The sequence below is a fragment of the Humulus lupulus genome, chromosome 4 (genome assembly GCF_963169125.1).
Source record: "Humulus lupulus chromosome 4, drHumLupu1.1, whole genome shotgun sequence".
NCBI classification, from domain to species: Eukaryota; Viridiplantae; Streptophyta; class Magnoliopsida; order Rosales; family Cannabaceae; genus Humulus; species Humulus lupulus.
In genome coordinates this window covers 174406575-174478663 of record NC_084796.1, presented here as the reverse complement: position 1 = coordinate 174478663, position 72089 = coordinate 174406575, and the positions used below count along the sequence as shown (strand labels likewise).

At 38.6% G+C, this 72089-nt stretch overlaps 2 protein-coding genes and 1 non-coding gene across 3 annotated transcripts; all 3 read left to right on the top strand.

The window, feature by feature from the left end:
* Positions 1–23619: 23619 nt before the first annotated feature.
* LOC133832684 (uncharacterized) lies at positions 23620–26001 on the top strand. Its single transcript, XM_062262995.1, has 3 exons — positions 23620–24530; positions 24862–25025; positions 25151–26001. The coding sequence occupies exons 1-3, from the start codon at positions 23620–23622 to the stop codon at positions 25999–26001; spliced, it is 1926 nt and encodes a 641-aa protein (XP_062118979.1).
* Positions 26002–39426: 13425 nt separating this feature from the next.
* LOC133833495 (small nucleolar RNA R71) lies at positions 39427–39532 on the top strand. Its single transcript, XR_009892872.1, has one exon. It is a non-coding gene; the product is annotated as a small nucleolar RNA R71 (small nucleolar RNA).
* A 22781-nt stretch (positions 39533–62313) lies between these two features.
* On the top strand, positions 62314–64039 carry LOC133832683 (uncharacterized protein At3g49055-like). The gene is made up of 4 exons (XM_062262994.1): positions 62314–63074; positions 63353–63434; positions 63748–63824; positions 63967–64039. The coding sequence occupies exons 1-4, from the start codon at positions 62314–62316 to the stop codon at positions 64037–64039; spliced, it is 993 nt and encodes a 330-aa protein (XP_062118978.1).
* The last annotated feature ends 8050 nt before the right edge of the window (positions 64040–72089 follow it).

The following is a 72089-nucleotide window of genomic DNA, read 5'->3' as shown; positions in this document are numbered from 1 at the left end:
AAATAATACTTTGAATAGTTAGAATTAACAAAATAAATAAAAAAATTAGATAAATACTTTAATTTAATATTAACAAATTTAATTATTATAAAATAAATTAAAAAAATTAATTTAATATTAAAACATTTAATAATCTAAAAATAAATTAAAAACTTTGATAAATAATTTAAAAATAAATTAAAAAATTATAATTTGTCCCATTCATACTAGCTACAAACAAAAATAGGTATTCTACATCGATGATCCCGTTAGACGACGAGATTGGAAAGTTGTCCAAGAAGTGAATTATCAGCAAGTTTGGGACTTTCTGGACGCATCAGATATGATTACTGATGTTGATGTTTTACACGACACCAACTCATCGAATTTTGTTTTGACTCTGGATCTCGGAGAGTTGGTTGGTCAACAATCTGATGCACTAGCGACACAAGTCAACACTGCCCATCGACCTTCTTCAGTTGTTGACGATGATGATGGATTTATTAATGACAATGAAGATGATATGGCAGATGTAAAACGCCCTAATCTAGTAAAACTTTTACTTGCTCATAACTTATAAAAAAAGAAAGCCATTTATTATATGAAAAATTCGAGTGAGGCCTTGCTAAAACATGCAAGTTGGGCCAAATAGTTTAAAACGAAAATAATAGTTTTCCTGCAATGTTTTTAAAAATAATAAAACTTCAAGTCCCACTGATAAATTCTGAAAAGATAAAAAAAATAAACAAAACATTATTCTTTAGAAATTGGCGTTAAACTGATCGTTTTCTCGTCCATAGGATGCCCCCATGCCATACACACCCTGACGTTGGAACTCCCCACATCACCACGCAGGCCATAGAGAAATCCTATTTGCTACCTGGAAGGTAAAGTAAGGGGGTGAGCTAAAAGCCCAGTAAGGAAGTACCAATAACACACAAGTATAGCCACAAAAACAAGTTCATATTCATACATCGTTACACATCCTAAACATCGTTATCATAACCATCATCATCATAAACATAATCATTATAAATATTATCATCATAAGCGTCATCATCATATACATATTCATCACGAACGTTATCATCATAAGCATCATCATCATAACTTTGTGAATATGGCTCGCTAACTTATCCATGTCACATCTTGAGGTAAATAGGATCTCTGATCCTTGAAGAACATCGGTGCGTCTGCCCTATGAGTTACGTCTTTATATCCTTAGTAACTCGGGTTACATCTTCATATCCTTAGTAACCCCTTTGTTGTGTCGCGTTCATCACGCTAACAACCATTACATATAATACAACATTCAAATCACATACAATCCAGACACATCAACACAAAGGAAATTTCATGATTTATCAACATCATCACATCATCACAAAATATCTTTTCATACTTCATATCGCAAAATGTATCATCGTACATAACATTCTATCATACAAACAATCTTACTGTTCACAACATAAATAAACAAAATTCTATCTAACTTCCTTACCTCAAGTCCAAGCAAACCAATAACTGACAAACTTCACAACGAGCCTATAACCATAATCAAATAGCATTTTTTTAGCATCACATAATATTTTCTTGTGCCCAACTTATATACCCCATGTGTGCATGGGCCATGCACAACCGGTGAAAACTACTCATAATTTTTAAATAGGCATAATTAACCATAAAATTACCAAAAGAATAATGCAAATTATACCTATGTTACAAGCATGGTTTTTAAATAAAAATCATATGGTTGAATATTAGATACATTTTTTAACGTAAAAGTGCATTTGCATGCGACATGCATACGTCGGAACGTTGTTAAAAATGATAATTCCTACGCGCTTATTTTTATTGTTTTCAAAATAAGGATTTAGCAACATACTTTCTTACCATTATTTATTTCCTTTAAAATCGCTAAGTTGAGTAAACCTCTTTAAAACATTATTTTTATTTCATAAAAATAATTTTATTTAACCATTTAAAGATATAATAAATCCATTTATTATTTTTAGTTTACTTAGAAATAATAAAGGCTTGAAATTATTTAAAATACTTATAATTATCATGTTTTCTTAGAAAATAGCAATTTTATTTAAATTAAGAAAATTACAAACCCATGTGAGAAAAATATAAATTTGAGGTATGTGAAAAATATATTTTATTTATATTACTTTAAGACTAAATTTTTAAGTAGAGTAAATACATAAGTGATAATCAAATAATTAATTTTAATTTATTAAACTAAACTTTCAGGCACCATTTAATTTATTTAAAAATCACAAGTGAAATTACCTCAATATTTTTCTTAATTAAAATGAAGAAAATCATATCTATTAAAATGAACACTCATGGTTACATTAAAAATACCACTTTTAATATTTACATAGTTTAGGGTATTAATTTATTTCAACATACACACAAAATTTCTTTCATTTAAAAGACAACTTCTCATTTTACCAAAAATTCCAGCAACAATATATACTTTAAAAAATCACCATCTTGATTTAAAAAACTCATATTTTTCTCTAAAAATATAAAAAAAAAAACTGTAGGTTTTTATTTGAGTAAAATCACCATCTAGTGCAAGCTCGATCACAAACTCAATTTCTCTGTACGGGGGTAATCCTAGTAATTCCTCGGGAAGCACCTTCGGGAACTCACAAACAATATGCACATTTTCCGATTTTAACTCTGACTCCTTGGATTTTTTCACCACACTAGCCAGAAACGCCGAACAACCATGTTGCATCATATTCCGTGCTTCTAGTGCCGATATTATGGGTGTTCCGAAACCCGCTACTTCTACTCTAAAGGAAAATACCTCTCCTTCTTTTGGTCTAAACTCCACAGTCTTCTTCCAACAATCTATTGTCACCCCATGTTTGGATATCCATTCCATGCCAAGTATGACATCATAATCTGGTATACTCAGTTCTATAAGGTCTGCTGGGCACTCCCTACCCTCTATCGTTATAGGCGCTGACGACAACCACCTAATTGACAACATCATGTCTCCCGACGGTAACATTGTACTAACGCTATGCTTAAACAGTTTGCAAGGCATACTAAACTTATCAATACAATTCATGGAAACATAAGAGTGAGTAGCTCCAGAATCAATGAGGACTCTACACATGATACCAGATATAGGGAGCTGACCTGTGACTACGGTGTTGCTGTTGCCTGCTTCATTTCGAGTTAAGGCAAAAACCCATGCTGGCACTAGATTACTGTTACTATTCTACCCCGCCTTTCATTGTGGGCAATTCTTTCTCAGATGTCCTACCTGATCACATTTAAAACATTTATTGGTGCCGGCCTGGCATTCTCCTGCGTGTCTTTTCGAGCATTTAGGACAGATGGGATGCTCTACTCTGTTGCCTTGGTGATTCCCACTGTTCCGGTCATTATAGCGATTGTTGCGGTTGTTATGATTGTGTTGAGTGTTGTGACTGTGGTTATTCGTGGTCAGGGTTCTTGGTCTCTTATCAGTGTCACTGTTCTACCCTTCATTACCTTTCCTTTTGTTACCCTCATTGAAGCCCTTGTTTCAGTAGTTCTCTCTTTTGGCAGCATTCTCCTTCCATATCCGATCTTCCAAATATTCTGCTTCAAGTGCCCTATCAAGTACTTCTACATAACTAACCACTTCAGCACTGGTCATCATAACATCCCTACTGATCATCAGTTTGAGTCCCCTTACAAACCTTTGGACTCGCAGAGTTTCAGTTGGCATAACTTCAGGAACAAATTTTGCCAACCTATCGAACATCTGTGCATAATCAGTGAGAGATAGGTTTTCTTGTACCAGAGTTAAAAACTCATCTACCTTGGTTGCTAGCACAGCCACACTGTATTACTTCTTGCTAAAAGCCTGGATGAATTCTACCCAAGGAATGGTATTCAAGTGACGGGTCTGTTTAATTACGTCCCACCATATTCGTGAATCCATCTTGAGTAAATAGACTGCACATAAGACTATTTGGCAATTATTTAACTCCATATGATCGAAGATGGCCTCGACCGATCTTATCCAATCCTCTGCCACTATGGGAGAAACCTTCCCTTCAAAGGTTGGTGGGGCTTGTTTTTTGAAACATCCATACACTGGCTCGAACCCATAAGTTACATGCAGTGATGTAGGTGGTGGTGTTGGCGGCTGAGGCTATGCCACTAGCACTTGAGGCACTTGGGGCATTTGGGGCACTTGCCTGGCATGTGCCAATTCCTCATCTTTCAGTCTTAGTTGTTCTCCCAACCCTGCTACCTCTACGGCTAGGTCCACAGATGGTGCTATTGGAGCTGCAGGTTGGACTGATGGCATTTCTATGTTAGGGGTTGTCGTGGCCTAAGACCTTGTGGACACACCCTTCCCTCGGCCTCTTCCTCTTCCCTTGCCTCCTCTTCCTCTAGCCAATATTATGAGACTCTAAGGCATAAAAAGAAATCATAAGGACGGAAAATCGCATAATTGTTTGATAGATATTCACAAAAATCATACATTCAAACCACATCATTCAGAGTTTCCAAGAGGAAGAGAAAATATGAAACCATAACATTAAAAGTGTTCAAATTATTCCAAAATTAAACAAATCATAAAGTGTTTAATAACCAAAAACATAAATCCTTAGGGTCCTTTTAAAAAATCCCATCTTATTCATTAATGTTTCATGGAACGATCTACGTGACGGACTCTATTCCTCAACTATGGACTCGTCCCCTGAGCTATAATCAAAGACGTCCTCTGGGATGTGAAAGTAGCCGGGAGCATTCGCCATTATCCTCATCCTAGCGGTCACACGTGGTATGGCTTGAATTACCTCCTTAATTGCCAAGGCTCCTTCCACATCGTGTACTGTCTCCAAATGCTCCTCTAACTCTCCGCCATCTGTCTTCACCAATAGCAGCTCCTCACGACTAAAATTGTAGTTGTCTGTAAGATCATCGATTATATATTCCATGGTACTAAAATCCAGGTTGTCTTGAATGACGTCGTGCCATGCTTTGTCCAACTGGAGAAGGGCCTCAGAGTACATTGATAGTGCTTCCCTCAACACCCAATATTGCTCTCTGGCCCATAGCAAAGCTCCTCTTTTGTTCATGATCCCTTGAATATGATCACAAACACCCGTTGTCGTTTTAACACCGCAATCTTCCAATCATAGGGATCCTCCTCAAGCTGGACCTTGGGTATTGTGCGAATTTCCTTGAGTAGTTGTTTCTTAGTTGTTTTCCAAATGGGAGGCATCTTACTATACTGTAGGTATGAAACTAAAACAAAAACAAGTAATAGCACAGAAAACAAATACTTACGACGCGGTGAGGTGAGATATTCCCATCTTTAGCGTGTATGGGAGGGTCCTTCGAAACATGGACAACCGTCTCTAATACCATTTGTAAAATGCCATAATATAGTACTTGTAAAACTTTTACATGCTCATAACTAATATAAAAAAAGCCATTTATTATATGAAAAATCTCAGTGGGGCCTTGCTAAAACATGAAAGTTAGGCCCAATAGTTTGAAAAGAAAATAATAGTTTTCATGCAACATTTTTAAAAATAATTAATGTTCAAGTCTCACTGATAAGTTCGGAAAAATTAAAAAAATAAACATAACATTATTCTTTAGAAATTGGCGTTAAACTGATCATTTTCTCGTCCATAGGATGCCCCCATGCCATACAAGCCCTGACGTTGGAACTCCCCACATCACCACGTGTGCTATAGAGAAATTCTATTTTCTACCTAGAAGGGAAAGTAAGGGGGTGAGCTAAAAGCCCAGTAAAGAAGTAAAAAAAACACACAAGTATACACACAAAAACATGTTCATATTCATACATCGTTACACATACTAAACATTGTTATCATAACCATCATCATCATACACATAATCATCATAAACATAATCATTATAAACATTATCATCATAAGCGTCATCATCATATACATATTTATCATGAACATTATCATCATAAGCATCATCATCATAACTTTGTGAACATGGCCCGCTAACTTGACCATGTCACATATTGAGGTAAACAGGATCTCTGGTCCTTAAATAACCTCGGCGCGTCCGCCCTATGAGTTACGTCTTTATATCCGTAGTAACTCGTGTTACATCTTCATATCCTTAGTAACCCCTTTGTTGTGTTGCGTTCATCACGCAAACAACCATTACATATCATACAACATTCAAATCACATACAATCTAGTCACATCAACACAAAGGAAATTTCATGATTTATCATAATCATCACAAAATATCATTTCATACTTAATATCGCAAAACATATCATCGTACATAGCATTCTATCATACAAACAATCTTACCGTTCACAGCATAAATAAACAAAATTTTATCTAACTTCCTTACCTTAGGTCCAAGCAAAGCAAAAATTGACAAACTTCACAACGAGCCTATAACCATAATCAAATAGCCTTTTCTTAGTATCACATAATACTTTCTTGTGCCCAACTCATATACCCCATGTGTGCATAATTACACATAAAATCACCAAAAGAATAATGTAAATTATACCTATGTTACATGCATGATTTTTAAATAAAAATCATATGGTTGAATATTAGATACATTTTTGAATGTAGAAGTGCATTTGCATGCGACTTGCATACATGGGAACGTTGTTAAAGAGTGACGTTAAAAATGATAATACCTGCACGCTTATTTTTGTCGTTTTCAAAATAAGGATTTAGCAACATACTTTCTTACCATTATTTATTTCTTTTAAAATCACTAAGTTGAGTAAACCTCGTTAAAACATTATTTTTAAATTACTTAGAAATAATAAAGGCTTGAAATTATTTAAAATATTTATAATTATCATGTTTCCTTAGAAAATAACAATTTTATTTAAATTAATAAAATTACAAACCCATGTGAGAAAAATATAAATTTTAGGTGTGGAGAAAATATATTTTATTTATATTACTTTAAGACTAAATTTTTAAGTAGAATAAATTCATAAGTGATAATCAAATAATTAATTTTAATTTATTAAACTAAACTTTCAGCCACCATTTAGTTTATTTAAAAATCACAAGTGAAATTACCTCAACATTTTTCTTAATTAAAATGAAGAAAATCATATCTATTAAAATGAGCACTCATGTTTACCTTAAAAATACCACTTTTAATATTTACATAGTTTAGGGTATTAATTTATTTCAACATACACACAAAATTCCTTTTATTTAAAAGACAACTTCTCATTTTACCAAAAATTCCAGCAACAATATATACTTTCAAAAATCACTATCTTGATTTTAAAAAACTCATATTTTCTCTAAAAATATTTAAAAAAAACTGTAGGTAGTTATTTGAGTAAAGATATCATTTTAATGCATATTAAAATTCCATTTAATTTCTTAAAAACATCATAGCACTTGAAAAATTATTTAAGCATGCAAAAACATTATTCTCATCATATTTGACACCATTTATACACAAAATCAGCAAGTATATCAAATCATGAAATTCATCATTTTCATCATGCCTCACAAAATTCACACATTAATCATGCATGTTTAATCAACACAATTCAAACACAAACCTTAGCATGTTTCTACGCCTCTTTTAATTATTGTAATGTTACCATTAGCATACAATACTTCATCAAACCACCTTAAAACATACTCACAAATCATAAACAAAATAATCTTGTTTAACATTGTCTTGAATATAACTCTTAATATATTTCTATCATGCAAGTATTCCAAGGGAGAACAAAACTAACATATACCCATTTAAAATCTTACAAACAACCTATCATGTTTCTAAGATCTTTAATTAACATAAAAGCATTTTAAAAAAATCATGCTTTGAACACCATCCCTATATCGAAACCCTCATAGCCCAAAATAATCACATTCCTTCATAAAAAATGAAAACACTTATCATCATATCTAGTAGATCACAAATTAAAGCCCTTGCATGCTTTCACATATAATCTTTAAGCCAAACCATACCTATCATCAAATCATAGGAAAAACCTTAGGAAACATATCATCAACACCACCATGCTTATGATTTGAAGATCAAGACAAATATTAATAATAAGAGATTTACATAACACCATATATCAATAATCAATACAATACACAAATACCATGAGTATACATATAAAAAGGTTACAACCATAATAACCAAATCAAGAATAGAGGTTCCATTACCTCCTTTGATAGAAATCAAAGAACCCAAATTTGGCCACCACCCTTGAAATACTTCCCTAGGGTTTCGAACATCAAGAAAATAAAACCACTAATATTCTCTTAGATTCGTTCAAGAGGTAGGGAATTGAAGACTAAAGAAAATAAAACAAAAACATGAACACATACCTAGGGGTCTTTTGGAAAACCCTACCATTTTTCCTCTTCTCTTCTTCCTTTCTTTCTCTCTTTCTCTATCTCGCTCATGTCCACTCTCTCTCTTTCTCTCACTATGGCCGTCGGTCCCAAGCACCAAAAATGGCCTCACCTTTTCTCTCTTGCCTTTTTATTCTAACTTAGCCCTGTTGACCCTCAAATTAGCCAACGACGCGGAGTCAAATAAACGACAGGAAAATAGTACGATGCTTGAGAATAAAATCTAATGGAAAGTAAAGGACACCAAGAATTATAGTGGTTTGTCCCCAAAGATTGGTAATGACCTACATCCACTTGATACTATTATTAATGTTGAGCTTCAAAGGCCTAATCAAAGAACTAGGGTTCTTGAGTTTCATAAACCTTAGAAGGAGAAACAATACAGACAATGGATAATAGCAATACAATTCTCTTCTTCTCAGATTAGAAAAGAGGATTCGGAAAAAAGATCCCCCCTTGAGCTATTTCTTGTATATTTATAGGCTCAAGGAGGATTACATGAGTTAATTAATCATATCTTTCCGTAATAAACAAATATTCAGGTTATAATGAAGAGATATTCTCACAATCATTACAACTATACAAATTTATACATAAATAAATGGAGTATATGACCAGGCTGGTCGTACATAAAACTTGAACCCCGCATATGGAAGTATCTCTGGTCGATAGGCGAGTAGCATCTCTGCCATGTGTCGGCCATGTGTTGAAAATTCTTGCCAAATCATCCACAACTGTTTTTTTTATAATCATTTGCCCCCCAAGTTTACTTATTGCGACCAACAATAAGTAAACTTAGGAAACTAACCTTTCGTATACCCCATGAAATCTATCAGGGTCACTCGTGCTTCCTCAAAAAAGTGACCTAATCACGTCCAATCATGCCTTTTCGGTTTCCAAGCAATCCTTCTGACGACTATTACACTCCCCCATGCCTTGAAAAAGGTAACTCATGATTACCCCTTTTGATCATATCTCAGCCATTATAAATAATCCCCAAATTTACCTTTTCACTTTTTACTTGCCATTTTCTTGCAAAGAACCCTCAAGAACTTCAACCAAGAGCTCAGAAACTTCGAAGATCATCTGTTTCTTGTTCTAAAGATCCTTTGTTCGCACACCCAAAGTTGCTTCACTTCAGAACCTCCAATCTTCATCTAGGTAAATTTCTTCAACTTTCATGCTCTTTAACATGCCATGCATACTGTTACATGCCTGTTTTGAGTTCTGAAATTTTTCGTGTTCTTGGGTAGAAATGCATGAGGATTGTGTGTATACCGATTGATGCTTGATAGGGTAGTGTAGTTTTGCTCTGTAGGAGTTAGGAGCCAGTTTGATAGTCAAGATCGTAAGTTTAGGGCGTAAAATCGAAGTAAAAATTTGATTTTTAGGCTAGTTCAAAAACTGGGTTTTTCCCGCCCCTTCGGAGTCGAAAAAGTTTTTTTTCCAAAACTTTTTATTTTTCTCTTTTCAATCTGTTTTTCAAACTACTTGCATAGAACTTAGTGTTTCTGTTAGAATGCTGCTGGTCATAGATGCGAGCAACGTTATTCCAACTTTCAACATAAGCTCTGAGGCTGTGCGTCTTATCTCCTCCTTTCTCTGTTCGCAGCTTACATGCAAGATCCGTGGGGGGGGGGGGGGGGGGGGAGAAAGACCTATTGATGACAACTTATTGGCTCAACTGCTTGAGGACGAGGAGCAACCATCGTCACTAATACCTGACATCCCATTTTCTCGTGTCACCTCAAACACTCCACCTGTCCTTACTCAAAATATGGCGCGTGCTAAAACCAAAGCCCAGAAAAAAAAAACCCCCAATCCTTCACATCAGCCTACTCCTCGGGCTGAAATTCTCTAGACCAGTGGTCGAGAAGAAAATGTTCCTGACCCTAATATTCAAACACTTGCTCAGCCCCGACATGCCATTCAACCAGATGTTGAGTGGTATTTAGTACCTAAGAGCCGAGTGACGATCAGGATGATCGCCAACTACATCAGGAAGTATGGTCTCACGGGGGTGACCTTAGTCCGATCCAACCAAGATCAACAGGCGAACCTGCCTGGAGGCGCCTTCAACGCCTAGTCGAGGTTCCACATTGAGGCAGGGGCTACCTTGCCTCTTCATTCATTCTTTCAAGAGGTAGCCAACTATTTTGGAGTTGCCTCTTTTCAAATAACTCCTAATGGATATAGATGCTTGCAACACTCTATATCCTGTACAGCCACAAAAAATGGCCCGTGCCAACTCCTCATGAGGTTAACTACTTGTTTGACATCAAGTCTAACCCCAACCAAGAAGGCACGGGGTTTTTTCATTTCTGTCATCAGGAAACTGGGCGCACCTTCCTGACTGACACCACCCATATATTAAATGTGGGGAGGTACTACCAAGAGTACTTCCTCACGACCAACATGGTGGCGCACAATCTGGCCTTCACGCAAGGAGGTAAAACTTTCGTACCACTTGCTGTTGATATTTTATTTAGTGTTCTCCTCCACATTCTCTTAAACTTTTAATGCCTTCCAAGCCCATGGCTTCGACTAGACCCAACTCCAGACATGGAGTTGAGATCAGCCCTCTTGTCCAGCATGACTGACGTAGAAAAAAACGTCAAACATCTGGTTACAAAGGCTAACCTAAGGCTGATCGGCCTTTTGGCCCCTCATCAGGACATGAGGGAGTCAACAGCAGGGAGTGCCATGGTCGAGGAGGAACCCGAGCACCAACCACCAGCGTCACCTCCACAAAGGAGACAAACCGGGGTCACGATCAGGGAACCTGTTGGCACTCCTCCAGCAGAGAGGCCCTCTGCCCCCTTGGGGAAGGGGAAAAAGAAGGCCACCGAGCCTGTCGAACACTTGGACGAGTCTTCAGACGAGAATGGTACGGTTATTTCACTTTTAGATAGCTTGTCAATTTCATGTCACCTATTCGATGGGGAAGGCAATTTTAAATATGGTCCAAATTTAGGTCCAGACTTCTTCATGTCAGAGAGTGAGTGTGAGACTAGTAGAGTCTATAGTATAGCGACCAGTAATAATAGCTCGGGTATTTCACTTACAATTTTTCTTCATTTATTTTCCTGATGTAATATACTTAGTCATTAATGCTATCTCAATGTTCGACTGTTTGCTTCTTTTCTAGACATGGACTCCGAGAACGTGTTCGACATTTATAGCGCCCCTGAGGCTCCTGCGGCTCCCCCGAGTAGAAAGAAAACAAGCAAGAGGCATCCTGGGGAAAGCAGCAAAGTGCCTCAGGCTAAGAAGCCTCACAATGTAAGCCTCTCGGAGGACGGGCCCTCAGCCAATGCAACTCCACCTTCTCCTCATGAGCAGCAAACTCCCCCTGCTCCATCCGGGTCGACTCCATCTCCAGCGGCCCCAACTGACCAGACTCAGCAGGCCGGTCCTACTTCGACTGGGGGCGACATAACTAGTCACGCCTTCAGATCGGTTAAGGACAAGGTTGCGAAAATTGTAAAGCACGACCATTGCCGAGAGGCGATGGCCGCGACAGAGGCGATGGATGTCGACCAGGTCTTAAACCACGCCTTGAACGAGTTTACTAGTGTAAGTCATCTTTTTCTGTGGAGACAACCCTTCTATATTCTATAGTTAGTCTAACCTTTGCTCTGACTGCAGGCAATGCTGACCCTTACTGCTGGCCGTCTCCGCTCGGGTGTTGTTACCGAGTAGGCCAAATCTTTGGAGCAACGGCACGCTGATGAACTCAAAGCTGCCGAAGCGAAATATGTCGAACAACTTGTAGCGGTGCTCGAGAAGAAGAATAAACTGGCTGAGGAGTTGAGGATGAAGCAAAAATCTCTGGACAAAGCCATCGAGTAGAGGGACTAGTTCAAGGAGTCTAACTACGTCAATTACCGCGTGGCTAAACAACTCGAGGAGGACCTGGCTACGAGTAGAAAGGAGAATACAACCTTGGAGGGCCGGATTGAGGAGCTTGAGAAAGCCAATGCCAGCAATTTGGAAAGGTACAAGAATGCCACCCCTCGATGCCTCTGCACTTTTTAGAAGCACAACTAGGGTGCCAACTTCAATTACCTTCCTGAGAATGCAAGAACGCCAAGCTCGTTCACTGTGCTGCTCGACTGGCAGAGGAAGAAAGATCGAGGATTCCTGCTTCCCCTAAGATCTCACTGGCCACTGGGATGGACGGGGCAGACAATGAGGCTGTAGACGTCGTCGATCAGAGCCCTCCTCAAGATCCTCCGCCTCCTCAAGATCCTTCAGCTCCTTAGTCTTTTTCTGTTTTTATTTTTATCTTTTTAAATGCACGATCTACGGGTCGTGATGTAAAGACAATATATTTTTTATTGCTGCATGGGCAGCCTTTACTTTTATTTGAACAATTACATCCGAGCAGTGACTGCTCGCGGTGTAAAAGGATACATTTTGATATTATAATATATTTGCATCTTATTATAACATCTATTCGCATGACCGAACTTAGCATAGCACTTTGGTTTGATATAACAAAATAACAAATTTTTGAAAAATACTCTAAGTACCCTAGCATGCTTTCACTTATTTTGCTCATGTGTTTACATACCTTTTAACGATATGCTTTGCTTACTTTTACCTTATATGTCGCCCAAGTGATCGAGGAGCTTTAGGTCCTTGGTCACTTGCCTTGACCAGAACTTGTTCGAACATTACTGCTCGTAGCAATATGATTAGAATTATAATACAGCAAAACAACACACGTAATGAGCAAATACTTGTAATAAATACAATAATTGGCAAGAAATGACTGGCTGCGCACAATCCCTTTTATTTCTCGTAATAAATGGACTAAACTTGTCTGTACGAGTGATCAATAAGATCTTACACTTATAAGCGATCAGTCACATAAAATGACCAACCCTTTTTAAAAACTTGTAAAAAGTAAAATTAATACAAGCCAATTCTTTAAGAATAATTGTTTATTGGTAATACTTGCGTAGGTGTTCTCCATTCCAATAGCAAGGAACGAGATCTCCATTTAAGCGTGCACGTTTATAAGTGCCTAGGTGAAGGACCTCATCGATCTGGTATGGCCCTTCCCAATTAGGTCCGAGTATTCCAGCAGCTTGGTCGCGGGTGCTTAGAAAAACTCTTCAGAGTACAAGATCTCCAACATTGAATTTTCTTTCTCGCACTTTACAGTTGAAATACTAGGCGACCTTCTGCTGGTACGTAGCTACTCGGAGTTGGGCTTGTTCACGCTTCTCATCGATTGAGTCCAGGGATTCCATCAAGAGCTGGCTATTAGAGTCTTGGTCGTATGTTAATCTGCGATGTGAGGGTGGATCCAACTCGACAGGCAACATAGCTTCGTACCCGTATGCCAAGGAAAACGGGGTATGATCTGTTGCTGTTCGGTGGGAAGTTCTGTACAACCAGAGCACTTCAAGCAATTGTTCCGGCCACACTCCCTTAACTTCTTCAAGTCTTTTCTTCAGGGTATCCTTTAAGGTTTTGTTAACTGCTTCGGCCTGCCCATTCGCTTGGGGATGAGCGACTGAAGAAAAACTTTTGATAATACCATGCCGTTTGCAGAAGTCCGTGAATAGATCACTGTCAAATTGGGTGCCGTTATCCGAGATGATTTTTCTTGGCAATCCATATCAACAAACGATTTTCTTGACTACAAAGTCAAGCACTTTCTTAGTCGTTGTGGTTGTGAGTGGCTCAGCCTCGGCCCATTTTGTGAAGTAATCGACGGCAACCACTACATACTTTACACCACCTTTTCCTGTAGGCAAAGATCCGATTAGATCTATTCCCCAAACTGCAAAGGGACATGGACTCTACACTTGCTTTAACTCATTGGGGGCTGCTCGTGGGATTTTGGAAAATCTCTGACACTTTTCACACTTCCGCACGAACTCCATTGAGTCTTCATTCATGGTTGGCTAGAAATATCCCTGCCTTAGGATCTTTTATGACAAACTTTGCCCCCTAGCGTGGTCCCCGCAAAAAACTCTGTGCACCTCTTTCATCAAGTCTTTGGCTTTCTCCTTTGTAATACATCTGAGGAGTGGCAGTGAGTATCCCCTTCGGTACAGGATTCCATCAACCAGGATATACCTAGCAGCTTGCCGTTGAAGGGTCCTGGCTTTGTTTCTGTCTGCTGGTAGCACGCCGCTTGTTAGATACTCTACATATGGTGCCATCCACGTATCCGCCATCTGGATTACCAGAGTGGTTTCTGCTGCTTAGATGCTTGGTACTGATAGTCGTTCGACTGGAACTATGTTCAGAGTATCAGCATCCTTCGCACTTGCCAATTTTTCCAAAGTGTCCGCGAGGTACTTGCTGGAGACTGTATCTGTCGAACTAGGCTAAGAGATCCTTTGTTTTGTTCAGATAGGCAACCATCTTCAAACCTCGCACTTGGTACTCTCCCAGGCTCTGATTCACCACCAGATGAGAATCACTATAGATGTCAAGCACTTTTATGTTCATATCCTTGGCTAACCGCAATCCAGCGAGTAATGCTTCATATTTGACCTCATTGTTAGAAGCAGTGAAGTCAAATCTGATTGCACAGTGAAATCGATGCCCTTTTGGCATTATCAGTATTACTCCTGCCCCAGCGTGGGACTCATTAGAAGAACCGTCCGTAAATAATTTCCACATGGGAGCTTGGATCTGACATTCAGGTTCTCTGGGCTCTTCAGTCTGTTCGCCATTCGTGAGCTCTGTGAATTCCGCGATGAAGTCAACCAAGGCTTGTCCTTTTATCGCTGTTCGCGACAAGTAAGATATGTCAAACTGCCCGAGTTCGACTGCCCACTTTAGCAATCTACCTGCAGCCTCTGGCTTTTGCAGGACTTGTCGAAGAGGTTGGTCGGTCAAGACCGTAATTGGATGAGCTTGGAAGTAAGCTCGCAGCTTCCTAGAGGTCAAAACTAGGCAGTATGCTAGTTTCTCGATGGGTGGATACTGTTGTTTTTCTCCAATCATCCTTTTGCTCACGTAGTAAACAGCCTTCTGCATGCCTTCTTCCTCTTTTACTAAAATAGCACTAGCAGCGTATTCCGTGATTGCCAGGTAGATGAACAAAGTTTCTTTATCAACTGGCTTTGACAGGATGGGTGGTTGCGCCATATGTGTTTTTAGTGCTTGAAAGGCCTATTCGCACTCATCTGTCCATTCAAATTTCTTATTGCCTCTTAGTAGATTGAAAACCGGAACACACTTTTCTGTCGATTTCGAAATGAATTTACTAAGAGCTACAATCCTCCCGGTCAGGCTTTGAACATCTTTGATCTTTACTGGTGATTTCATCTCGATCATGGCTTTTATTTTCTCAAGATTGGCTTCAATTCCTCTTGAGTTAACTATAAATCCCAAGAACTTCCTTGATCCTACTTTGAAGAAGCATTTAAGGGGATTTAACTTCATCCGATATTTATTTAGGACGTTGAAGCATTCCGGCAAATCCCTTATATGTCCTTCTGCTTTCTTTGACTTGACCAGCATGTCGTCGACATAGACCTCCATGTTTGTGCCGATCAACTCCTAGAACATGTGGTTGACGAGTCTCTGGTAAGTCGCACCAACGTTTTTCAAACCGAAAGGCATCACCTTGTAACAGTAGAGCCCTATATCAGTCTGAAAGCTAGTGTGATCCTCATCGGGGGGATGCATACTGATTTGATTATACCCGGAGTATGCATCCATGAATGAGAGGATCTCATACCCTGCAATGGCATCGACCAGCTGGTTGATCCTTGGGAGTGGGAAACAATTTTTGGGGCAAGCTTTATTTAGGTCTGTAAAATCCACGCACATACGCCACTTGCCATTCAGCTTGGGCACTAGTACGGGATTAGAGACCCACGATGGATAAAACGCCACCCTGATGAACCCATTCTCCTTCAGCTTCTTGACTTCCTCTTTCAAGGCCTTTGATCTATCTTTGTCGAGCAGCTTTCTTTTTTGTTGCACTGGTGGAAATATTTTGTCGATGTTCAGGACATGGCTGATGACTGCAGGATCTATCCCGACCATGTCTTTGTGCGATCAGGCAAAGACCTCCTGGTTCCCCCTTAAGAACTCCACCAGTGCTTGTTTTGTTGTTGTCTTTAAGTTTTTACCGACTTTCACAACTCTGGACGGATTTTCCTCATCGAGTTGGACCCCTTCAAGGTCCTCGATGGGTCCCACTTCTTCTTCAAAATCCCCAAAGCGAGGATCTAAGTCCCTATCCTCACTTTGGGCAACGCCCTATTTTGTGAGATTATCACCTGAGTGGGCCTGAACATCAGTCTCCATTTGCAACTCCTTTCCGGTGGCATCTCTCAATACACCTTTCTTTGCCTTGGTTATCGAGGCGTTGTAGCACTCCCTCGCTTCCCTCTGGTTTCACAACACGCGTCCTATCCCTACGTCCGTTGGGAATTTCATAGCGAGGTGCCATATGGAGGTGACGGCTCGTAGGTCGACCAAAATTGGCCTCCCTATCATAGCATTGTATGCCGAAGGACAATCAACTACTATAAAAGTAGTGAGTAATGTCCTATTAGCAGGCGTAGTGCCTGCTGTGATTGGGAGTCTAATCGACCCTGCTGGGGCGAGCCCTTCTCTGGAAAAACCATAAATGGTTTGGTTGCATGGCTCCAGGTCTTTCATGGACAACTTCATCCTTTCCAGCGAAGACTTATATAGGATGTTGACCGAACTTCCTGTATCTACCAACACCCTTTTCACCATCATGTTTGCAATCTGTATGTCCACGACCAGCGAATCAGAGTGTGGGACGCACGTGCTGGGCGTCGTCGTCAGAGAAGGTGATCAGTTCCTCCTCTGTTCGAGCCTTTTCCGGTGCTCAATCCTCAACACTCATCATCTCGATGTCCTGGTCGTGGCGCAGTGTTCGAGCATATCGTTCCCTTGCTTTTCCACTATCTCCTACAAGATGTGGGCCTCCGCAGATGGTGAGTAGGGTACCTACCACAGGAGCTGGCTGTAAAGGTGGCGAGCATTGGTGTGCAGGCGCCGACTTGTTGTCACCTTGAGCTTCTCGCTGAGAACCTCCCGCGGCTCGTAAATATCTTCTTAAATGTCCCTGTCTTATCAGGAACTCAATTTCGTCCTTTAGCTAGTTACACTCGTTAGTGTCGTGCCCATAATCGTTGTGAAAATGAAAGAACTTTGTTGCATCTCTCTTGGAGATATCTTTTCTTATTGGTGCGGGTCGTTTGTAGGGCACGCTTGAGCTGGTCGCCTGGTAGACCTCAGCTCGACTTTCAACAAGGGCAGTGTAGTTGGTGAATCTCGGTTCATACTGATTACCTTTGGGGCGCTTGCTCTCGGAGGTCGAAGGTTCATTGTTCGCCCACTTCCCACCATTTCTACCATTGCCATTCCCGTTGCCTTTTCCGTTGCCATTGGGTTTTTTGGACCCATTGGCGGCTTTGGCGGGTTCTTCCTTGGGCCCCTTGTCTTTTGTTGGCGATTTCCCTTCGTTGGCAATCGTGTCCTCGAGATTGATGTACTGATCAGATCTATCTAAGAATTCCTAGGTGCTTCATTCCCCATTCTTTATGAGGCTGCTTAAGAGGGGTGAATGGTGTCTAACCCCAGCAGTTAGGGCCATCATCTTACCTTCATCGCCCACAGTCTTGGCTCCATCTGCAGCTCGCATGAAGCGTTGAACATATTCCTTCAAGGGCTCCCCCTCTTTCTGGCGTATCTCGACTAGTTGGTTTGCCTCAGTGGGGTGCACACGACCCGCATAGAACTGTCCGTAAAACTCCTTTACGAACATTTCCCATGATACTATACTGGCAGGAGGGAACTTAAAGAACCACTCCTGGGCAGTGTCAGACAGTGTTGCCAGGAAGATGCGGCAGTGGGCATCTTCTGACACCTTTTGTATATCCATTTGTATCTCAAACTTATTAACGTGCGATACCGGGTCTCCATACCCGTCGAAATTTGGCAATGTTGGCATCTTGAACTTACTGGGGTTTTCAGCCATAGCAATCCTTTGTATGAAGGGGGTGCCTCTCCTTCAATCGTACTCAATGTGGGATGTTCGCCCCCAACCAGCTGCAGCACCGCCTGGTTTAGGGCATCAATCTGAGCCTGAACAACTTCTGGGATTGTTGGGGCCTCTGGTGTCGGAGGAATGTACTCATCATGCCTTTCTCGGCGGTCGTTAAGTACGTCCCTCAAATCATCGACTCTTCGCCGCTGCTCGCTGGCTCCGAGCCGACTAAAGACATTATTCTGCCTGGGCTGCCCCTCAGCGTTATGACCAACTGGTCGATCTTCTCTAGGTGGGGGGCTCATGCCTCCACCTCTCTCTTCGTTCCTCTGACCAGCATTTCCTCTGCCAGAGTCAGCTTCATTGTAGCCATGGCCATCTCTGAATCGTGGCTGGTGATGGTGAGACCGACTATTCCCTCTGTTGCCTCCTTGGGCTGGCATTTCCCGAGCGTTAGGGGGAGGCCTGCGCTGGTCGGTGGGTCCCCATGCATTGTTATGCTGTGGAGGGACCATGACCGCAGACCCTGTCTTTGAGTTCCTCCTGTTGGCAGAAGGACGCTGCCCCCTGCTCGGTGGATGCGGCTCTTCTTCCCCTGGGCGTCTAGGGCTATGGGGCGATTGCCTAGCTCTATTCTGCCTTGGGTGCAGGGGATTGCCTTGACCAGCCTGAGACGGAGGCTGCTGCTCAGGATCCATAGGTGGGACATCATCCTGAGCCATAGGTGGCTGCTTCGTCGCTGAGGGCTTATTGGCTGGAGCGAAGGACTAGGATTGGGACTCCTTTGAGGTGGCCCGTTTGGTGGCTGATCTGGCTGGGAGGCTGGCTCAGCCTGATTCCTAGCAAGCTGGATGGCTGCTTCAAGGGCATCCCTCTGTCGACGGTCCATCTTAGCCTGCTGCTCGCTCAGCTCTTGATGCTGGCGTTCTATTTCCCTTTGCTGCAACGCCATTTTCTCTGCAGCATTCTCTTGATAGGCCCTCAGATTGGCCAACTCATCTTTCAACACCCCTAGTGTTGCCTTCAAGGTTTCGGATACTAACTCCTCCTCATCAAACTCCAAATGTGGTTCGTCTTCAGCCACATTTGGGGGAGGAGGCTGGGATGATGCAGCGGCAGCAGCCTGTCCGGTCTTCTTGGAAGTTTTTGCCAATAGATTCTTTCACAAGCTCTCAATGAAAGCACCCGAATGTTGACCATCGAATTAGCCAACGACGCGGAGTCAAATAAACGATAAGAAAATAGGACGATGCTTGAGAATACAATCTAATGGAAAGTATAGGACACCAAGAATTATAGTGGTTCGGCCCCAAAGATTGGTAATGACCTACGTCCACTTGATACTATTATTAAAGTTGAGCTTCAAAGGCATGATCAAAGAACTAGGGTTCTTGAGTTTCACAAACCTTAGAAGGAGAAACAATACATACGATGGATAATCGCAATACAATTATCTTCTTCTCAGATCAGAAAAGAGGATTCGGAAAAAAGATCCCCCCTTGAGCTATTTCTTGTATATTTATAGGCTCAAGGAGGATTACATGAGTCAATTAATCATATCTTTCCTTAATAAACGGATATTCAAGTTATAATGAAGAGATATTCTCGGCAATCATTACAACTATACAAATTTATACATAAATAAACGGAGTATACGACCAGGCTGGTTGTATATAAAACTTGAACCTCGCATACGGAAGTATCTCTGGTCGATAGGCGAGCAGCATCTCTGCCACGTGTTGAAAATTCTTGCCACGTCATCCACAACTGTTTTTTGGATAAACAAGCCCAAAATAGCCTAATGAACATAATGGGTAAGTGTCCTACTTGTGCTTGTTTTCTTTTCTTTTTGATTTATTTGATTTATTTTAATAAGGGAAAAATAGGGAGTGGATAAAGTTGACAAACCCTTTTCCATTAAAATTTCCCTAAATGAAATAGGAATGAAATCACTCACCTTCCCACTATGCTCACACGTTCACTCTCCCTTTCCCTTTCTTTTATTTTTTTTCTTTTTTTTCAATTAAATAATTAAATAATTCTAATATAAGGAAAACTATAAAGTGTTTTGAAAATTCTATACAAGTGCACCATGCAACCATGCACATGCACACATTCAATAACTAGGGTGTATCACTACCTACCATGCACTTTGGTGCATTCAATCAAAACTCAATTATTCATATATTAAAATAAATAAATAAATTAACAATTAACAATTAAATTCACAAAAATTCTACCAAACAATCCTAACAATTAATTTAAACATATAATAAAATAATTCACACACTTAACAATTAAATAAAATAAATCACAAAATTTGAATAAATAAATAAAAAAATTGGTGTGCTACAACAAACAATGTAGAAGAAGCAGAAGATGAGGATGAATTTCTTGTTGACCTTACTGATTATAATACTGATGATGTGTTCTCGATAGATGTTGATGTAATTAGTGATGATAGTGATTATTCTACTTAGTTTTGTATCTCTATAAGAGTATTATACATATTGAGAAATAAAAAATTTGTTTCCAAATAGCATGTTTTAAAGTACCTAATAGGTTAAAATAATACGTACTAAAACTAATTATAAATAAGAATTAAATTTTAAAATAGATAGGTTAAATTTAGATGCCACCTATGACTGACAGCGGCAATATTTCTGGAGCTTCGTCATCTCAACCTCCAGCTCCAGTCTGTCCTTCCATGTATAGGGCAGCGCCGTCTCAACCTATGTCATCTCCATACATGTACGAAGCAACACCATCACCTTATCTGTGGCTGATTCCATCGTTGTCACAGCCATCGTATCTCTACATGTATAGAGCAAGATCGTCTGCATTACCTCCCCAATATCCCTGGTCGATGTCGTCGTCGCAGCCACCACAATCGCAACAGGAAGACAATATGGAGGATGAGACAGCTGATTTAGGAGACTAGGTTTATATTATTGTTAGTTATTGTTACATTATATTAACAATATGGATAATTGTTATCTTAATGAACTAACTTCAATATTTAATATAATATTTTTAATTTTAATATATCTATTTTCAATGATTTAAATTTTAATTAATTATTTTTTAATAATTAACATAATTTTATTATTTTTTTACAAATAAAATGGTGTCGCCCCTAATAATCAAGTATTAGGGGCAACTGGTGATATATTAGAGACGACACATTGACTAAAAGTTCTGCCACATGTGAAAAAATTTGGGGCGACATCTTAACTTTTAAGGGCGACATAGTCGCCTTTGATATGGGAATATTAGGGGCGACCCATTAGTCGTCCCTAATGTACACTATTAACCGAATTTTATTAGGGGTGACACATCATGGATGACTTTCATGGTTATTAGGAGCGACATGCGTCGCTCCTAAAATTGATTTTTCTTGTAGTAAATATCTATTTTTAGTTAGTTTTAAAGGTATATTTCACTAAATATTTAGAATATTCTATTAAAGTTAACTAAACAAATCATTAAAAACAAAAAAATTCGTTATTTACACATTTTTTATATAAGGGAGATATCTTATTTTTACAAATTAATAAATTATGCATGTATTTATTTGTTGAAGGGCATTACAATTACAGATTAATAAAGTTATGTATGGTAGCTTTATGTAGAGGGCTACGTCCTGATTCTTTTGTTTCAATAATTAAAAATAATAATAATTATTTTGGAAAACAATAAGTAATAAAGAAATAAATACACTCTAAAAAAGAGAAATAAATTATTAAAAGTCTGACAAATGTGAAAGTGAGGATGGATAGTCAATTTAATTCATTATTTTCTGCTACCCTTAAATTTTGACCCTTGGTTGGTTATAAAAACTAACAAATCCAAACCATTCACTATATATACAAAAGTAACGATGAAGACTCTTATATATACTTTATAAATTCTATAGACACTTGTACCACTATTAGCCCTACATGTTTAGCCATTAGTTCAATAGGTTAATCAATGACTCATGCATATGTGCACACTCATATGTAAGTGCGTATGGATGAATGGGGTAATAAGATATAGATGCAACTTACAATTTCTTTTTCATTTTAAATAAACGAACCAATATAATTGTCCTTTTTAAAAATATCAGTTTTTTTTCTTCTTATTATTATGCTTAGTTTTATTTTATTTATTACTTATTTTAATAGTTTAAAATGATAGGGTAGTACTGTGTATCAAATAATAATTAAATTATATTAATTTAGTATTTGGATAAGTATATTCATCATCATGATTTTAAAAGTCTAATATTTAATGTTAAAATATATATAGTTAGTCTAATATTTACTTATCACTCGGTATTATTGCTTGTAATTAAAAACTAAAATATATAAATATTTGAAAATATTTGTTTCACATAATAAATATTTAATAGATATACTTCTGACATAATTGCAGTAGAAGCTTCATTATGGAAGTCTGCATTGATTTGTGTGGTTATTGGAGCCAATCCGCCCTTACCCATTTTTGAAGGTTTTATCAATTGAATCTGGGGGAAACTTGGGATTGAACGAGTGGCAAGAATGAACTCAGGTTTTACTATGGTCAATTTCAGAGATGAAGCTACTCGTGACTTGGTCCTAGAATCAGGGGTGATACATTTTGACAAGAAGCCAGTAATCTTACGGCCATGGACAACTGATATTGACTCTTTGAAATCGATTAAATCGGTACCAGTTTGGATCAGGCTTCCAGATCTAGGCTTACAGTATTGGGGAATCAAATGTTTGAGTGCACTAGTTAGCACAATAGGGAAACCTATAATGATAGATAAGATTACCAAAGACAGGTCGATGATAAAGTTTCCTCGGATTTTAGTGGACATGGACATATCAGAATCACTACCTAAATATATTAGTTATATCAATGAGAGAGGTCAAGTAGTGGCCAATTGATTGACTATGAGTGGCTGCCTACGAAGTGTTCTCAGTGTAAAAAGCTGGGGCATACAACTTCTTCTTGCAAGTTTGTGGATGGAGTTGTTTGGAGAAAGAAAGAGGTTGTGAAAGCACCAGTATCTGAATGTTCTGATCATCAAGAGACTGATAGTATGTCGAAGACTGCCCAGACACCTTCAGCTCATACTCAATCAAAGGAGAAAGATGAATCCCAACCTGAGAAGTTTCCAAAGGATCAAGGGTGGGCTTATCCGAAAAAATCAGGGAATCTGAAATAAAAAAATCCAGCTCCTTCCCAGAAAACAAGAAATTCTTTCAGTGTTGAATTTGAATGGAAGGTTTCAACTTAATGAGCTGGAATGTTAGAGGGTTAAACAAGAGGAATAAGCAGTTATCCATTTTAGATATCTGCAAGTTGAATAAGATTGGTATTGGGGCTCTTTTAGAAACTAAAATAAAAGGAGAGCGAATTAAGGAGGTTATGAGTTCAAGTTTTATGGGTTGGGATTTCTATAGTAATTTGAGCTTGGAGGGTAGAATTCTTTTAATTTGGAAGGCTTGCTGGGTCAAAATAGAAGTAATAAAGGATCATGTTCAATTTCTCCACTGCAAGGTTCAGATTTGGGCTACAGGCCAGTCTTTTTGTCTAACAATAGTTTATGGCTCTAACCAGCTGGAGCCCAGGAGATTTCTTTGGTCTGAACTATCTTCTTTAACTTTCCCAGTTAAACCTTGGTTAGTAGTAGGTGATTTCAATGCTTTCTTTGATTCAGCAGATCGAATGGGAGGTAAGGCCATATCAATAAAGGAGTTAGAAGATGCAATACAATGGCTCGATCTTGGTATAGTGGAAGAAGTGAAGATTATGGGTTCGTTTTATACTTGGTCGAACAATCAAGATGGGAACAACCGTATTTTTTCCAAGTTAGATAGAGTGTTTTTTAATGAGGATTGGCTTGATTCATTTCCTAATGTCAATGCCATAGCGAATTGGGAGGTAGTTTCAGATCATTGTGCTATAATTCTGAAGCATATTCCAGTCCAGAAAGAGGGCTTACGTCCATTTCGATTCTACAATATGTGGACTGGCCATCCTAATTTTAAGATAACAGTAATGAATAGCTGGAACCAACCTTTAAAGTCTGAGGGTCGAGGTCTGGAGCAGATTTCTAGTAAGCTACATCGGCTTAAGTATGAGATGAAGAGGTTTAATTGGAGGGTTATAGGAGATATTGTCAAGATGTATGAGGAAAGGAAAAAAGTTTATCAGCAAGAAAAAGTCATTCTTTTTATGATCCGACTAATAAGAACTTGAGTGTAGCTGAGAGGTCCTCCTTTTTGGAATTTAAGAAACTTGAGGAAGCTTATGCTAGTTTTCTTTATTAGAAGAGTAAGATAGATTGGCTCCGATTTGGTGATGAAAACACAGCCATGTTTTATGCTAGTATGAAGAAAAGGAAAGCCAATAACAGAACTGTTTCCTTTGTTTCTGAAGATGGCAGAGTAGAAGATGATTACCCAAAGGTGATTAATCATTTTATTCAACACTTTCAATTTTCTTGGGTTGTTCTAGTGCAACTTCAGGACATATAGACTCTTCAGTTTTGAACTTAGGTCTGATTGTGAACCTGGAAGACCAAGTAGAGCTGATTAAGCCTTTCTCTTATCAAGATGTCAAAACAGCCATGTTAAGCATAAATGCTATTAACAGTCCTGGTCCAGATGGGTTTGGAGCTGGTTTTTTTTCAAAAGTTTATGGATTGACATAGGGAAAGAGGTGTCTAAAGCAGTGCTTGAGTTCTTTGACACATGATATATCCCGAAGTCATTGAATAGTACTATTCTAACTCTTATTCCTAAAGTTAGTCATCCTACAAATGCCTCAGAGTATAGACCAATTGCTTGCTTTAATACTCTGTACAAATGCATCTCAAAAATGCTTTGTAACAGATTGACCTCTATTCTTCCTAAGTTGGTCAATCAAAATCAAGGGGCTTTTGTTAAGAATAGATCTCTTGCCCATAATGTCCTTATTCCACAAGATCTTATTAAGGGTTATAATCGCAAACAAAGTTCTCCTCATTGCTTAATGAAGATAGATATCAGCAAAGCCTATGATTCCATTGATTGGGGCTTTTTAGAGAACCTGCTGAATGCATTCAGATTCCCTGGCAGATTTATTAGATGGATTATGATATGTCTAAGAGGCTCCTCGTATTGCATTTTCATGAATGGTCAGCTCCAAGGTAGTTTTAAGGGAGGTAAAGGGCTTCGTCAAGGCGATCCTATCTCTCCCTTACTCTTTGTTCTAGTTATGGAATATCTTACTCGAGGCCTTCATGGGGCTACTAAGGATAAAAAATTCAGATTCCACCCTTTATGTAAATCTTTGAATATTGCTAACCTTTGCTTTGCGGATAATTTACTTCTTGTTTGCAAAGCTCATGCTAATTCTATTAAGATTATTCAACAGCCTTTCGAAACTTTCTCAGCTGCATCTGGTCTGTACATCAACAATTCCAAGTCCCGAATATTTTTTGGAGGCATCTCAGGCTCTGAGAAGGCTTACCTGCTGAGTCTATCTAAAATGACAGAAGGGACTTTTCCTTTAGTTTATCTTGGCATGCCGTTGAGACCTACCAAATGGAAATCTATGGACTGTGATATCATTATTTCGAAAATAAGGCAAAGATTACATGGTTGGGCTAGTTGAAATTTGTCTTATGCTGGTCGTGTGCAACTTATCCAGTCGGTCTTAATGTGGATAAGGAATTACTGGATGAGCATCTTTCTTTTGCCTAGAAAGGTCATCAAGGAAATTGATTGTCTCTGCAGAAACTTTTTGTGGGGTGGTAAAGGCACCAGAAGTAAGTTTCATCTAGCCTCTTGGGATCTAGTTTGCAGGCCTAAATCTCATAGTGGTTTAGGCTTTAAAGAGGGATCTCTCTGGAATAAAATCAATCTTGCAAGATACATTTGGGCTATCTCTTCTAAGCAGGACCTCCTTTGGGTTAAATGGGTAAATTGTATCTATTTAAAAGGGGATCAGATTTTGGACTATGAGTTGCATAAAGATTCCAGCTGGTACTGGAAAAGCTGATTAAGATGTGTAAAACTCTGTCTAGCTCGATCTTGAATGAAGCTGTCATACATGGGAAAATCCAGTTGAACAAATTGTATTTACTGTCTATTCTTGGTAATCCCATTAACAGTATGAAGGTTGTTTGGTGCAAACTTTCAATGCCCAAACATAGGTTCATACTTTGGTAGGTAATTAACCAAAAATTACTCACTAGGGACTTGTTGTATCACTGTCACATACCAATTACTTCTCTGTCTTGTCTGGTTTGTGAGGTTGAGTTGGAAAGCCACTCCCATCTATTTTTTGACTGTATAATGTCCAAGAGAGTGCTTCAAGCTGTTGCTGTCTGGCTCGGTGATTTAATATGACCTGAGAAGTACAAAGACTGGAGCATCTGGCTGAATGATTCCAAGAATGGTGGCATGGCTCGGGTAGTTTCAGCTACTTTGACTGCTTTTGTTTACTATCTTTGGCTTAATAGAAATAAATGTTTTTTTGATAGTAGTTGTTATTCTGTGTATCACTTAGATTTCCTAATTAAAGAATCAGTTAAAGCTAGAGTTTCTAGCCTTAGTTTTAGAGCTAAAAAGCAGACTTTCAGAGAGAAATTGATGATCCATGTTTTCTCTAGTTTGTAATTGAGGAGGAGTGTTTTGGTCCGGCCTTTTGGTTGTATGAGCTTGTTTGATCAATAAAATTTTCATTTCTTGATAAAAAAAAAATTTATAATTCAAATTTGTGTATGAGTATATTTAGAACCTATTTAATTATTATTAATATTTTAAATTATTTTTTTATTAATGATTGAGTTGTAATTGCAACAGATAATTAATTACGTGTAACCGTTTTATTTTTATTTTTAAAATTAGATAAAATTAATACTTAGTATTTGTATTACAATAGACATATGATATTAGACATTCTCATTTATTCAATTTCCTTCATTATTCAAAGATATAGATTTGAAGGAATAACATATACAATTGATGAACTATATGTTAAAGATTTTGTCTAATTTTTTTTTAATTTTTATAATTGATGGGCTAGTATATTTATATACTCATAATGCCTTAATTAAGGTTATACAATGCATACGGTCAAAATCATTCCAAGCAACATCATATTTTTTGTTTTGGTCATGTTTTATGTCACCAATTCTATGCATATAATCATATTATTCACATAATTAACCCACATGCTTTGATTAGCGTTTCGGGAGGGCACATGGGGTAATTATGTGAATAATATGATTATGTGTATTAAATTTGTGTAAATACCAACTTTTGTTCAAAAATGACATTTTCATAATTTTGACCCGTTAATGGTATATGTTGACGATGAAATCTCGTCAACGATATAAGGTTAGAAAACTAAGACTATATTGCCAAAGGTATCTCAGAAGAAGATGGAGAAAACTTGAAAGAGTAAATGTGTAGAACTACAATGGAGTCAAAATTGTATATTACTTAACAACCTTAGCATACAATAAATTTTTCAACCCCTCATTCTGAGGGGTCAAGCTCCCTTTATAGCTGGGCTCCAATGGCCCCTTATACATGGTGGTCCCGTGGGACAAAATAGTACATAAGTACACTGTCAGGGGAGTGGCTTCAGAGGTTGTGGTCGTACATCCAGTACAGGAGCAGATGTCAGGAGGATGTCTCCACTACTTGTCTGTACCCATGTCTGATGAATGGTGGTAGGCATAGTGGCGCAGGTGATAGTGGTGTCGATTCTAACCTTTGGCCGTAGACGTACGGGCCATAACTCTTATCCCAGCAGTCCCACTGATACTGGTGTCCGTACTCAGTACTAGGTCGTACAAGTATGTCCCATTCGACTCGTACTGGAGCCTCTAAGCATAGGGGTCTCAAGGTGTAAGGAATCGGACCTTCGGTGCATGGCTCTACTCACGTGGCCACCATGTGACGTAGCTCTCATTCCATCGCGAGGCCCCCTTGGAAGGCTTATTGATGGCGCGGCTCTGTTGGCTGTTCAAGAGGCTGAGTGTGCTGCGGATGTGACCCCCATGAGGCCATGGGCGAGGCCACCATGGGGCCTAGATGGCGAGGCCACCACGGGGCCTAGATGGAGAGGCCACTCCGTGGGCGTGGGCGAGGCCACCACGGGGCCTAGATGGCGAGGCCACTCCATGGGCATGGGCGAGGTCACCACGGGGCCTAGATGACGAGGCCACCACGTGGGCATGGGCGAGACCACCACGGGGCCTAGATGGCGAGGCCACTCCGTGGGCATGGACGAGGCCACCACGGGGCCTAGATGGCGAGGCCACTACGTGGGCATGGGCGAGGCCACCACGGGGCCTAGATGGCGAGGCCATTCCATGGGCATGGACGAGGCCACCAAGGGGCCTAGATGGCGAGGCCACTCCGTGGGCATGGACGAGGCCACCACGGGGCCTAGATGGCGAGGCCACCACGTGGGCATGGGCGAGGCCACCACGGGGCCTAGATGGCGAGGCCACTCTGTGGGCATGGACGAGGCCACCACGAGGCCTAGATGTCGAGGCCACTTGGTGCGCGCGGGCGTGGCCGAGCGAGGCCGTCAGGGGTGCGCGGGCATGGCCGAGCGAGGCCGTCAGGTGCGCGCGGGCGTGGCCGAATGAGGCCGTCAGGTGCGCGCGGGCGTGGCCGAGCGAGGCCGTCAGTTGCGCGCGGGCGTGGTCGAGCGAGGCAATCAGGTGTGCCCGGGCGTGGCCGGGCAAGGCCACCTGGTGCGTGCGGGGCGTGGTCGAGTGAGGCCAATAGTGTCCATGCCTGACTGGCCGAGCGAGGCCATGTCTTCTATGTCGTGTAAATGGGGGCTTCATGGCGTTGATCACATATTTTCCCTTGGTGAGATTTTGAGCCTTCTCATGAGACAATCTTCTGTATTCAAAAAGGGCCTACAGGCTCGAGTCCAATTGCATGATTAAGTGGCCTTTATCCCTCTGTTCTAATCAGGGACTAGAGATTTCTTATTTGGTGGATTTTTGGCATCCACAGTATATTTGTAATTTTTATGTGTTATGTGTTTAAGACCACAATATTATGTGGATATATGTGATATTCGGAATGAGTAGATCATTTTGAGCAGTTTTAGTGTAAAAGTCACAACGGGGATAAATACCTGGCTTGGGCCGAGGCAAGGGGTGTATCGGGAATTGCTAGTGTTTACTGAGTTTTCAGAAACTAGAAATATATTAAGTAGTAAGAGCTGAAAGGAAAGAATTAGAGATGAACAATCAAAGATTTTACGTGGTTGGGACGTTAATGAGTCTTAGTCCACGAGTAAATGGTATTAGGCTTTAGAGAATTTTTGACAATGGGGTTTTCTACAAGTTTTAGCAGAGTATTTGCTTACAAGAGAAAATTCTTGGATCCCCGCTACAATGAAAAATTGGCCCTATTTATAGGCAGTCAAGCACATTGGTCTGGACTAATCCGGGCCCAATAGGGATGTAATTACAGTTTGCTCGCTAATGGAGCCATAATACAAAGAATATTACATAATAAGATGTAGTTAATCTAGGCCCATTGGACCGGCTTAGGCGTGGCTAAACGTTACAACTTCCCATTGTATGTTAGCACAGACTGGTCCGCATGGGCTTCTAAGGGGATCTTGGGGACAAGATCTGTCCGAGTAGTGGCAGTACTATTTCCTAGGAAAAACGTACGTTCCGTGCGTACCCTCTTCTGCAGGATAGTTGAGGAGACCAATTACCGGATTTCATGGGGACATGTCAACACTAGGGAAAGCAAGGCTTGCCCTATTCGGAAGTTTGGTCCGAGTTTGTTTACTAGTTTCCCGGTTCACTTACCGGAGTCCCGGTTCACTCACCAAGACTCGGCTTCATTTTCCAAGATGGACATCGTGACACTGAGTATCGCCCCTGGATCTTTGATAAGGTTCGTCTCCATCGACTAGTTAGTTTTCCACCTCAATCGGCATCCCAGACGATCTAGGTTGGTTGGGGCCAGGAAGATGACTCGGACCTACATCTTAGTCTCGGTTCCTTCGTTATGCTCGTGCCCATTGAATGTTGTTGGGCTCAATGGTGCTCGGGTTATCTGGGGTTTTCTCCTTCCCCATTCACCAAGTTCATGATGGGCTCGAAGCACTTAAGAGGGCCCATGAGCCCATTGGATCATGCCACGTGTCACAGGTGGAAAACAAGGATAACATTTACCCCCCAAGTCTTCATCCATGTTCGCATGGTGGAGACTTGCCTTGCTCTCTCGGATCAATCTCAAATATCCCACTTCGTTTACCAAGAGCCGGGTTTATTTAATTGGGGGCCATTTGGGCAATCCCCATCCTATCAAATTCCCAACGTCTCAGACATGTGTCTCCAGATTGATGGTGCGTCTGCGCCACTCACGCCCTAAAGACTTGGAAAGAATCTTTTGATTTCCCGGGTGACTGATGGGTGTCAGCGCAATTCTCAAGATGTTCCGTCTGTAAGAAAAAAATTTATTGGGTACTTGGGTGGGCTTTTTAATGCTTCTACACCATCTGGAACCATTGGATGGGGATAGTCTTGAGATTTTTAAAATTGATCGTTGGATGAGGTAGGTGCGGATCGTGGATTGATGATTCTATGATTTAGTATTCGATTAGGCCAATTAATGCCCCTTCATCATCCGGGACCGTCGGATGGGGATAATCTTGGGATCCCCACTGTCGAACCGTTGGATCAAATAGTTGATTTTTTCCCTATAAATACCTCGACAGGCTCATTCCAAACTTTACTGATCCCATATACTCAAACTAGAGAGCAGAGAAAGCTTCGTATGTCCAACATTGCCGACGAGATTCTCCAATGATTGATACACCTTCGTGTCCACTTATTTTCGACGAGGCCTCTTTCTATTCAACAAGCATGCAATTATGTCCCGGTTCACACGTCTGGGAGTGCTAACAAGCTACTGCATCATCTTTCATATTCAAGACTGAGATTTTGCGACGTTGTCACCTCAAACTCTATGAATCTCAACTCCAATATCTCACAATAAGTTTTCTGGTCATTTTCTCATCTCTTTATTCCTTTCTTAGTTGTTTTTATTTTCACACTATTTTTGTGAGCATAAATCTATTAGGGTCATGACCACCATGTAGGGTGGTTCTAGGTAGGATAGTGGTAGACATGAGCCATAGATTTTCTAGGTGATAACTCATATTAGTCTGATTGTCCTGGATCAATTCAGACGCCTCAAGACTGTTGGGGATAAATTAGAAAAACTTTTGGCTTTTGGTTCTCGACATAAGATCCTAGGATCTCTATTGGTCCCGGATCTAGGTCTGGAGGGGACCTCTCCAAGCAGTTTTAGGAGAACCCCCGTACCTCAACCAGTTTTCTTCGGTTTTGGTGCTAACTGCTTGGTTCTTGTTTTATTTGTCGTTTCCAGGTCCTTGATCATGAGTTGCGACTTGACTTTATACGTGGAGGACGTTGTCTAGGTGGGCCCTGTAGTCCTGGAAAGGACCAATCCGAAGGACTGGACACCCTTCTCGAGGAAGGAACAGGCCCATCAGACAGAGAGGGTCGAATCCGAAGAACTGGACACCCTTCTTGAGGGGAGTCAACCTAACACTGGAGCACCTAGAGCTAGCATTTCGGGGCAAGGTAAATCATCTCCGATTTTTACTTATGCCCCTCATTTTGAGGGCTTAGTTAGTGATATTACCCAATAACTCCTAAGCGGTCGCAGTAGTAATCGAGCTATGTCGTATCCACAGAGAGGTAAAATACAAGTAAAAAGAAAGATTAGTAAATCAGAAATAATAAACTTTGAAAAAGAATATAAACATTAAATAAACAAAATCAAGGAATTAGAATCAGAAAGAAAATATGAAAGGCATAAGTTTCATTCATGCAAACATATATATATTATATATATTTTAATAAAATTGATTCATTATACTCAACTATAATTATACACCATTAATTATAGTTGGAAAATATATATAATAAAGCTCACCTTAAAATATGTTCTTTAATTAAATTATACTAACTTCTAATTTTAAAAACCTATCATATTATATACCTTAGAGAGACAAAATACCAATGGCAGAATGCAATAAAAAGCATATAATATAACAAATATCCTAAATTAAATTGAAATCCTAAATTACATAAGAAGAGCATGACTAGACTTACGTAAAAGACACTAATAAATTTAGAATAAAAATTAGAAGAAAATAAATTTAATTGTAACAAAGATATAGAAATGAAGAACAAAATAAACAGTCAATATATTAAAAATATAATGTAAAACATGAACTTCACTCTAGCCTTTCCACAAGAGAATTTAGCCTAAAATAGGGATTGTTTTCACTCAAAGTAATGTAAAAGAAATGAAAGAAAAATAAGAACAAAAATGTTTTTCTCTCTCACTATACTCTCCACACTTCATTTCACAATCTGATGGTTTTTTACTCCATTTGGTTCTCTATTTATAGTGGAAATAGGACCCAAAACTGTGTAAAATCATGTACAAAATAGTAGAAAAGTGGCATAAAAACTTATGGAAGTGGGACAAGTGGTGTTGGGTCGTTGGGAACATCTGGGGCACGTGGCGGAAGCTGATTGGCTCAGTAGCTGACACGACAGAAGCATGGGGGACAACTGCCAAGCAATGGGACACGTGTCGCTCTTTGGTTGGCTCAGCAGGCTGCGTGTCAGGCGGGTGGCAGCTGTCAGATTGTGGCAGGTGGCAACGTGTTAGTCGGCTGTCCAGCGGCTTGGCTTGGCTCCGAGCGGCTTGGCTGGGCGTAGCTTGGCTAGGCGAATGGCAGGTTGCCATGTGGCAGCATGGGGGAGCAGCTGTTTGGGCTTAATTTTAGGCCATTCCATCTTCAAAAATGCCATTACTTCATGATTTCTTCAATTTTAATTCTTTCTTTCTTCTTTCTTTTTCTTTGTGTCAAAATATATTTTATTTCCTGAAAATTAAACACAAATTAAATTAAAATTAACATTTTCAAATATAAAATATATGACAATAAATCCATGAAAATATTAATTAAAACTTAATTAATTTTAAACTTTTAAGACTAATAAAATGATATTTTTGAGCACTAATCACAACCCCCAACCAGCTTATTGCTAGTCTCTAGCAATTCAAGAGAAATAATAAATGTCAACATGATATATTTTGGGTCAAAATTTATGAAAGAACTTATGTATAATCACAGAATGTTAGTAACAGGTCAACAAGAGTTATCAAAATTACTTCGAATAAATCTAGAGTTATGAGTGTGTGCACCAAACTTGAACGTTCTTACCGCAAACCATAGCACATAAAGCCTTTGAAATTATGCCAAGTAAAAGTCTCAACTCCATTATCCTCTCATGTAATTGAAAATATTTAAAGTTTAAGGGTTTCGCTCATGGAGTTGGAAAATAAGTAAGCACTCATCAAATGGGTATATATTTAGGACAAACTCTTAAATAATTGTTGAAACGAAGATAGGAAATAAACTATTTAGACAACCACCATAAAGAGTACCACAAAACCAGGTTTTCAGGATTTTAAGTTAAATAGAAAATCTTTACATTTATTCTAAGAGCCATAAAATAAAACATGAAATTAATAAACATTTTTTTTGACACAAGAGACAATATAATTTTAAATGATAGAACTATTGCTCTTGTGTTTTTCTTTTTCTTTTTTTTTCTTCTTTTTTTTCATCTCTTTTTTTTTATGAAGAAAAAAATATAAGGCTCTCTAATAAGATTTGTCTATAGAAAATATTATCCCTAAAACATCATCCATTCAGACCACAATACCTTGTCCAAATAATTATAACCATTTCTAAGAATAAAAAAAATTTAAAAGTTGTTTTCTCAAGTCTCACCTCTCACACAAAAGAATGGATTCTTAAATGTGGAAAATTTCTAAGCAAATATGTGCTAACAACCATCTTACCACAATCTTTGGCATGTGCATTATGTAACTCTAGAGAAACTCTTAGTAATACAGATAACAAAAATTAACTCAAAAGTAACATTTTGCAAAAATAAATAAGTAATTTTTAAAAATTTGACCGTGAAAATATTAATATGACAAAAATCAACATGAACGTGCATGAATATGCTCACCACTCCAACCAAAATCTGACAGTGTCCTCAATGTCTCAAAAGATAATAAATGTAAAAGAGCAGGGAAAGAGAACACCTGGATAGCGAGCGTCGAGTGATAGAGTGAATATTGATTCTCTAAAACATGAAAAATTGAAAACACATAATAATAACAAATAAAATAAAATGACAAAAGGGAAATAAACAGAAAACAAACCTATGTACAAACAATTTGGAACACTACTTAGACTTGGTAAATTGGTTCCAAGAGAGTGACTTCTTCAGGCTGGGTCACCCTCTCTATGTAATGTTTCAGTCGTTGGCCATTTACTTTGAATTCTCTCCCATCAGTTGGGTCTATGACCTCAACAGCACCGTTGGGAAAGATAGATTTCACAACATATGGGCCAGTCCACCTTGATCTCAGCTTGCCAGGGTGGATATGCAGACGAGATTCATAAAGATGTACTCGTTGGTTTGGCTCAAATTCTTTTCTTAGGATCTTCTTGTCATGAACCGCTTTCATTTTAGCCTTGTAGATCCTAGAGTTGTCATAAGAATCGTTTCTTAACTCTTCAATTTCTGACAACTGAAGCTTACGATTGAGTCATGCCGCCTTGAGATCAAAATTAAGGCTTTTAACTGCCCAATAAGCTTTGTGTTCTAGCTTAACAGGAAGGTGGCAGGCTTTACCATAGACTAGCCTATAAGGAGACATACCAATTAGAGTTTTTTAAGCAGTGCGGTATGCCCAGAGAGCATCGAGAAGTCGTGGGGACCAATCTTTGTGGTCAGGATTAACCGTCTTTTCTAAGATTTGCTTAATTTCTCGGTTGGCTAACTCAGCTTGGCCATTTGTCTGTGGGTGATAAGGCAATGCAACCTTATGAATTACACCATATTTTTGCATTAAGGTCTCGAAAGAATAGTTGCAAAAATGGGTGCCTTGATCACTTATGATAGCGCGTGGTGTGCCAAACCTACATAACACATTTTCCTTTAAGAATTTCACAATAGTTGTGTTATCATTATTTCGGCACGGCATAACTTCCACCCATTTTGAGACATAATATATGGCAAGGAGAATGTAAAGGTAGCCAGAAGAAGGTGGAAATGGTCCCATAAAGTCAATCCCCCAACAATCAAATATTTCTATTACAAGAATTGGGTTTAATGGCATCATATGTCGTCGGGACAGGGCACCTAATTTCTGACACATTTCACATGATCGATAGAAATTGTTAGTGTCTTTGAACAAAGTGGGCCAATAAAGACCACACTAAGATTTTTATAGCAGTCTTTTTCATAGAAAAATGACCACCACAAGCTTCATTATGACAAAAGTTCAGAACACTAAAATTTTCATCATTTGGAATGCAGCGTGTCATAATTTGGTCGGGGCAATACTTGAAAAGATATGGGTAGTCCCAATAGAAGTTACGAACCTCGACAAAAAATTTACGTTTATCTTGTGCACTCCATGCAGTTAGAAGTTCGCCAGTCACTAAGTAATCAACGATATGAGTGTACCATGGCAACTTAGTGACTGCGAAGAGATGTTCATCAAGGAAGTCATCTCGAATGGCTGGGCCATCAGCGGAATTAGAAAATTCAAGACGAGATAAGTGGTCTGCTACCACGTTTTCAACTCCTTTTTTGTCTTTTATGGTTAGATCAAATTCCTGTAACAAAAGGATCCACCTAATTAAATGCGCCTTAGCATCCTTTTTGGAAAGGAGGTATTTTTAGGCGGAATGGTCTGTAAAGACTGTGATAAGTGAACCAATCATTTAGGAACGAAACTTGTCAAGTACGAATACTACAGCAAGTAACTCTTTTTCAGTGGTAGAATAGTTCATTTGAGCACTGTTAAGAGTTATACTTGAGTAATAAACAACATGACTTGGAATGGCCCCTATAGCATAATTGCTAGCATCACACATGACTTCGAATGGTAAGTTCCAATCTGGTGGCTGAATGATAGGGGCGGAAGTGAGTTTTGCAATGAGCATTCGGAAAGATTCCTCACACTCAGGTGTCCAACTGAACACAACATCTTTTGCAAGGAGGTTTTACAAAGGGCGAGCAATTGTCGAGAAATTTTATATGAACCTCCTATAGAATCCTGGATGCCTAAGAAAATATCGAATGTCTTTAACAGTCTTGGGGGCGAGCAGCTTTGATATGAGTTCAATCTTTGATTGATCAACCTCAATTCCTTGTTTCGACACGACATGCCCCAAGACTATGCTTGATGGCACCATGAAATGACACTTTTCCCAGTTGAGTACCAAGCCCTTCTCTTTGCAACGTTTAAGCACAGACTCTAAATTGAGAAGGCTTGACTCAAAGGAATCTCCAAAGACTGTCAAATCATCCATGAATACTTCCATACATTTCTCGATCATATCACTAAATATGCTCATCATGCATCACTGGAAAGTGGATGGAGCATTGCACAGGCCAAATGGCATACGCCAAAAGGAAAAAGTACCAAAAGGACAAGTGAATGTGGTCTTATCCTGATCTTCTAAGGCAATCTCGATTTGGTAATACCCTGAATAACCATCGAGAAAACTAGAGAAAGGATGACCTGCCACATGTTCCAATATTTGATTGATGAATGGAAGTCAAAAATGGTTTTTGCGGGTGGCTGCATTTAATTTTCTATAATCAATGCACATGCGCCACCCAGTTGTGACCTTGGTAGGAACAAGTTCCCCTTTTCCATTTTGTACCACTGTTACCCCTGATTTCTTGGGAACAACCCTAGTTGGGCTGACCCATTTACTGTCAGCAACAGGATAGATTATGCCAGAATCCAGAAGTTTCAAGACTTCAGTCTTTACTACTTCCTTCATCATTGGGTTCAATCTTCTTTGAGGGTCACGACGTGGTATAGCCCCGTCTTCCAATTGAATGTGATGGGAGCAATTAAAGGAATAATACCTTTGATGTCAGCTATCGTCCATCCTAATGCATCTCTTTGTTCTTGCAACACATTGATGAGTTGGCGCTCTTGTGTGGCATTGATCTTGGAGGATATTATGATAGGAAAAGTGTTGTCAGCTCCCAGGAAAACATGCTTAAGACCCTCGGGAAGTTGTGCCAACTTTGGTTGAGCAGCTTGTTCAATGGATGGTTTTGGTGTTTCTCGATCTTGAGGGAGTTCCTCAAAGATTGGATTCCAAAACATGACTCTTCTAGCCTGTGAGTGTTTGACGATTTCAGGGTTGATTTAAGACCCATCGGGCTCAAAACTTTCTGAAATTTGGAAGAGGTGATTAAAATGTTTAGACGTGTATTTCACTTCGACCTCTTCCGAAATAAGTGTATCAATCAGATATGATTGGAAACACTCATCGTTATCAGGTGGTTGTTTGCCGATATGGAAAACATTCACATCTAGAGTCATGTTCCCGAAAGAGATTTTCATGAGACCATTTCTACAGTTAATGAGTGCATTTACTATTGCGAGGAAAGGTCTACCGACAATGATGGGAATTTTGGACTCTATACTCACTTCACATTGAGTTTCCAAGATGAGAAAATCTACAGGGTAATATAATTTTTCAATTTGAATTAGAACGTCTTCTACTATTCCCCGAGGTTTCTTAACTGATTGATCGGCCAATTGTAGCACCACAGATGTGGGCTTGAGTTCTCCTAGACCTAATTGCAAGTATATTGAATATGGCATGAGATTTACACTTGCTCCTAAGTCTAGAAGGGCTTGACCAAATTCCTGCTCCCCAATTTGGCATGAGAGGGTGGGACAACCAGGATCTTTGTACTTAGGCGGTGTCTTGCAGTCAATTACCGCGCTAGCTTGTTCCGCCAAGAATGCAGTTTTCTTGACATGGTGCTTTTTTTAACTGTGCACAAATCCTTGATAACCTTGGCATAAGCTGACACTTGTTTGATCACATGCAACAATGACAAGTTGATCTTTTCTTGTGTTAAAAGGTCTAGGATTTCACCATGATTTTCCAGTACCTTTCAGTGGATTTCAAAGCTTGAGGAAAGGGTGCCTTTACTGGAATGCTTATTGGCACATCATCATCTGGAGCGGGCATTAACGTACTTGTTGTCTTAGTTAACGGTGAAACCGTACTTTGACCACTTCGAGTAGAGATGGCATTAACCTCTTTGAAATTTGTATCTGCAGAGGAGGAGGTTTGTGCCATGTGTTGCCCTTTTTGATGGATTAGAGGTTGAGTGGGAAGTCTACCATGCTTTTGAATCGCCAAAGTAGTGTTTAGCTTTGTCATTTGGATTTTCATGTCTTTCATTTCCTCTACCATTTGTGTGAAACATGATTTGAGCTATTGAGTTAAGGCTTTTTGAGTTTGCGCAAGCATTTGCAAAGTATTCTCAAGAGAATTACTTGACTGCATGGTATTTTGATGAGCAATGTATGCTTTTAGCGGTTGTTGCTGCTCAGACCTCCATTGGCTCCTAGATGCTTGGTTTGAATCCTTCCAGCTGAAATTTGGATGGTTGCGCCAACTGGGATTGTAAGTGTTTGAGAAAGGGTTATAAGGCTTCTTGTAATCCCCTAAAGCATTGCAGTGTTCCTCATTTCCTCCTCTTAGCTAACAAAGTGTTGGGCACTCTTGCAGTTGATGTTCCGTCCCTCCACATATGAATCATGGATCTCGTGTCTCTACCTTTGCAGCCATATGGATTCCTTTACCTTCTTGAGATTTGAAAGCCTCGATTTTTGTCACAATGATTCAATTTGGATTTTGACGTTGTCATCTTCCCTTAATTGGTAGATTCCAGTTGATCGTGGCTTGTCCATAGGACTCAGTCCATTCCATGTGTATGAATTTTTAGCAAGATCGTCGAGGTACTCAAAAGCTTCATCGGGATCTTTTTGAAGGAATTCGCCATTGTACATCATTTGTATGAATTGTCTTTGTCCGGTTGTGAGACCGTCATAGAAATAGCTGATCAGACGTTAGCTTTCGTATCCATGATGTGGGCATTGTTTATCAAATCTCTAAACCTCTCCCAGACCTGATGGAAAGTTTCATGGTCTTTCTGGATGAAGGTAGAGATTTTCCTCTTAAGGCTGCTAGTCTTATGGGGCAGGAAATACTTGGCAAAGAATGCTTTTGTCATTTCATCCCATGTTCCGATAGATCTAGGCCTTAAGGAATACAACCAGCTTTTTGCTTTGTCTTTGAGCGAGAAAGGAAAGAATTTCAATCTCACAATGTTGGTGACATCAACTCAGTTGTTGAATGTAGCCACCACCTCTTCGAATTCCCGTATATGCACGTACGGACTCTCATTTTCCAACCCATGGAAGGTTGGTAAGAGGTTAATCATGTCGGGTTTGAAATCGAAATTTGGCATATTGTTGGGATACATTATGCATGAAGGTGTGGATGTACGCGTAGGATGTAAATAATCCAGTAGCGTTCTTGGTTGGACTTCATCTTGATGAACCATCGTAGGTGGTTCAGGAAGTCTCGGTGAATCGGGAGTGTTTGAACGAATGGAAGAAAACGATGAACTAGGAGAGTTTTCTAAAGTTTCTACTTGTTGTTTAACGAATCTCCCTAGTGCGTCTTTGTTTCGTGGCATAAATATATATATTTTTGTAAGTATTGTAAGCGCAAGTGTGTAATAGTGTAATAAGTATACACCAAAAATGTTCCCAGGCCAATTGGGAAGGCTGCCAAGGTACCACTTTAGGCCCAAGAGCTTTTCTAGAACTCCCCGAGGTTCTTAGCAAAGGTTGGAGGGTAACGCTAACACATACCTTATTTAAGAACCAATTTTTCTAAGACAGAACAAGTTTCATTTTTACTAATTTCCACAATTACACAATTGTTCTAAATACTTTTTTTTTATTTATGCTTTAAAATTTTATGATTTAATAAACTTTTATGCTTATTTTTTGAAAAAAAAAAACCTAAATCTAGAAAATAAATTCTAAACCTAAAAGTAAAATGAATAAAATAAAACAATAACAAAAAATAAATAAATGAATAAACAAAATTACTAAGGAAAAATAAAATAAAAGAGAAATAAACAAAAAAATTATACTTGTTTTTTTATATAGAAAAAAAAATAATTTATCATGCAAACCTTTAATTGTAGAATTACCTCCCCAACAACGGCGCCAAAAATTGATATCACCCAATAACTCATAAGCGGTCGTAGTAGTAATCGGGCTATGTCCTATCCACAGAGAGGTAAAATACAAGTAAAGAAATATTAGTAAATCAGAAATAATAAACTTTGAAATAATGTAACTTTGAAAAAGAATATAAACATTAAATAAACAAAATCGAGGAATTAGAATCAGAAAGAAAATATGGAAGGCATAAGTTTCATTCATGCAAACATATATATATATATATATATATTTTAATAAAATTGATTCATTATACTCAACTATAATTCTATACCATTAATTACAGTTGGAAAATATATATAATAAAACTCACCTTAAAATATGTTCTTTAATTAAATTATACTAACTTCTAATTTTAAAATCCTATCATATTATATACCTTACAGCGACAAAATACCAATGGCAGAATGTAGTAAAAAGCATATAATATAACAAATATCCTAAATTAAATTAAAAGCCTAAATTACATAAGAAGAGCATGGCTAGACTTATGTAAAAGACACTAATAAATTTAGAATAAAAATTAGAAGAAAATAAATTTAATCGTAATAAAGATATAGAAATGAAGAACAAAATAAATAATCAATATATTAAAAATATAATGTAAACACATGAACTTCACTCTAGCCTTTCCACAAGAGAATTTAGCCTAAAATAGGCATTTTTTTCACTCAAAGTAATGTAAAAGAAATGAAAGAAAAATAAGAATAAAAATGCTTTTCTCTCTCACTATACTCTCCACACTTCATTTCACAATCTGATACTTTTTTACTCCATTTGGTTATCTATTTATAGTGGAAATAGGACCCAAAAATGTGTAAAATCATGTACAAAATAGTTGGAAAGTGGCATAAAAACTGATGGAAGTGGGGCAAGTGGTGCTGGGTCGTGGGGGACATCTAGGGCACGTCGCGAAAGCTGGCATGGCAGAAGCATGGGGGACAGCCGCCAGGCAATGGGATGCATGTCGCTCTCTGGTTGGCTCAGCAGGCTGCGCGTCAGGCGGGTGGCAGCTGTCAGATCGTGGCAGGTGGCAGCGTGTCAGTCGGTTGTCAGGCGGCTCGGCTTTGCTCCAAGCAGCTTGGCTGGGCGAATAGCAGGCTGTCTTGTGGCAGCATGGGGGAGCAGCTGTTTGGGCTTAATTTTGGGCCATTCCTTCTTCAAAAATCCTATTTTCTTCATGATTTCTTCAATTTTAATTTTTTCTTTCTTCTTTCTTTTTCTTTGTGTCAAAATATATTTTATTTCCTGAAAATTAAACACAAATTAAATTAAAATTAACATTTTCAAATATAAAATATATGACAATAAATCCATGAAAATATTAATTAAAACATAATTAATTTTAAACGTTTAAGACTAATAAAATGATATTTTTGAGCATTAATCAGTTAACAATATGCAATAGTAGTGGGATTATTTGACCGGGACTGTTAGCAGTGTGGGGGCTTCCTTGCCCCATTGTTTTAGACACTCTAACCCTCATGCACTTGTCCTAGTTTCTCCAATATGGTAGCTTTTGGACTTGGATGACATGGGGGACTTGGACTTGGACTTGAATTCATTCTTTCACCCTAGGAGAGTTGAGTCTTGCCCATTCCATAGATGAGGGTTTGTCCTGAAGGACTTTCGACATAAGTGTTCTTTTTATTTTTGATTTCTATCCCCATTCATGTCCTAATCTGATCAGTTTTCTTTTTCTATCTATCTCTAGTGATTCGGAGATGTCCAACCCTGTGGCCAAGATGAAGGAGATGATCGAGGCCAGGGCAGTCGCAGCCAGGGCGGCCGCAGCCAAGGCTTCGATGGAGAGGGCCGCCAAGGGCCCGACCAAAAAGAAAATGATGGAGCTGATCCTCGAGAATTCGGAGCCAGCCCGGGAGGCTTCTGAGAGGGGTCCAATCGCAGGTTTCGTCCCGATGGTGCACGTCAAAGCGACTGCGCCCCAACCTGCTCCTCTCCAGGTTATTAACTTGGAGTTGGAGCCTTTTGAAGGAGGCAGGACAGATAAGAGGAAAGGCGACTAAGTCGTTGCGGAGTCCTCGAAGTGGGCCAAGAGGGTTAGGACAATGGATCCAGGCCTAGCTGAGGAGCATTCTTTTGGGGAAAGCCTCATTGTTACGCAGGAGGTTACGGAGGCTCCAGGGCTTCCCGTGAACCTGGTCCTTCCCCAGGAAGGGGACCTGGTCCTCTAGGAGGAGAAGATGAAAATGGTGTCGCTGGCTTAGGACGACAGTCGGGATAAACAGGTTGAGGTGGCCCGGGCCCGGATCATCTGGTGGAAGGTGGAGTTTGCCGAACATTCAGAGGCCTTCAAAGCCCCCCAACAAATAGTGGACTGAATTGTAGCCGAGATCAGGTTTTGGCCTATGTTGGGGCAAGACACGGCTCCGCTTGCTACAGATTTTTTGAACTAGGTGGGCGCTACCATGTCCACCCTTCAGCTTAAGCGATATTCCACCTTAGCCAGCTATGTTCGAGGAAGGACGCCGAACATAAGAAGTCAGTTGACAACCTGGAGGCGGAGCTAAGTCGTGTTCGTGGCTCAGAGACTTCAATCAAAGCCCTTTTGGAGGCGGATGTGGCCCAACTTCGCCAGGAGCGAGAGAAGGTGGCAAACCTTGAGTTCCAAAACCAAGCTTTGGATGGCATGGTCCAACTGGAGATGAAGCGAAGCGAGGAGGCTTACCAGGAGAAGGAGCAGGCTGACAAGATGTTGGCAGTCACTTTTGATGAGGCCATTTACATGACCTGACTCTAGGATAAGAACATGAATCTCCTCCTCTGTCTGGATCTAGCTGCAAAGAGGGCTGAATTCGTAGCCAAAGAGTAAGTTGATGCAGCGCTCCTAGTTGGGGACCAACAGGATGAGAATGCTCCTGATGTCCCGGATCAAGAGGAAGCCTAGGCTTAAACCTTTGTATTTATGTTAGGTCTTCCTTTCTATTTTTGTAGTTGCATTACTTTTATGGACGCAGATGCGTCCAAGACAATTTTAATTATCCATATTGTTATATATTGGTTTTTCTCTACATAATGGTTCCAACTTTATATTCGTTTATTTTTTCTTCTAAATTCACTAAGTGTTTTATCACACTGCATGAATCCAAGTTGAATATTGGGAGCTGGTTCCAATGGTCAGGACTACTTGGGGAATATTGTAGAAGGTATTTAACCTGTCCTGAGACCCACATTCAGATCTTGATGACCTGGACTGTTTTGGACTTAACCAATATAACTTAACTAATTTATCCAGACTCTATGGTTCTGGTTCCAATGACCTGGACCGTTAGAGATTTTTTAGATATGACTTAATTAATCAACTCGTTTCAAACTCGAGGTTCAGGTTCCAACGCCCTAGACCATTAAGGAGTTAATAACTGTCATCCGATTTATTTGTCCTGACTCTAATGTTCAGATCTCAATGGTCTGGACCATCAGAGATTAGTTGATTGGCTTATTTAAAACCTGAGGTTTAGGTTCCAACGACTTGGGCCATTTATAAGACTAACTTTAACCAATTTAAACCTTTGATTCACATTTCAATGGTTCTGGGCCATTGTAGGGAAGACAAGAATAGGAATTTTGTAATTTGGGACTGCGTTACATCTGGACCAATTTTTAGGGGTTGGGTTTTGAACTCCGAAGCATATAGGCCCGGATTAGGATTGGGCTTTGAGCCTTGCATCCTATTTTGGTTGAACCCCCAGGATCACACGGATCCGGGTTAGGATAGGGCTTTGAGCCTTGCATCCTTTTTTATTGGGAGTCGGGTTTCAAACCTCCCAGACAATGTGTCTATGGGCTAGGACTGGGCTTTGAGCCTTGTATCCTATTTTGGTTGAACCCTCTGGATCACACGGATCTAGGTTAGGACTGGGCTTTGACCCTTGCATTCTATTTTGTTGGGAGTTGGGTTTTATACCCCCCAGTCTATACGAGTCTGGATCATGACTAAGCTCTGAGCTTTGCATCCTTTTTTGTCTATATTCCTGGACTTGAATAGATGGCCTTACCCCCCAAGTAACCGAAGAGTGTAGTCTTAGGTCACTTGTTTGGGCAAAAATTGTAGACGGGTGTGAACTTTTTCTTTCTTTATAACATTTTTATGGTGTTTTGTATACATCATTTCCATTAAAAAGAAATCGCCCTGGGGCGTACATTGCTAGAAATAAAAAATATTAGAAAGAAATAAAATTAGATCCTACCGACTACTAATAGTACCGGGCGAGGTGTTTTGCGTTTTAGGCCCTTGGGACCTTCGTTCTGTCTAGTCGCCTTAAGCGATACGTTCCCGAGCATACTTCATTTTTGATTTCATAGGGTCCTTCCCAGTTTGGTCTAGGAACCCCCACTCCTGGATCTTGAGTTGCAAAGAAGACTCTTCTAAGGACTAGATTGTTGGTTTCGAACCTCCAACTCTTAACATTAGAGTTAAAGTGTCTGGCGATCTTTCCCTGATAAATCTTCAACTCCACCTGTGATTCTTCTCGGATCTCTTCGATGAGATCTAGGGATTCTTGGAGTAAGGTGTGGTTCCAGATGGGATCGTATGTGTCTTGTTTATGAGACGGGATCGCCATTTCTACTGGGATGACTGCTTCACATCCATACACCGTTGAATATGGAATATGTCTGGTTGACATTCTTTCTGTGGTCCAGTAGGCCCATAGGACGCGGGGCAACTCTTCCGGCCACTTGCTCTTGTAGGCTTGTAAATTTGTCTATAATTTACGACCTTTGTTTGCCCGTTTTCTTGACGCCTTGCGACTGTAGAGAAGCTTTTGATGATGCCATGTCTTTCACAGAAGTCGATGAAGTGGATGCTATCAAATTGCTTCCCATTGTAGGACACGATTTTGTGAGGCAGGCTGTATCGGCACACAATGTTTTTGATGACAAAGTCCACGACCTTTTTGGAGGTGATGGTGCTCATTGGTTCCGCTTCGACCCACTTGGTGTAATAGTCGATGGCTACAATGGCGTATTTTACTCCACCCTTCCCGGTCGGGAGGGATCCTACTAAATCGAGACGGAGGTCGTCGAGCTCACGAGCCCGTCCCTCTATGGCTCGACATCACGACAAACCCACCTCAGGAAATGAAGCCCAAGACGAGGGCTCGAGCTTGGGTGGTGGAGGTAAAGTAATACTTAGCTCGACCATGTGGTCCCCTTCTATGCTTAAGCACAAGCCCGATACTCTGATCCTATTCCCGGATTCCAGAGATAACTTTCATGTTTGGTCCTAGGTATATCATAGGGTACATAGGTTCGATAGTTGGTTAGGAAAATTCCAAACTATGTATAGTTTAAACGAAGTTTGGGATGGGGTCGCTATTCAATATGGGACCAACGACAATAGGGACCTTTCGAGGCTATCCCCCACATATAGGGAAGGGACTCCCCCAGCATCCTCTGAAGATAGGGGGATTACTTGGTCGCCGAGCACAAGCTCGGGGGAGAATACCAGTTAGGTTTCTTTCGACTTTAGCCTTGTTTCATTTTGTAGTTTAAGCTCGATCACTAATTTGTAAATCGTGTATGTGCAGGCAACATGGAGTCTGATTTAGACAATGTGCTCAACCTCCACTCCAGAGCTAAGCAGAGTAGACGCCCGAGGGCGCCGCAGAGAGCGGGGCGCCCCTCCAAAATTTTGAAGAAATCTGAGGCAGCAAATCCAAACCCTGAGGTCAGAGTATCCAGTGAGATCTCGCTTCCCCCGCCTCCTCCTACAATTCAAACTTCTCAACAGAGTGCTTCGGCTCCAAAGAAGCAGGTTCCCATGTGGGAACGCTTGTTGTCGGTTTGGACCCATGCCCCTAAGTATGTGATCGACAACGCTGCAAGGACAAACGGAGCCAGTCTAGGCTCGAATATACTATCCCGAGTTGGCCAAAGTTTCAGCAACCTTGGCACCCCCCAATGGCAGTTCCTCACCTCGGTAAGTCCTTTTACTCTGTCATGTTGCTCATTCAGGCTTATCATGTATGTTTACTAACCCATTTTCATTTGTGTATACAGGCTTTCGCTGCATTTTCTCAACTGAATTTTAAGTTGAGCAATGATATTTACTCGAGCCGGTTCTATGCTTAGGAGGCGAAGAATCTCTAGTTAATGCTAGCAGACGAGCTTAAGGCTGCAAAGTCGACAATGTCTGAGCTCAAGTTAAAGCTGCAGACTAAGGATTCTGAAATCAAGGAGAGAGACTCCAGAATCAAGGAGCTTGAAGAGTTGAATGCCAAGCTTGAGGAGGAGAAGAGGGCCACCTTTGAGATAATCGAGGGTGAGAAGGCTCACCTCCTCGAGGAGTTTAAGGAGAAGAAGGATCATGCTGTCGACATGGCCATGTACCGTATCTGGGCCAACAACACAGATCTCGACACAAGATTTTTGGACAACCTCGAAGATGAATTCCTTAAGAGGTGGCGAGCTCGACTCGATGAGGAGGATTCCATGGACGAGGCAGGGGAGGCGGCGGAGATGTCTGGTGCTATTGATGGGCATGTGCCTACCTCATAGAAGCGAGGTCATGGGCTGCGGCCCATAAATATTTTTGTAACACCTTTTATATTTATGCCCTTGGGGAAAATACAATACATAGCTCATTTTAGGGCTATTTTATGTTTATTTAAACTGTCATTTTAATCTTTATGCACATAATTTTCTAGCTCGAAAACTTTTATGCATTTGATTTTACATTCAGCTTTTACTTTAATACTTTTGCTTTACATTTCTGGGTCGAAATATTTCAAGCATTTTGATACTAAAGGTTTGCTTTTATGTTCGTTTATTCGTACAAACATACATGTTGGATTGAAGCTCGATTTTCAATGCATTCATGCACAGTATAGTCGATATATCCATGTCCGACCTCGTTATTGTCAAGGTCGAAATTTACTTTTACCATGCACTCGAAAGTACTTATATGGCATGTTATCTTAGTAGTTTAGTTATATTTTTCTCTTCTAGTCACTTTTTCTCATCCTCAAGTAGCTCCTCAAGGTTGGGAGGTCGAAACTAATTTTTGCAAAATTTTCCAGGCTCAGACTCGACTTACATTCCAACTTTCTATCGATTAGTTTTAGCTGGTTTGTTCCAAGCTTATTTAGCTCGCGTGCTAGGTTACTAATCCTTACGCTTATAAATTTTATAGTCTGGTTATGACCAGACTATCTTAGCTCGTGAATCTGGTTATATCCAGATAGCTTTAGCTCGCATGTTTGGTTATTAATCCATACACTTATAATTTTTATAGTCTGATTATGACCAAACTATCTTAGGTTGCAAATCTGGTTATATTCAGACATTTTCGCTAATTCACGTGTATACTTAACACTTTTATGTCGGGTTAATGATCCAGACATTATTATTCTATGTTATTTATTTTTTCAAACTTATGGTATGATTGTATACCACTGATGCCCCCTTAATATCCTATAAGTTTGACCATAGGTTATTGAATTAAGAGAGTTTGCAAAAAATACAACATATAATAAAGAAGATAACTTTTTGAGTAAAGTTTAACATTTTATTAACAAAATGTCTTAAAAATAAACAAGCTTGCTTACAACAAAACACCCTTCCTACATTATTGATAATAAGGTCGTAGATGTTTCCCATTCCAAGCTCGCAGCACCAACTCTCAGTTTAGTCTCACCAATTTATATACCCTAGGCTAGATGACAGACTCGATCTGGTAAGGTCCTTACAAGTTAAGTCGGAGTACTCCAGCAGACGGATCTCATGTGGCAAAAAATATACACCTTAATACCAAATCTCCCAATCCGAATTTTCTATCTCGAACCCTCTTGTTGAAATATGTGGTAACTCGTTGCTGGTATGCAGCATTTTTCAATTGAGCTTCATCTAGTCTTTCTTCAATGAAGTCTAAACTTTCTTTGAGCTGGGATTGGTTCGAGGCCTGATTGTAGGCATGGCTCCGTATTGTGGGTATTTTGACTTCAATCGACGACATGGCCTTGCATCCATACACTAGGGAGAAGGGAGTATGCTGAAGTTCGAGTTGTGGTTTGATAAGCCCACAAAACCTGAGGTAACTCTTTGGGCCACCTCCCCTTAGCCTCCTCGAACCTTATCTTTATGGAGCTTTTTACGGTTTTGTGGACTACTTCGACCTGGCCATTTTATTGGGGACGGGCAACAGAGGAGAAGCTTTTTATTATCCCATTCTTCTCGCTGAAATGTGTAAATAGGTCACTGTCAAACTGGGTACCATTGTCTAACACTATCTTCCTAGGCATCCCATATCGACAGATGATATTCTTTACCACAAAGTCTAAAACTTTCTTCGAGGGATCATGGCCAAGGGTTGGCTTCGGTCCATTTTGTGAAATAATTGATCGTGACCACAACGTACTTTACTCCACCATTTCCTGTTGGTAGTAAGCCTATAAGGTCGATTCCCCACACCGCGAATGGCCATGGGGAGGTCAACATGGTGAAATCAGTAGTTGGAGCTCGTGGAATTGAGGCAAACCGCTGGCACTTATCGCATCTTTTAATGTATTCAAACGCATCTGCTTTGACTGTGGGGCATAAATGCCCTTGCCTTATCACCTTTCTGGATAGACTATGCCCTCCGGTGTGATCTCCACAAAATCCTTCATGAATTTCTTCTAGAATTTTCTCTGCCTTAGGTGGAGTTACACATCGGAGTGATGTCATAGAAGACCCTCTTTGATACAACCTTCCATCCACAATAGTGTACCTTAGTATCTGATACATCGGTTTCAAAGCCTCGCTCCGTTCTACTGGGAGAATTTTGGTTTCGAGGTAATCGACTATTGGGTTCATCCAGGTAGGTTGAGAATCAATCATGCATGTCTTCTTCATCAGGCTCGTTGATACGCCAAGTTTAAGAAATGCAAATTTTGGCTTTCGCAAGTGGTGTTCCTCGGGCACAATATATCCAAGGACGGAGTTGCAGTAGACCCATCCAAGGTAGAGGCTGTGAAGGATTGGCCAAGACCAAAGAATGCATCCGAAGTAAGGAGCTTTTTGGGATTAGCAGGTTATTATCGGAGGTTCGTAGAGGATTTTTCTAAGATAGCCACTCCGCTCACCAACCTGACCCGGAAACAGCAAAGATACCACTGGACTGATAAATGTGAAGAAATCTTTTTGTTGCTTAAGGATAAGCTTTGCTCAGCACGAGTACTCTGTGTACCGACACCCAACGACAAGTTGGTAGTCTACTACCACTACAAGAAAAACTGCATTCCATAGCGTTTTTAAAACGCTGTCTTTAACAAACGATAGCGTTATTACAAACGCTATATTATCCCATGTTATTAAAAGTCTGGACCTTTTCATAGCGTTTTTAAATTGTGATGTAAAAATGCTATTGAAAGATATATAATAGCGTTTTAAAAATATAATTAGATGTCAGTCATAGCGTTTTATGTATGTAGTCATTGATTATGTTAAATTGAAAATACTTACTTTTAATAGCGTTTTTCAAACTTTATGCAGAAATGATGTTGAAAGGTATACAATAGCGTTTTTAAAATGTAATTAGTTATCAACCATAGTGTTTTATGTTTGTAGTATTATTTACTTTTAATAGCGTTTTTAAAATGCAATTAATTATAAGTCGTAGCGTTTTATGTTTGTAGTCGTACTTACTGTGAATAGCATTTTTAAATTGTTATGTAAAGATATACAATAGCGTTTTAAGAATGTAATTAGTTATCAGTCGTAGCGTTTTATGTTTGTAATTATCCTTACTTTTAATAGCATTTTTCAAACGTTATGTAAAGATATGTAATAGCATTTTGAAAATGTAATTAGTAATCAGACATAGCGTTTTTTGTTTGTAATCATCCTTACTTTTAATAGCGTTTCTTTATTGTTATCATCAATCATTTTCCTAACATTTATTAATTGTCATATGAACAATTTCATGGCATAACAAAAACTTTTATATTTTTTTATCTTTTAACATATGAATAATTGCAACAAATGATAAACATATAACACATTAAAAATTATACCTTAACATAAATTCAAATATTCTTAATATGTTCGCTACATAAAGCTAAAATATCAATATCCCAAAAGTACGAGTATATTGCAAGACAAAATACATAAGCAAAAGTTTTAAAACAAACTGATTCATAATTTGTTGATCATGGGCGTACCTCCAAAATATTACACTTCATTCATTAGTTGTGCACCTGTAAGAGTGAAAAATATATAAAATTAAGAAAACAAATGTAGCCAAAATAGTTGAAAACACATGTTCATTCATTAGTTAATTTTATGCAAAGATACGTACCAAAGATATCTACCAAGAAACAATTGAATTTCATCCATTATGTTCATTTCCTATATATTTTGATGATATAATTAGTTACTACAGCTGATTTGTTGTAGTATTTATAAATCATTTTTAAGTTGCATGAAATTTTACCTCATTGTAACTTTATTAGAAGGCCAAGCAACAGTGCAACCAACCGCTTCTTCAATTGTACTCATATGTGATGTTGGTCTCCATAAATATGCAGTAGGTTTCTTAGCAACATCAACCCAAACTCTCATTGCATTAGGCCCAAGACGAAGATGATGCACCTCACATAAAGGATCACTAGAAGACCATCGACCTTCTGCAACAATTTCTCCACTTCCATTCCAATCAAGTAAATTGCAAGCATTGTTTTCAGGAGTGAACTTCAGATTATTAACACTCTGTTACATGATAAAAACATATATTTATTTATAAATAATATTGATACTTAAAAAATTAAAAGTGAAATGATAGGTAGTAATTAAAATTGTAGTTACCATAGGAGAAGGCATGTGTGACTCCGCTTCACTTGGTTGAGTAAACCCCTACAAGTTTGAGAATAATTTAGTCATTTATAATTTTCAATGAATAGAGTAAAATAAACAGAAGTCAATTAATTTAATTTACCTGAATGTTTACACTTTTTGCAATAGTATTAATAAGATTCATCATCTCTGACATTTTATTCTTCATCTCACATTGAATTGATTCCAATTGTGAAATATGGTCATCTCTTGCTCTTAGAATAGCTAACTTTGTATTAGTTACTCCCCTCCGATTAGCTAATGATCTACCATTCTTGTCAGGACCAAATATGATAGTGAGAGCATCTTGTATAGTATTCTGTGTTGTGCATGAATCTGGTTTTTCATTTGCAAGAACTTGTAGCTTCTCCTATAAATCATTTCAAGTTGACTATTAAATAAGTCTATGTGCATACAAATACATATGTTTCTACAAACAAAGGGTAAATTACTTACAATAACTTCAGCAGCTTGTGCATTCGCAGGTTCACCATTCTTCTTTGTGTGTGTCTTTAAGAGAGCTTGAACTCTTGTTACAGGTTTTGAGCTTTCCCTACTCTATATCCAAGTACATTTTTCAGAAAGAGAACATATATTTTCTTATGTTTAGCTACCAAAAATATTTATTAAATTTTTACCATGTCATCCATTGTTCGAGCATATCCTCTCCTGCTGCATGTATGTGGGAGTTGTTTCTTCCTCATCTCTTTAAACTTATTGCTAATCGCCTAAAATAAATAAGAAATGAACCAACGATTGAACATACAGAATACCAAACACTCCAGCAGTAAAACAAAAAAACTAAACCACTATTCTAGCAATAAAACAGTAAACACAGTACACATAATAGTTTTTCAACAATAAAACAGTAACTATGGCAGCAAAGAAAAGAGTATGTAATAAACACTCCAACAGTAAACACTCCAGCAGTAAAAGAAACATACAGAACCAGTATTCTAGCAATGAAATAGTAAACACAGTACAACTCCTCCTGAACAGGGATGGGATGGTTGGTGGACTGTGAATGGTGATAATAGTGTCTCTTGAATAGCTTTGTCAAATAAATTTAGAAACACATTTTCAAGAAGAGAATTGGAAAAAAATAAATCATTTAAAGTACAAAAGTTTCATGAAAACAGGGCAGCAACTGCTCACATAATTTGAATACAATTAAGCCAATTGTAAATTTGGAATATGAAATTTGTTTGTGGTTGCAAGAGTTCAAATTTAGAGCATAAAGATATTCTAAAAACTAACCATAATTGTAGTCTCAATGCAGCTCTTGAGGCCAATAGAGTTTAACTTTCATATGTGCATATCAAGCCAAGACAATCTAATGTTGCTAAGATTATGCAGAAACTACTAAGGATTTCTACTGCCTTAATTTGATTAGACCTGAAATAGTTTTAATTGACTGATATAGCATAATGCATTGTTCTAGAATAAGAATATTATATACTCCATAACACCAAGAAAAAAATATCTTACTTATCCAATCTCTTGATAAACATTTTCACCTAACCAGATATTGAACTGGGTTTTGTTTTCTCTGTGAAAGCCTTAAAAAAAGAACCTTTATCTGGATCATCAGGACTAAGCCATGACAAAAGAAACTACACCCTTGGTTGACTTGCTCTTTTTGCAACCCAAACTGCCTTCTTGTCCTTATCATTCTTAAACCAGATTCCTATGTACTCATTGCTTGAATCACCAGAACTGAAGAATTCTAGCTCAAACACCCCATTAGAAGAAACCAAGGTTTCATAATTATACAAAGTCTCTCCATTCAGTTTAAGGGTATTTTGTCTGTTATACTTTTACATCAAATTCATTCCTAACAATATTTTCATCGAGTGTAACAAGTTCAAAAATAAAAAAATTAGCATAACAGCCTCTTAAACTATTTGATTTAGTAAATTAGTTCCTAAATTATAAAATATAACAATTAAGTTCCTGAATATGATTATTTTTACTGATTGATTGTATTGCATTACAAAATTGATAAATATGATTGAGCAAAAATACAAAATACATCAAACTATGACATCATAAACTATAAACCCAATATCTCTATATTGACCCTTTAGCAATGTCATGCAATCTTTTCCATCAATAATGCGTAAAAAAATTCACATACATAAGACTTAATTACCATTATTTAACGAGATTAGAGACTTAATTACTATATTTTATAATTCATAGACCGATTTGGAAAGAGTTGAAATGCTAAAAACCCATTATACTTAGTATAATGTAATTACATTATTATTATATAGTTTTGGATTGGAGATGGAAAATCATATCACTTTCCAAAATAAAAACAACAAGCCATTCATTTGGAGTTTCAACACAAATGAAGATCAATGTTACATTACAGTCCAGTGAGCAAGCAAGGCACACTAGTAGTCTCTACATGTACAGCTAACAGGCAAACTATCTACCACAATATAGGCCAGTCGTTTTCCTACTTCTAAAGGCAAAAAATGAGTTAACCAACGAAAAATTAAACAAATTGTCACTAGTCAGTAATGAAATTATTGACTTGGAGAGAAAAAAAAAAAAAAAGACCAACGGCGGTAAGTCAATTTCTAACTGCAAAATTTATGCCCACAAGTAATGCATAACCTGACTTGACTGACCTCATTATATTTATTATACCAACAAAATCCTGCCCCTTCCCAAACACTCCATTCAGTCTCCTTAAAAATGACTAGTAGAGAACAATGGGCTGACCAAGTTAGAATGGTGGTCAATATTGCAGCCTCCTTAAGACTTCATTTTTGGTTTTATGTGGCATATGTTATTAAATACAGATGGAAATGGAAATAGAATATATATTTCCTTGAGGGTTGACAAACTAGAAAAAAAAAAAGAGAATATTTAAATGGTAACACTTCTATGGTAAGATTTTTTTTTGCCCCTTAATAAAATTGACTCTGGGTTAATTTATAGGCTAGTGATGCCTATAACCTCTGTGTCATTTCTTCTCTGTAGCCAGACATGTCTTCTTATTGTTTATTCTATTTATGCACTCAAAATTTTCTATATATATTAAATAGAATATATATATTCAGTTCAAGTTTTAAATGACAGTGTAACTATTGCTCAAATATATACATTTATATATATACTCAATTCAATTTTTAAATACAAGGGAAAGCATAACTTAATGTGTATTATAAACAACCTTAGCAGCAAGTGCAAAAGAATAATGAACTTCTTTTGCTAAATACAACTTTAATGAAAATTAAACCTGCTACTGTTTATAGTGAACACCATGATTATAGATACCAAAAGCATTAAAACTATAATTCATCAATATCAGAGATGTAACAGCTAAGTAAGCAATGAGTATTTTTTTTTCTCAATCTTTCTCCTCATAATAAACCAAACTGAAATAAGTATGGTACCCAATTTATTTGTAATAAGCAGAATCTATATAATACATATATCGAAATTTTGGTTACCTGAAATTGTTTACTGGTTTTTTCACGCACAAATACTCTCCATTCAGTTTCTGATTTGATATTATCAGGCTTTAATTTTAGTCGTTCTTGTTCATTTGGTAGCTCGTTCAGCTTAGTAACTAGCCTGGACTTGGAAGATCTCCACAGGTCTCCCATTACTTTCATACACCAGTCTCGTTCCCAATCTTTGTCCACCTTATACCTTGTCTGCATTCACATTAAATATTAATTTATGAGTATTCACCTAAAAATTTTATCTTTTAACACATGAATAAATATAAGTTTAGAACCTGGATTGTTGACCACAAAATATCTTTCATTGATTTTGGAACCTTTCGCCAATCAGCTATTGTGTATGGTACAAGTTCCCTTACAAGAGGACCTATAAATGATGAAAGACTAACCGAGCCTTCCCCTACAACTTGCCCTCTTGCATTAAACCTTACAGTAATACGACCATCAGGTTGGAGAGCAATACCTTTCAGCTTTGTTGGGCCTCTTTTTCTTTTGTTTTGAGTGACATTCTCTGTAGAGTTAACTAGAAATTCTTCCTGATTATTATTGAGAGGCACATCTTCTTCATGAGCAATAGATTGGCGATGGGAGGACCTTGTATTAGCAGCAAGAGAACCTTTGGTTGATGGCCTAATCAACCTAGACTTGGGTGACTCGTTCATCATAGTTTCTGAATTCTTTTGTGGAGTGTTAAAATCATCTTCAAAATCATTGTCAACAAAATGGCGCAGAGATCTTCTTGTTTTGTTCAGGTTGTGGAGTGGAGATGTTCCTTGGGTTCTACCTAACGCAGTTGCTCGTTGTGGGGACATGTTTTCATCTTCGTTGTCATCCTCATTTGTTGGATTTATACCAAACGCTGCTTCATAAGATCTTTTAGATGCAGGTGGTGAATCCATTATAACTTTAGTAGAGGATGCAAAACGAAGCTTCGATTTCTTCTTCTCTGCCAACTTTCCAAACTTAGCTGCTAATTGCCTCCTCTTTTCTGCCACAATTTCTTTCAAAGCACCATGTTGCAAGTGAACTTGAGTTGAAGGGGATCCAACCTCCTTTTCATTGACTAAACCTCCATCCTTTTCATTGACTAAACTTCCATCCTGCTTCTTTTTTCTAGTCTCCATATTGTACCTGTATAAGATTAAGAGATTAAGAGATTTAGTTAAAAGTAATTTGAAATATGCACTAAATTTGCATCATACAAAAACATGTATTTTAAATATGACAATCACAATGCTTAAGTTAAGGAAACAATTTTTAAAGCAGTTCAAGAAACTTAATAAGTACAATAATAAAAAAAAATCATAAAAAAGTAATGACTATACATTTTATGATTAATAAGAAAATGTTGTACTTTTTAACTTTGAGCAATCGGATTCTCATCATGTTGGTCATCATATATTTCTGATTCGTAGTGTCCTCTTGGTGGAGCCTTTAACACAATATACCAATTTTAATTTTCATTCTCCCTTGCGTAAAATATCTGTTTAGCTTGTGAAGCAAGTATAAATGGTTCTCTAATAAACTCTTTTTGTCCTTGGTGTAGGTTTACAATAGTATACCAATCAACCTTCTTTACACCCTTGCCAACATGTGCCTAATTGCACCTAAATAAAGGGATATGAAAACTGTAATAGTCCAAGAGTATAATCTGATTAATTAACCCATAATATCCTACAACATCAGCCAATTGTGCATCATCTTTAGCACTAGATCTACACATTGTTGTTGCTTCCATATAAACACCACTATTTTGTGCCGTTCTCTCTGCATCCTTAGTATGAAATCGCTGCCCATTAATAACATATCCCTTATAGGATATGACTGCTTTACGAGGACCATGTGCTAATCTTGATAACATAGCATCAAATTCTGCAGTAGAAAACTACAGAAGGAAACATTTTTATCACATAATTTCATCATAATTTCAGATTAATACAAATTAAATAGTGTATTGGCCCATACCTTTTCTTCTAACCACAAGGGAAAAAGCTCAGTATGTTGTTTCCAAAGTAGAGTGTGATTGGTTCTTAAAGTATTGTTATTCTTATTTAGTTGTTGTAGATGCATCCTATATTTTTTTTAAAAATTAATCACCATCAATAATTAAGCGACAATGAAATTAGAAGATAATAAGTTTATCCACTCACTCTAAATATTGCTCTGTGACAGCTAAATTGAATAATACATAGCGATGTGCACTAGCTAGATCCTTATCATTTAGTGTAACAGTTACACCACGATGAAGTGGACGACCTTCAAGTATCACATCACTATCATTATATTCGTTACGTCCAATGAAGGAACCTTCGTCATTAGATTGTTTCAAAAATGATGCACAAAAGTGCATTGACTCATCTGCAATGTAACGTTCAGCAATAGATGCTTCGGGATGTGTAGGTTGCATCACATACCCTTTAAGTAACTTCATATATCTACAAATAAAGAAGGAACCTTCCTCATTAGTTAAGGGAAATTCATGTTATACTATTGAAAGGTTACTAAAAATATTTACCTTTCAAAGTGATACATCCATCGAAATTGAACAGGACCACATAATAACACTTCTCGTCCAAGGTGAACAACTAAATGTACCATAGGGTCGAAGAATGAAGGAGGAAAATATCTTTCAAACATACAAATTGTTTCAACTACTTCTGCTTCCAATTCTATGATTTCTTTTACGTCAACCACATGTTGGCATATTCCATTAAAAAATTTGCTGAGTCTTATAATTGCCTCTCGTGGACCATCCTCCATCAATCCTCGAATGGCCACTACCAGCAATTGTTGCATTAAGACATGGAAATCATGAGACTTAAGCCCCATCAACTTACGTTCCTCAACTACTACACAGTTACTAATGTTTGAGCTATAACCATCATGTAACTTTAAATCAAATAACCTTTGGCAAAACATTGTCTTCTCTGATCTAGAAAGTGTGTAAGATGCTGCTGGAAGTCGTATAATCCCATCTTTCTCCACCGGATGCAAGGCCTTCTTGATACCCAAATCCTTTAAATCCAATCGAGCATTAAGATGATCTTTGGATTTTCCATTCAAGCCCAACAATGTGCTAATAATACTATCACACATTTTTTTCTATATGCATAACATCCAAATTATGACGAACTAACAAAACCTACAAAGATTAAAGACACATCATCAACAAATTGAAGTTACATTTTATAAGCTTAAACTTTCAATTTTAAATAACTTCAAAATATATTAAACTAACCTCCCAATATGGTAGATTGAAAAATATAGATTTCTTCTTCCACATTCCTTCCACCTTATTATCCCGACTCCTTTTTTTGGGATTCATATTTTTTCCAAAATCGTTGGTAATTTGATTTAGTTCTTCAACAATTTCACTACCACTCAAAACTTTAGGGGGGCCTCTTTCTTCTGTAGCTCCATTGAACCATGCTTTCTTAGACCGATATGGATGATCAAACGGGAGAAATCTCCTAGTATTTTGGTATGAAAATTTTTTACTATGTTTCAGCCTAGTTGCACATGTATCATTACCACAAATCGGGCAAGCTGTCTTGCCTTTGGTTGTACACCCAGCAAGATTTCCATATGCAGGAAAATCGTTTATTGTCCACAACAACATTGCCTTCAAATTGAAGAAGCTTTTGTCGAATGCATCATAAGTATGCACTCCATTATTCCACAATTTGTTTAAGTCTTCAATAAGAGGCTCCAAATAAATATCAATATCGTTTCCAGGTTGTTTACGACCTGGAATCAATAATGACAAAAATGTATTTTCGTCCCTCATGCACAACCAAGGTGGTAAATTATAGATAACAAGCATCACTGGCCAACAACTATAAGTGGAGCTTAGACTTTTATAGGGGTTAATTCCATCAGCAGCTAGTCCGAGCCTAAGGTTGCGTGGTTCAAGATTAAACTCTGGCCATCTTTCATTAATGGAATCCCAAGCAGGTGTATCCACTGGATGTCGCATCTTCCCATCAATACTTTTATGAGTGAAATGCCACCTTAAGTTTTCAGCCATTTCTTTTGATCTAAACAATCTTTTCAATCGGGGTATTATCGGAAAATACCTCAAAACTTTGGCAGCCTCACCAACTTTAACATTCTTTGTGTGTTTATCAACTTTCCATCTAGAAACACTACACTTAGGACAAACATCCATTTTAGCCTTCTCCTTTCTAAATAAGCAACAATCATTAATACAAGCATCAATCTTTTCATATTTCAAATCGAAATTTCTCAAAAATTTCCTAACTGAGTACATGGAATCAGGAAGTACATTGTTTTTGGGAAACATATCACAAAGGAGTTCTAATAGTCCAATAAAACTTTTGTCTGTCCAACCATTCAGATTCTTCAACCTATATAAAGCTACAATTGATGAAAGTTTTGTGTATTTCTCACACCCTTCATATAAAGGAGTTTCCGCATCCTCCAACTTCTTTTGAAGATCTTCGTTAACAAATTCATCGTCTTCACCACCTCCACAACCTATATTATTGTCCACATCATCCATGGCAGCAGTCGTGTATAAATCAAATGCATCCATATCATTCGAAACTTCGTCAACTTGAGTATCAATGGGTTGCTCTCCATGGTGAACCCAAATACGATAAGTTGGATCCATTCCGGTTATAACTAAGTGCTCAAAAACATCATCAACACAATGATGATTTAAGTTTCGACGCTTCTTACAAGGACAGATAATTTTATTTGGAAAACCATAATTTCTTTCTACCATTTTCACAAAGTCCCATGCCGCATCCGTGTACTCTTTTGTAGCTCTACATATTTTTAAAAAAAAAGAGATTAACCTTAATATATTTTCTTAGGCCTTCAATATTACTTGAAATTTAAAGTTATTTTTGAAATAATACCTGTTTAGTTTCACCCAATTTTTGTTCAACATTTTCTTCACTTAGCTGCTATCTAAGCTAGCTATATAAGTCCTAGTCTTCTTCATAATCAAAAAAAAAAAAAAAATCAGATCAAGAGAAAAAAGGACAAAGATATTTAGTTGTTTATAAATTTATTTATATGTGAGGAGTGTGACATATATAAGCAAAGATACTTTGCCTTATAGGATTCATACTTTATCAATTGTTCAATAAAGAATATGAGATCAAGTTCGAAACTGGAGTAGAGACAAAGATCACAATGATCTTTGTTCTTCAACCAATATAATTCTTGTGTTGGTTTCATTATTTCTTTTCTTCTTCTCTATTTAGTTTTCTGGGCTATATTCATTTTGGTTCACTTCTGTTTTTACTAACATTACATTCTGCACTCTACACATTTATTTAAATGTGCCATTGAATATGTTGTTCTAGTTTTGAGAAAGAGTTTCCTTTTAACTGCTGACTTTGTTATTTGATCATGAGTATAACATCTAGAACAAGAGATAATACCAATACAAACAATAAATTTAGTTCAAGTTTGATTTAAACAGAATAACAAACAAATAAGATCATTCAATCTCTATAAGCATATAAGCCCATTAAGGATTAAACCTGATGCTCTACAGAAATGTCTTCTCTCTCTCTCTTTAACCTAAGGTAGAAATGTCTTCTCTCTTTATCCGAAGGAAAAGTACCTGCAACAATGCACAATATGTTTCAATAGGATTAAAATAAATATGAGGAACAAGTTTGAGAGAATACAATAATGAGCAAAGGAGAGAGTTATTGTGCAAACATTAAAACAATTAATAGACAAACGAAACCAAATATCTTGAATGGAAATGAAAATTAGTTTCACTTTCTTATATTTAATATAACTTGTAAATACTATAGATAAGAAAATGAAATTCAACACAAATCAACCAAAGACAACAAGTAGCTAACATTCTTTCAATACATATAAATACACAGATATAATAAACCCAACAACTATTTTTTTTAGGAAGACTAGTAGATGTTAGAATTGTAGAACACTCAACAAAAATGCATAAACATTAATATCCAAATATTTAAGCTACAATTAGAACAAGTTTTATCTTTCTTTCTTTCTCTACAAAAAGAAGAAATTAATTAAAATATCTAAAGAATATTCTATTGATTGTTTTTGCATATACAACAGTGACAAAAAAAAATTGTAATAGTATTGGGAGGGAGGGAATGAGCTTGTGAATATTCTTGTTCTTGATGTTGATGTAGTTTGAGTGACATGAAAACATGCATGCACAGACACATTTTGTACATTGATATCAAGTGAAACTATCCATAAACATAACACTTACTTTTTGGCAAGTCCACCCGTTGTTTATGTTCGTGGAGTGAATCCTGAATAACTGAAATCGACGAAACAAATAAGCATCGAGCCTGTGCATCAATATTCAGGATTAGTCCAGCAGAATAAATGATCATTTAAGCTTGTTAAGGCATAAAGGACAGTTACGAACTAGTATGAACAAAAAACGCCAAGTACAGAAACACTATACCAACTTCAACACCAGCAAAAACACTCTCCAGAAATTCAGAACCCGTGTAAATTGCTTTTATTGTACTCTTGTGGTCCTGAAATGATTGAAACAGAACTCATATAAACTGCTTTTATCATTAGGCAAACTGATAAGATCTTCCTGCTTCAAACAATTGCTAACCCAGTAATTCAGAGAAAAAAACAGCAATAAAATCCAGACCAATCAACCCAGAATTCAATTCCAGCCAGAAAACAGTAAAGAGAGAGAGAAACAATTTAGTGCCCATCAAGTGTTCTTGTATCAAAGTTGGTAGATAACTTTAAGATGGAAGTACAACTTTAAGTTTTCTGAATCCAATCATAGTTTGATTTGTTTTCTTTAATTAGTACCATATAATTCACTCCAAGTAGAATGAAATAGCTCACTTTACCTTTATATTTGGATATTAAATAGAACTCATCATAGAGTATATGACAAAAATAGAGCAAACTCATATAAGAAAGTAGATAATATGCCAATATTGTTTTAGTTAGTTTACATACAAAGTATTGGCTTATAAATGTATAAATCAAAATCAAAAGAACAAAAAACAAGTAAAATATTTTTCAACAGCCCAGAAATTGTCTATTTGATAAAAAATAATTGAGAACAAATAAATAATCCCATCATTTCATCACGAGAGAAACCTCTAAGAAACTAACTCCACCAAAAATTGACTTAATTTCATTTCACCTACGAGAATCTCAGCTCAGTACATTATTAAAATTTCTTGAAAACCCAAATGTTGATATACATAAATTAGATTAATCAAAACATAGATATGGAAATTAAAGAGTAACATTAGATACCTGATAGAGATGAAATGCGGAGAACCAACGAAGAGAATTTAGGGGGTGAAGTTTTCTTTCTTTCTTTCCTTTCCGTTTTTCCTTTCCTTTTTTCCTGAGAATTCAGGGGGAAAAAAAAGAGTATGAAGAGCAAGCACTGTATTTGGGTTGAAGATCGACAAGTAAAAGAGGCCAATTTTTCTTCTTTTTTTGAGCAAAGCCAACTCAAAAGATGCTTGGGAGACAAATCATTAGGGCACAATTGGAAAAAACTTGAAAAGGAAGTTGAAATTTTCAGGGAGAGAATTGAAGACATGGAAATGAAGAGAGAGCAAAGCAATGATATTTTGTCTAAATGCTTGGAGTCTCTTTCATCAGCAAATGTGAGCTTGGAAAGGATCATAAAAAATGTGGCTGTAGAAAAAACTGATGATGATGATGATGGCAAGTTCATTAAAGGCATAGAAAAGAGTGATTCAATGCGTTTGGAATTGGAATTGACTGAAGAGCTATTGGTAGTTACAAGACTTGCTTCTGAGGCTGAAGAGAAGGTGAATGAGTACAAAGAATTGAGGAAGAAGGAGAAGAGGGAGTTGGAGAATAGTGTGGTGAGTTTGACAGAGGAGAATAGAGATACCAACAGTTTGCTGAGAGCAGCCTTGTTGGAGAAGGAAGCTATGGAGAAGAGGTTGAAGGTGAATAGCGAGCAGAAGAGAGTTGCCCTTTTGCAGATTGTGGAGCGAGGTTTGCAGAGAGTTGCTTTTGGGTTTATGATGGGAAGTGGGAGCACTGAGCAATCACTAGAGAGTTTTTCAGGAACCAAGTCAGATAGCAGTGAGTGTGAAGAGGATGCAATATTTCGTAATTGTTTTTATTCGTATCTATTAGATTTTGCTGATTTTTGGTTTGTATTCTACAATTGACTTAATTGGGTAGTTAATAAAATTTATATAGATCTGGCTCCCCATTCCCCATGGTCTGTCTCACCAAATCATACCCGAGAGAATTTTGGTTCAGAATTTTCTTATATGATCACCACGCTCCATGCTTCTTATTGATTTATTTTATTGGGTCTAAAATCTGGACTTGATTTCGAAATTCTGACAGGATGATTTACTTATTTGTATGTAAACTCATACTCTGACGTAGAAAATACGTGAATTTTTACTTTTTAAATTTTAGGTGGATTGGAGATCTAGACATATATGTAATTAAGATAGTGGGGTTGTTGAAAATATATAGAAGTTTCCAGGATTTTGATGAGGTATAAGGGTGTGGCTCTTCTAGTAATTGTGAAATTTAGCTGTGGGTTCATTTCAAATTTTATAGAAATTACTTGACCTGTGCGTTGTGGTGCCTAGTTGAGCTTGTTAGTGATATAAGGTTGTAAATTTTCTATCCTCTCCACGAATAAAAGCCTGGTATGTATGTACTAAGATTACCTTACTTTAGTTGATTAAGAATGGCCAACACCAATTTCATTATTAGCCTGAAACTGGAACTAGATGATTGACCTTTGAGAATCGGACAAATGTTAAAACTATCTAATTACTGTCATTTTGAAATTTTCTTATTAGGCATCAACTGTGGAGAGGATAATGAAGAATTTACGGCTTGAGATAACTAAGTTGAGGCGATCTTTGGAAGAATCCAGGTATACCCTTTACCATTCAATTACTAAAGAGAAAACTACAACATTTTTAAAAACAATTCTATCTGTTCACATCTTTCTATGCCCCTTGGAGTTTCTTTTTGGTGTTTTCTATTACTTAACATCAGCACTATGCCCAGGTCAGACACCGATTGCAGAGTCTTACAGAGAAACAAGCTCAAATTATTGAAGAAAACAAGTTATACATCAAGGAGTAAGAGGAAAGAGAGAGAATTGTTTTTAAAAATGAGTTTAATGTATACAATTAGAAGAAACAAAAATGCATGCACTTACTTGCTTGGTAGAGGTGTACTTCGGAGCTGCTTGATTAACTGAGAGAGAGTGATCGGACGGGAGAGGCACCGACTGAGAGAACCGAGAGAGACCCTTGGCTGTGCTGACTGAGAGAACCGAGATGCGGGTGGGAGAGGCGCTGGGTTCGTCTGGGTTCCTCTGAGAGAGATTCACAGTGAGCGGGTGGGAGAGGCATTGGGTTCGTCGGCGCTGGGTTCGTCTGGGTTCCTCTGAGAGAGATTCACAGTGAGCGGGTGGGAGAGGCACTAGGTTCGTCTGGGTTCCTCTGAGAGAGATTCACAGTGAGCGGGTGGGAGAGGCAATGGGTTCGCCTGGGTTCCTCTGAGAGAGAGATTCACAGTGAGTGGGTGGGAGAGGCGGGTTCATCTGGGTTCCTCTGAGAGAGAGATGGATTATGCTATGGAGTGAAAATGGAGAAAATGGGAGAGACGGGTAACGTGGGAAGAGAGAGAGAGACGGGAATGAGGGAGGGGAAATGGGTTTTTCTTTGTCTTTTCCTTTTTCAATTAAGCTGCTTTGACAAAAAAAAAAAAGAAAAACAATAAGCGCCAATGAAATAATACTCCCGCCAATTAATGAACAGTGTGCTGTATAGATTATGTAACTTTTTAATAGCGTTTTTTTAATAATGTCCAAATGCAATGCTATTAATGAAGCTTTTTCTTGTAGTGCACGATGGGTCGAAGCAAAGGTTGGGTTGCGTGCTGATGCAGAATGATAAGGTAATAGCCTACTCCTCAAGGCAGCTAAAGGAGTACGAGCAACGCTATCCAACTCACGATATGGGTTTGGAAGCGGTGGTCTTTGCGTTAAAAATCTGGCGCCATTATCTTTACGGAGAACGGTGCAAGATTTATACGAACCACAAAAGTTTAAAGTACTTATTTACTTAGAAGGGGCTCAACATGAGGCAGCGCAGGTGATTAGAGCTAGTGAAGGATTACGACTGCAAAATCCTATACCACCCGGGAAAGGCAAACGTAGTTGCCGATGCGCTAAGTAGGAAGAATTCTGGAAACTTAGCAACACTAGCCGGAATAGAAAAGCCACTGCAGCAGGAGCTGATCAATGCTGGAATAGAAGTAGTTGTCGGTAAGCTGGCTAATTTGTCTATCCAATCAAATCTGCTAGAAGATATAAGGATTGGACAAAAGCATGATGACACATTAGTAGTGCATATGGTTGCAGTTCAAGAAATTAAGGCCATAGATTTCTCAATATCAAGTCAAGGTTTATTGAGATATAAGGATCGGGTATGTGTGCCAAATGATCAAAGGATTAAGATGACAATTTTAGAGGAAGCGCACAATACCCCATACTCAGTTCACCCAGGGTTGACCAAGATGACTCACGATCTCAGGGCAATATATTGGTGGCCAGAGATGAAGAAGGATATAGCGAAATTTGTGTCTAAATGCTTAGTGTGCCAACAAGTGAAAGCAGAGCATCAGCAGCCTGCAGGCTTATTGCAGCCACTTAGCCATGGATTTCGTGACAGGTTTGCCACGAACGAATAAGTAGCATGATTTGGCTTGGGTAGTAATAGATAGACTAACCAAGTCGGCTCATTTCCTGCCTATTAAGACTTCATACACAGTGGACCAATATGCAGACATCTATGTTCAAGAGATAGTACGGTTGCATGGAATTCCCAAGACAATAGTGTCTGATAGAGGATCGGTGTTTGCATCGAGATTTTGGGGAAGTTTACAGAAAGCCATGGGTACTAAGTTAAGTCTTAGTACAACTTTTCATCCTCAGACAGACGGTCAGTCCAAGCGCACGATACATATTTTAGAAGATATGTTACGCGCTTGTGTACTTAATTTCGGAGGAACATGGAATAATTACCTACCACTGATAGAGTTCTCCTACAACAATAGCTACCAGTCAACGATCGGGATGGCACCTTAAGAGTTGCTTTATGGAAGGAGGTGTCGATCGCCGCTACACTAGGATGAGGTAGGAGAAAGACAGCTTCTTGGTCCTGAAGCTGTTAGAAAAGCTCAAGAAGTAGTAGCGCTGATTAGAAAGCGTATGCTTGCTGCTCAAAGCCATCAGAAAAGCTATGGGGATGCCAAGCGACGTGATGTGGAATTCAAAGTCAGAGATCAAGTCTTCCTGAAGATATCTCCTATGATAGGTGTGAAGCGGTTTGGGAAGAAAGTCAAGCTTAGTCCCCATTTTATAGGTCCTTTTGAGATATTGGACAAAGTGGGAACAGTTACGTATAGATTAGCCCTACCGCCAACCCTAGCAGATAGTCACAACGTGTTCCACATCTCAATGCTACGAAAGTATGTGTCAGATCCATCTCACGTCCTCAAGTACGAGACGATGGCACACCAGAAAGACTTGAGTTACGAGGAGCAACCGGTTAGCATCGTACATAGAGGGATGAAGCAGTTACGGTCCAAGAGTATTCTGATAGTCAAAGTCCTATGGAGTAATAGTTCTGAACAGGAGGCAACGTGGGAGTTGGAGGAAGACATGCAAGGACGGTATCCGGAATTGTTTGGAAAGTAAATTTCGAGGACGAAATTCTTTTTAGTAGGGAAGAATTGTAGATTCCAAGAACTTTACTTAGCTAGTTAGATAGTAGTAGTAGTAGTAGTAGTAGTAGTAGTAGTAGTAGTAGTAGTAGTAGTAGTAGTAGTAGTAGTAATAGCTAGTAATAGTTGTAGTATGTTTATTACTGTGGATTTTGGGTCAAGCCAGGACTTAGTTGAACACTGGTAGCAACACTTATAGATTTTATTAGTTTAACCTATAGTTCAAGAATATTAATTATAACATAAGGTTTGATTAATATAACTGATTATGAAGATGATATTTATTATACTATAAGGTTTAGATAGACCCAATAAGATAATGACACTTGTCATGTGCATGTTTATTGAGAAATTAAATATTTTTGAGGAATAGTTTATTAAGAGTAATATTTGAAAATCCCAGAGTCTGCCAGCAGCTTTGAAATCGTTATAGGACTCAGTCAAAGTTGTTTACTCAATTCAAATTAGGCTGAAAAAGTGCAATTACGTGTATAATATTTCAGCGTATACCGATATATCGCAGCTCTAGGGGTCGATATATCGCCACTCGGGGAATACGAAAAACACGTAACTTCGCACGAACACTTCGACGAGCCTCAGGAACATAAGCCCAGGCGAGATATCGCCTACCATGGGCGATAAATCGGCTCTAGGGCAGGTTTTTCAAACAATTTTGAAACTGAGCTCATTTTATTCCATAACCTCTTGATAAACCTCAGAATCTTTTTTACCGAGTCTTAAGCCTCTGCTTAACGAATATTCAAATGTTTTTCAATTAAAAAGTCATTATTTTATTCAAGCTAAAAGAAGATCTTTTCATTCTTGAACTCTATAAATAGGACCTAGTACCCAGCCATTTCTTTCATTCTTCAAGCTGAGTTTAGAGCCTTCAAACTGATAGGTTTACTTTAGAGCGTTAAATACTTGGGTTGGGGTTATAAGCTTGATCATTTTAAGCTTATTAAACATTTGGGAAGTAAGGTTAATAGTGTGTATTTTGATATCGAGGTGTAGTTTGGTTATAGAGCATTCAAAGGTATTCCTATTCCTAGTTCATTTCTGTATATTTCATTAGTTTTTATAGTTTTTCTCTACTCGAATCCTAACTCAATATTTTCCATTCTTGGTTAGGCAATTAAGTTCTTTGAACTTGAGGTTATTTTCAGTAAGTTCTTCTTCTCAGTGGTTTAGATTCATTTCTTTTTCATCTCCTTCTTTTAGAAATACTCATCTTCTCATTAAAGGTTTTTAGGAGTGTTCCAAAATCCTGTCCTTGTTCTCACATCCCGGTATTTGGTAAGGAAAATAGGATAGTTATTATATGCTTATATGATTATGCAACAATATGTTTTTATATGTTATGATTTATATATGTTTTGGGGCTTATAGTTTCTTAAATAGCAAACCCCTACCCTTTTATATTTTGGGGCTTATAGTTGCTTAGCTAGCAAACCTCATTGTATTTTGAGGCTTATAGTTGCTTAGTTAGCAAACCCCAATAATTACCATGTACATGGGTTAGAATTATGATATATGTCTATAGTTATATGTTATATGTTTATAGCTTATGTTTATGTTTATGTTTCATGCTTGTAGTAGATTTTCCTTGCTGGGCATTAGGCTCATTCCTTTGTTTTATATGTGTAGGAAAATAGATATGGAAGCGGAAAGAGTCTTGGTGGCTTGGGATTGTGTATTGAGGGAGAATGGATTCGGTGGATTGCGTGAACGATTAGAGGATGAAGTTGTTTTTAGTCATTTCAATTATGCTTTATATGTATTTTTCCGCACCTGATCTTGTAACGAATTTATTTAAGATTTAAGATATGTTTTATTTTCAAACATTGGGATCCCATATCATACTCCAAATATTATGTATTTTAACTTTTGCTTTACAGTTTTTAATAAAGTTATGACTACTTCGTATGTATGTTTTCTTAAGATTAGTGTCTATGTATAGTAGTTATTTATGGTCCAAAGTCTAGAATTAGTTAGGTCATTACATATGTGATCTCGAACTGACCGAGCTCGACAACCCACTTTAATAGTCTTCTAGAAGCTTCTAGTTTAGATAGAACTTGTCGTAGTGATTGGTCAGTTAGTACATGAATGGGGTGTGCTTGGAAATAAGGTCGGAGCTTTCGATATGAGTGGATTAGGCTGAGAGCCAGTCTTTCCATTAATGGGTATCTCAATTCTGCCCCCAGTAACCTTTTGCTGACATAATATGCTGGTTTTTGTACCTTATTTTCTTCTCGAACGAGCACGACACTAATGCCATGCTCAGTTGTGGCGAGGTATAAATACAAGATTTCTCCCGTGATAGGTGTCGACAAGATTGGTGGTTCGGCGAGGTGCTTCTTTAGGTTTTGGAACGCAAGCTCACACTCTTCCGACCACTCGAATTTTTCGCCCTCTCTTAAAAGGTTGAAAAAGGGAAGACAATGGTTTGTAGATTTCGAAGTAAATCTACTTAGAGTCGCCATCCATCCAATTAATCTCTGGACATCCTTATGCTTTCGATGTGAGGGCATATCAATCAATGCCTTGATCTTGTCTGGATTAACCTCTAATCCACGTGCATTTACAATAAATCCCGGAAACTTTCCCGAAGACACTCCGAAAGAGCACTTTTGTGGGTTAAGTATCATGTTATACTTTCAAAGCACAGTAAAGCATTCTGCAAGATTATCCACACGGTTATTGTTATGTTTGGACTTGACAAGCATCTTATCAACACAAACTTCCATGTTATTCCCTATCTGTTCTGAAAACATCCTGTTCACCAGCCTTTGGTATGTGGCTTCAGTGTTTTTGAGTCCGAAAGGCATGACATTGTAACAGTATAACCCCTTGTCGGCTACAAAGCTCGTATGTTCTAGGTCCAGTGCTTGCATGGAAATATGGTTATATCCAGAGTATGCATCCATAAATGACATGATGTCGTGTCCTGCAGTGGCGTATATGAGCTCATCTATCCGAGGTAGGGGAAAAATCTTTAGGAGATGCCTTGTTAAGGTCTGAGTAGTTGATACAGGTTTGCCATTTGTCATTGGGTTTCGGAACCAACACTCGATTTGCAATCCAATCAGGATAGAAGGCATCTCGTAAGAATCGATTTTCCTTCAACCTGTTGACTTCTTCCTTAAGGGCCTTCTTTCTATCATCGTCCAGGAGTCTTTGCTTTTGTTGCTTCGGGGGGAAGCTTTTGTCAATGTTAAGTGTGTGGCTCATGACATTCGGACTAATTCCCACCATGTCCGAGTGTGACCATGCAAACACATCCTGGTTTTCTTTTAAGAAGTAGATTAACTGTTATTTCGCTTATTTTGAAAGATTCTTACCCACTTTCACCGTCTTCGTGGGATCGACTTCTTCGAGCTTGACCTTCTCGAGCTTTTCTAGAGGTTCGAGGTCAGCCCTTTCTTCTATCCTGGGGTTGATCCCTTCATCTATCTCGAATACTGTCCCATCCTTGTTCTAAATAATTACAAGTGTATGTGCACTTGTTTGCTTCTTTTCCCTTATGAAGATGTTATAGAATTCTCTTCCCGCAAGCTGGTCTCCCTTCAACGTCCCGATGCATCTAGAAGTCGGGAACTTGATTGCCAAATGCCTAATGGATGATACTGCCTCCAGCCCAACTAGGGCGGGTCTCTCGAGCAGTACGTTGTAGGCCGATGGGAGGTCTACCACAACAAACTCCATCATCTTGGTTACTGAGACTGGATAGTCTCCCAAGGTCACAGGGAGTTTGAAGGATCCCATACAGGCAATCCTTCTCCTGGAAAACTGTACAATGTTGTTGCACATGCTTTCAAATCACGAAGTGTGAGTCCCATCTTTTCTAGAGTGGCTTTATAAAGGATATTCACTGAACTCTTGTTATAAATCAGGACTCGGCGTACCCTCTTGTTCGCGAGTTGGAGAGTTATAACGAGGGGATCGTTATGGGGAAACTGGACATGTGACGCATCCTCTTCAGTAAATGTTATGGGTTGAGTCTCAACCCTCTACTATCTTGGAGCTCGCGACTCAGGTGTGTAGGGAAAACCGTCTCAAGTCTTGAGCTCGTTCACGTATCTCTTTTGGACGCTTCTCCCCGATCCTGCAATGTGAGGTCCCCCCAAGATGGTTATTACATCCTCTCCATCAATCGGAGGGGGTCGCTCGTCCTCCCAAGCCCGAGAGTTATTGTTCTAGGCAGGTTGTGCAGCGGCTGCACTTTGGCTTGTGGAAGCTTGATTGGTATTTCGGTTCCTGACGTACTGTCCAAAATATCACCTCGAGATCAAGCCTTCGATCTCATATTTCAGTTGACGACATTCATCGGTTGTGTGTCCAATATCTCTATGGAATCTACAATATTTATTTGGATCCCTTTTTTCCTTTTAGTTCCTCATGGGGTCAAGTCGTCTGAACGGGACCTGGTTCTCATTAGCCAGGTAAATATTCTCCTGAGACTCGTTGAGCTTGGTATACACTTTGTATACGGAGAAATATTTGTCCTCTTTCTTCTTCTTCCCTCCATCAGCCTCGAGGTTATTCCCCTCGTTCTTCTTCCTTTTAGAAGAGTTGTCCCCATAAGGTTTCGAAGTTGAGGGGGTCACCGAGGTCAAGGCAGAGTTTATGTTCGTCATTGTAGTTATGGGCTGAGAGGTCATTTTCAGTGCTAACCTTGCCTCTTCTACATTGACAAACCTCTAGGCCCTCCGATAGAACTCAATTTGCGACTTGATAGGTTTCCTTTCTAAGTCTTCCCAAAGGGGACTTCCTGGAAGTAAACCCGCTCTAACAGCCATTAGGTGATCGCTATCGTTGACATCACGAGCTTGGGCCACTTCTAGGTTAAACCTCGTGAGGTAACTCTTAAATGACTCATTTTGTTGTTGTCGGACATTCGTTAAGGCTGAGGCCTCGGGCCTGATGCCAATCGTAGCCTTAAATTATTTCTTAAAGTCCTTAGACAATTGATCCCAGGATGAGATCGAATACCTTTTAAACTTCTCAAACCTATTTTTTTCTTGTCCTGTAAGTGTGGCAGGAAACAGCATACATCTGAGCTTGTACCCAACATTGTTGGCTCGCATGATGGTGTTGAAGGTACTCAGATGACTATACGGGTCTAAGTTTCCGTCAAATGGCGAGACATGAGGTATCCTGAACCCCTGAGGGAACGGAGTGCTGGAGATATGCGGGGCAAAAGGCTCGAGCTCTTCGTCAGACTCTTCAGCCTTGTCCATAATACGCTCATTCTGCAGGAGCCTAAATGCTCTTTCTAATTGGCCAATCCTCTCTTGGACTAAATCCACTGAAGGTCAAGCCTGGACCTAAGGGGGCTGGTTATCGTTAATAAAAACTCTAGCTCTCTGTCTCGGTATAGGATTATACGCTGACTGTT

Excerpts from the sequence above, each read along its gene's own strand:
- LOC133832684 (XM_062262995.1), top strand. The coding sequence starts at position 23,620 with ATGGAAGGTTTCAACTTAATGAGCTGGAATGTTAGAGGGTTAAACAAG. Across the intron at positions 24,531-24,861 it reads ATAGGAGATATTGTCAAGAT|TGCAACTTCAGGACATATAG; the intron begins GTATGAGGAAAG and ends GGGTTGTTCTAG. Across the intron at positions 25,026-25,150 it reads TCCAGATGGGTTTGGAGCTG|TTAGTCATCCTACAAATGCC; the intron begins GTTTTTTTTCAA and ends TTATTCCTAAAG.
- LOC133832683 (XM_062262994.1), top strand. The coding sequence starts at position 62,314 with ATGAAGAGCAAGCACTGTATTTGGGTTGAAGATCGACAAGTAAAAGAG. Across the intron at positions 63,435-63,747 it reads GTTTCCAGGATTTTGATGAG|GCATCAACTGTGGAGAGGAT; the intron begins GTATAAGGGTGT and ends TTTTCTTATTAG. Across the intron at positions 63,825-63,966 it reads CGATCTTTGGAAGAATCCAG|ACACCGATTGCAGAGTCTTA; the intron begins GTATACCCTTTA and ends TGCCCAGGTCAG.